We start from the raw sequence: 51,969 nt of genomic DNA, 5'->3' as shown, positions 1-51,969 counted from the left end.
TGCCCGCTGGGCTGGGCCTCTCTGCACTTCTCCCACTTCAAAACAAAACTCCCTTCAGTTCCCCAAAAGGCAAACTTGTTCCTTGCCACCGGCCAGGCACCGGGCGGGGGGACATTGTCACATATTAGTTCATTAGGAAGCACCAGGGTGAGCGTGTGTGCGTGTTTTTTTGGGGGGGGAGGCATTTTTTTTTTTTTTTTTTTTGGGAGGAAGGGAGAGGGAGAGAGACAGAAACATCAATAATGAGAGAATCATTGATCGGTTGCCTCCTGCACACCTCACACTGGGGATTGAGCTGCAATCCATGGCATGTGCCCTGACCAGGGATCAAACCATGTCCTCCTGGTTCATAGGTTGACACTCAACCACTGAGCCACGGCGGCTGGGCTTGTGTGCATGTTTGAAACACATACACACAGAGAGAAAAGCATAAACGTGAATATAGCCCTAGTCAGTTTGGATAGAGCTATATTCCAAACTGGATAGAGCATCGGCCTGTGGACTGAAGGGTCCCGGGTTCAATTTCGGTCAACGGTACATGCCCGGGTTTCGGGCTCGATCCCCAGTAGGGGGCGTGCAGGAGGCAGCCAGTCAATGATTCTCTCTCATCATTGATGTTTCTACCTCTCTCTCCCTTTCCCCCTTCCTCTCTGAAATCAATAAAAAAATATATATATATTAATGTCCCTTATGTTTTAATAGAGAATTGGCTATTTACACTTTTTCAAAGTCCCTCCCACTCCTCAGCTGATGGGATTACTTGCCCCTGAGGCCACAGTTGTGTCCCTCCCTGGACCCTGCTCATAGCCACACCCAAAGCCACGCCCCCACCCCCACCCCAGGAGTGGTCCAAGGCTCAGATACAAAGGTCCACCCCCTCCTTTTATTTATTTAAACTATTTTTATGGATTTCAGAGAGAGGAGGAGGAGAGAGGGAGAGAGAGATAGAAACATCAATGATGAGAGAGAATCATTGATCAGCTGCCTCCTGCACACCCCCTACTGGGGATCGGGCCTAAAACCCCAGGCAGGTGCCCTGATCTGGAATGGAACTGTGACCTCCAGGTTCATAGGTTCACACTCAACCACGGAGCCACACAGGCGAGGCCTCCCCTCCTTTTATGAACTGATGAGCTATTTATTTGGATAAGACAAAAAAGTCTCCATCAGCAAGTCCACCTCTGCGTATGCATCCCAAAGAATAGGAGTCAGGGACTCAGACAGGTACTTGCACACCCGTGTTCACAGCAGCCTTATTCCCAGGAGCCAGAAGGTGGAAACAGATGAAGTGTCCATTGGTGGTCAGCAGGGCCGGCTTCCTGGACATAAGACCCTGGCTCAGAAGGTTTTTAGTCTTGAGATTCTCCTAATTGTTTAAAATATATTTTTTTATTGATTTCAGAGCAGAAGGGAGAGGTAGAAAGAGATAGAAGCATCATTGATGAGAGAGAATCCTCGATTAGCTGCCTCCTGCACACCAGGGTTTGAGCCCGCAACCCGGGCATGAGCCCCGACCGGGAATCGAAATGTGACCTCCTGGTTCATAGGTCAACACTCAACCACTGAGCCACGCCAGCCAGGCCGAAATTATCCTCATTTTGAAACAAGGGCCATACATTTCCACATCTTTTTGCCTCAACCCCACCTGGCTAGACAGGTTGCAGCTGGTGCCAAGACCCAGGAAGTGCTGGTCTACCATCAGGGCAAAGGGCTGGCTTTTTCCTGCCTCGGTTTCCCACGTGGAACCTGGGTGATGACAGGACTCCTCTTAGTGGATGCCTGGTAGAGCCCGCAGGTAAGTGCGACAGCACGAGAGCGGCCCCAGCTGGCCATCGAGGGCATGAAGTCTGGGTGACGTCCAGATGCACAGGCAGCCTCAACCAGGTTCCCTTCCCTCCTGAGCCTTCACTTAGTCCAGCCCCATCCTCTTCCACCTGGAACGCCTCCGTCCCCTCCAACAGGGTCCCAAGTTCTCGCCCCCGGCCCCGCCTCCTCCCAAGTCTGTCCTCCCTGTATCGACCACTAGAAGGCACCCGTGGGCACTCCAGTCAGGTCCTGCATCTCCCTTCCCGTCTGTCCTCCCCACAGCAGGCTCCAGAGCGCGCCCGTGAGGCCCCGAGGCAGGTCTCACCCTCCCTCTGGCCACAGCCCTCCAGAGCACCCACCTCATTCAGAATAAAACCCTAAATCCCCTTCCTGACCACAAGGCCCTGCACGACCTGCCCCCGTCCGCTCCCTGTCCGCTCCTCCCTCTCTCCCTCACTCACTCTGTGCCAGCCACACGGGCCTCCCGGCTGTTCCTCCCGCTACAGTCCTGTCCCAGGGCCTTGGCACAGCCCTCCCCTCGGGCCACAGCACGGCTCCTTCCCTCATGTCCCCTCAGAAAGGCCGTCCCTGAAAAGCCTGTCTGAAACGGCCACTATCGTTCATCCCACTTCCCTGCTCTGTCACAAGAACTGGGTCTCCCCCCCCACCCCCCGCCCTTATCTACCATGCCTAGGACAGTGCCTGGCACACAGGGGGCTTTCAAGGCATATCCCGCTGATGAATGAGTAAACATAACTGGAGGAGGATGGGAGAAGTTGGAATTCCTTACACAGCTGGTGGGGATGCGAAATGGGGCAGCCACCGTGAAAAGCAGAACAGCAGTTCCTAAAAACAGTTAAACATCGAATTTCCATACGACCCAGAAATTCCACAATAGAATTGTGTGCACCCATGCTCACAGCATTACCCACAAATGCCCAAAGGTGGGAACAACCCAGGTGTCCATGGATGGGTGAATGGACAGTGCGGTTCATCCAGACAAGGGAATGCTACTCAGCCTTAAAAAGAAAGGGCATTGTCACCTGCTGCCGCATGGACGAACCCTGAGGGCATGGTGCTCAGTGACATAAGCCAGACACAGGAGGACAAATACTGTGTGATCCCACTCACAGGAGGTCCCTAGAGGAGTCAGATCCACAGACAGAAAGCAGTCCGTGGGTGCCAGGGGATTAGTGTTTAATGCAGTGGTTCTCAACCTTCTGGCCCTTTAAATAGTTCCTCATGTTGTGACCCAACCATAAAATTTTCGTTGCTACTTCATAACTGTCATGTTGCTACTGTTATGAATCGTCATGTAAATATCTGATATGCAGGATGGTCTTAGGCGACCCTGTGAAAGGGTCGTTCGACCACCAAAGGGGTCGCGACCCACAGGTTGAGAACCGCTGGTTTAATGGGAACACTAATTTGGGAAGACGAGAAAGTTCTGGAGATAGATGATGGGGATGGTCACACCACAGTGTGAATATACTTAATGCCACTGAACTGTGCACTAAAAAATGGTTAAGATGGTAAATTTTGTTATCTCTTTACGATTAAAATTTTTAGAAAAGGAAAAAGTAACTGAAAACAAAAGGCTGCAGAGAACCTGCTGTCCAGCATCTTCAGTTTACAGAAAGGCGGGGGCTTTGTCTTCCTATCTCCGACTGAGCGGCATGTCGGTCTCTGCCCACAACAAGAAGATGCTTTTCTTTCCTTGATTTTAGAGAGAGGGAGGTAGGGACATCGAATTGTTCCACTTATTTATGCATTCATTGGTTGATTCTTTATGTGCCCTCAATGGGGATTAAACCCAGCATCCTGGCACGTTGGGACGACACTCTTAATAAACCCAGCCAGGGCAGGAGGTACTTCCCTTGCAGGATGCTCCAGCACTCAGACCTCAGAGCAGGGCCCTGGTGCCCCCATCCCAGCCCAGGACGGAAGGCCTGCCAAAGGAAGTCATAGCAATGGGTGCCATGAGCTCAGATTCCAGTCTGAAGGTCCCAGGAGCCAGGCTAGCCATTGGGGACCAGGTGACACCCCTGGGACCTTCAGGGCCCCTCCGCTGCCCCCCACCCATCCCTGTGGCCAGCAACAGGAAATAAGCCAGAGGGGCTGCAGCATTTAGGAACAAGATTTATTCCAATTTAAAACAATTCATTTCAGGAGAAAGATATGAAAAGTCAACTTCCATCAGGCATCTCTGGATTAAGGGGTCAGGGCCCCGACACACTGAGCAGAGCCTGCCGCCCACCCACCTGGACAGGACAGCTTCTGCCATAGGTTGGCATCGAGCTAATTGCACCCATCCCCCAGCACACGTGACAATACATGCATTTCAAATGACAAAAGGTTTAAAAACAGCATTTTATATAATATTTTTTTAAATAGGTTAAGGTTTAAATCGTCTGAAATCAGGACTGTGTAATATACAAGTATAACCCGACAGTGTTCACCCCACCAGCCGGAAGTTCCTGCACTGCCGCTAGGGGCATTGGCACTAAGATGTCTCAGGTCTCTCAAGGAGTTGGATGCCGGGGAATGGCTATACTGCAGGGTGATCGGACACAGTGGGAGGAGCTGGGAGGTTGGCACGTGAGAGAAAGCATTAGGAGGAGTTCATCAGGTTGAAAATCAAAGACACTGACCAACCTTGCATGGGTCCGGGACCTGTGGCCCCGGCTGGCACTGGCACAGAACTGGTCTTGGATTCCCCCCGGGACACGGGTTGGCCCTGCCCTCAGCTCCTGGAGTGGGGCCAGGCCTGTGGTGTTCCAGAAGGCCCAGTAAGGGGGTGGGGGTGGGGAGAGGGGCTGGGGGCTTTAGCCAGCCTTGGGCTGTGGGATGCTTGGCACACTGCCTCCTCTCTAAGAGGAGTTATTCTCCCGGTGCCTCCCCCACATGCTCATGCACCTCTCAAGAGTCCAATCCAGTTCCCTTTTTGTGATCTGGACCCTTGAGAGGTGCTAGGACATCAAGATGCCCACCCTATGAGGACCTCAAGTCCTCGCACAGGCCCACCGCCAGCAGTACCACCTGCTTCCCCCAACTGAGGGCAAGAATGGGGTTATGTTCGACCCTCTCAAATAGACACATGGCACAAAAAGGACCCTTTTTGGAAAATTGGCCGAGAAGCTGGGGATCCCCAGCTCATTCTGCCCCCAGATGGAGCTGATTACCAGGAATGTAGCCACCCCCAACTTCTGCCTGTCTTTGGCTCCCCATTGCCCTGGGGCCTTCCTGGTTTTGTCCTTCTGGTGGGATGGGGAGAGGAGGAAGGAGGGGCCAGCCACCCAGGACTGGCTCTTTGGGTGGGTTCGATTTTCGTGTTGTTTCTTTTGCATTTGTCAATAGCCCCAAAAAGGAGCAGCCACACAGACTGCTACTTTAGGGTCCAGGTGTAGTGGGCCCGTTCCCCTTCCACTGTGCAAAACAAAACAAACACTGTAGTGTTCAGTCTACATCAGATGAAAAACCAACTCCCTCTCCTCAAAAGACCAGCCCCCTGCTTGTGCCCGCCCTCAGAGTCCCCCTGGGAGGGGGACCTAGGCCAGGCAGCCCATGGCTCTGGCTTGATGCATGACCATGGCCGGGAGGCCACCCAGGGCCAAGGTGCCAGCTGCTGGCTCCCACGCGACCCTCAACAGCTCTGGGCAAAGTGCCCCTGCTGCCTGCTTGATTCCCAGGGGTTAGCAAGTGCGTGCCACGGCGGCCACTGCGCCTGGGAACCACCACAGGACTCGCCCTCAACCTCTCTCTGCTTCGTGGGAACAGACCTGAGAATATTCGGAAAAAGTCCCCAGCCCACAGTCACCACCGTTTCCAAATTGGCTACAAAATGGAATGAAAGCAAAAATGACTCTCATCCAAGTGGGCCCTCTCCTGACTCCCGGGCCATGTGGGCTCCCACGGGCGCTCTCCGGCCGGGGTGAGCACATGACCCTCAGGCACACAGGGAGAGCTCCAAGCAGGCCAGATGGCCCTGGAGACACAGCTCAGAGGACCCCTCAAGCCCAGGACCAGGCAACCACCGGAGGCTGAGACAGGGTCCAGAGATATCTTCACTGCAGAGGAGCCCTTATACTTTTTGTTTTTCCTTTAAAATAAAATAAAAAAATGGTTAGGCACTTCCCAGGGTGGGCAACAGGGGGAGCCACCCACCCCCACTTCTTGGAGTCCAGTGAGCAAAAATACAGCGTCGTCGTGAAGATGGCAATAACTTAAAAAAAGGAAGAAAGAACAGTCAGTCTCCACGTCCCCACGTCCCCACATCAAGGGACCAGGGCCAGCTGGGCGGTTCTGTCCCACGGTGGCCGGTGGCCGAAGGTGCAACCCCAAGGGGTTGGGGCCAAGGTCAGGGGCCAAGGAAGGCCTGGAGGCGCTGGGGGCAGGGCACTTGTTTGTCTCATCTCCGCTTGTCTCATTTTTCTTTTTTTTTCTTTTTCCTTTTTTTTTCTAGAAAAAGGCGAGCCACAGTCAAGGCCAGAAAAAGGCAGCCTGTGCCGCTGACAAAAGGTGAGAAGGTGCACGAAGTATATAGAAAGAAAGATGTACATCCCCTGATAACTGTGAAATAAAAACCATTTGTTAAAAATATGAAAAAAAAATCAGCTCCTCTGCGGTCAAAGCCGCTGTCACATCATCACACAGGAGGGTCTGTCCCGTGGGCTCCCCACAGGGTCACACCAGGTTGTACTCCTTCAGGTTGAGCTGCAGGATGGTGTCCTTGACGGCCGCGAAGACAAAGCGGATGTTCTCCGTGTCAGTGGCGCAAGTGAAGTGCGAGTAGATAATCTTGTCACTGTCGGGGTTCAGGTCCACAAACATCTTCAGGATGAACTCCCGGGCAGCCTGTGCATTCCGCTGAGGCCCTGGGGGAGGTGAGGCGGATTAGTCAGGCGGCCCAGGCCTGTCGTGCAAGGGACAAGGGACGGGGACTGGGGTGTCAGCCATGTAGGGCAGCTTATGCCACAGGCTCCAGGGCTGAGATGTGTCTGAAACGAGGCAGCTTTCTGCGTGAGGGTGTGCATGGAGTCTGTACAGCCCCTCACTCATCTCCACCCACTTGGCCCTTGGCCCCACCTAGCTGGGACCACCACTTGCTGTGCACACAGGATGCTCCCACCACCTCCAAACTGGGGCCAACCTTCCTTCCAGCCTCACTTCACCGGATTCCATTCACACTGCACTACAAATACACACCCACATCCACACACGGGCATGCATCCACACACATGTGCCCAGACCTACATGCACATCCACACACCCTTGCACATACAAACAGCTGCCACCCCAGCCTGGCTGTCCATCGAACTGTCCACACCCTTGCCCAGAGGCTTCTGCCCACAATATTGGTCCTTCCTGTCTATGGTCTGCACCCACCCTAAGTCTTGGTCCATCATCTCCACTGTCCCTTCCCAGCTAACCTCCTACTCTCCCTGCAACTGAGGTCCTGTCTGCCCCACCAACACTCCCCTCCCACCCCCCACACCCCTCACACACCTCAAGAGGCCCAGAGGACTGAGCTCAGAGCCTAGCACCCTAATCCCTGCCAAGCCTCACTCAGGTTTTTAGGGCAGGAGCCAATGGCCCAGATCACAAGGCCCCACCCATGACCGGTCAGGCCAAGCCTGTCACCCCCAACTCAAAGGCTGCACACTGTGTTTCACAGGCAGTAGCGCTTAGGGAGATGTCCCATCCATGATCCCTGCTCTCCTAACAAGCACCTGCCTTAGAGGAAGGGAGTGGCTGAGCGCCCTGGGGCAGACAGCTACAGCTCACACACAACAGAGTGGGGGTGCCGAAAACTGGGATGGTTCACACAGGAATTGTCTGCCCTCCATTAGGAGCTCAGCTGATCCAGGGAGGGATGGGATGGCTGTCCTGGGTCACTCTTTATTCCCAGCACCACGCTCCTCCTTATGGCCGGGCCACTGAGCCCACATGAACTTCTCACTCTGTGTGGGCAATCAGGGACAGGCCACTGCGGGTGGACTGGGAGCTGAACATTCCAGCGTGTCCCTCCTATTGCTGTGTACCGACTGCAAGGTGCCCCCTCCCACAGAGGATGCTCTCCCTGGGGACAAAGCCTTTCTGCTTGGGAGGATCCTGGAGGAAGCAATGAGAATACAGTGCGGGGCCACGGGAAGCTCTGGCCTCACTAACCATGCTCAGGCCTGAGGGAACCACCTTCCTCATGTCAGATGAGGCATCAAGGCCCAAAGAGGTTAAGGGTTGTGCTGGAGACACCTAGCTCGCCTCCCCGATAGGTCCGGTCAGGTTCGGGGGCTCTGGAACATCTCCTGGTTCTGCGCGGGCCATGCAGGGAGGATGAGGCACAGAAAGGCAAGGATCCCCCGGACTCACCATCAAACTCGGGGAAGTAGTCCACCAGGTGGGAGTATAGGATCTTGTCCTCCAGCAGGTCCTTCTTATTGAGGAAGAGGATGACTGATGAGTTCTGGAACCAGGGGTAGGTGATGATGGTCCGGAACAGGGCTTTGCTCTCCTCCATGCGGTTCTGTAGAGGGAAGGCTCCGGGATCAATGAGGCCCTGGGAGCCGCCCTCATCCAGAGCACTCAGAAGGGCCAGGGGCTGGTGAGTAGGGGAGCCCCTCACTGCTACCCAGGGCCTCCCTCCCCTTGGCAGTCCAAGCGCTGGGCAGGGCGTCTCACCTCGTTGTCCGACTCCACCAGGACTTGGTCGTATTCACTAAGGGCCACGAGGAACATGATGGATGTCACATTCTCAAAGCAGTGAATCCACTTCCTCCTCTCGGACCTTTGTCCTCCCACATCCACCATCCTGCAGGGGACAGGCGTGCCACAGGGGCTCAGTGCTGGGCTCTGCAAATAGCACTACTTCCCCCAGCAAGCCCTCCCCACCAGCATGGCTCTGTCTGCTAGAGTCACAGACACTCCAATGCCCACTAAAGCCCCAAGAGTACACCAATATCAGTTAGTCATGAGTGCCCCAATACCCATTAGAGCCCTGAGGGTCTCCCATATCTGCAGGAGCCATCAGAGCCCCCCCAGATCTGTGGGAACAGGGCTCACATCTGATTTCTGTCTAACAGGAGCCCTTGGTCTAAAGTGCCTAGTGGAGCCCTAGCCAGTTTGGCTCAGCGGATAGAGTGTCAGCCTGCAGACTGGACTGAAAGGTCTCAGGTTCGATTCCGGTCAAGGACACATGCCCAGGTTGTGGGCTCGATCCCCAGTAAGAGCCATGCAGGAGGCAGCCGATCAATGATTCTCTCTCATCATGGATGTTTCTCTCTCTCTCTCTCTCTCTCTCTCTCTCTCTCTCTCTCTCTCTCTCTCCTTCTCTGAAATCAATAAAAACATATTAAAAAAAAAATAAAGTGCCCAGGGGACAGGCACTGTGTGTGGACATGAGGTGCGAACCCAGTGGGACCCGCAATGTGGGCCCCACATCCCGCATCTGGAAACACCCTCCCTCACTGGTCGTAATGCAGCGTTGTCTATAACACACTTGCCCTAGTCGCGGCCTCCGTTGACGAACACGCGTCAGTAACTGTGAGGGGACAAAGGGACAGCCACCGAGAGCGAAGCTGTGTGTCCTGTTGCTGGGTGAACACAGCAGGCTGCAAAGTTCACTATCCAGCATGAGAAGCAGGTAAAAAACAAGAGGTCCAGAAACAAAAAGGGGGCGGGGGGGGGGGGGCGCGGGACTAGGGACGATGTCTGAGAGACAGGGTTAGTTACAGGGGATTTCTTTTATCTGTTGTTAATTCTCACCCGAGGATATTTCTTTCCATTGATATTTATTTATCTTTTTTGTTAATCCTCACCCAGGGATATTTTTCTATTGATTTTTAAAGAGAGTGGAAGGGAGGGAGAGAAACATCGATGTGAGAGAGACACATCGACTGGTTGCCTCCCACATGAACCCTGACCAGGGCCAGGGATTGAGCCTGCAACCAAGGTACGTGCCCTTGACTGAAAATGAACCAAGGACCCTTCAGTCCATGGGCCGAGGCTCTATCCACTGAGCCAAACTGGCTAGGGCTTCCATTGATTTTTAGAAAGAGTGGAAGGGAGGAAAGGAGGAAGAGAGGGAAAGAGGGAAAGAGGGAAAGAGAGAAAGAGATACATCAGTGTGAGAGAGACATTGATGGGTTGCCTCCTGCACAAGCCCCAACTGGGGTCGAAGGTGGAACCTGCAACTCAGGTACATACTCTTGACTGGGAACTGAACCCATAACCCTCCAGTGCACGAGCCAACGCTTTACCCACTGAGCACACCAGCCAGGGCTGAATTACCCAGGTTTTTAAAGATTTCTTACAATTGATATTTAGAGAGAGAGGAAGGGAGAATGAAACATCGATCACCTGCCTTCTGCACGCCCACTACCAGGGATTGAGCCCGCAACCCAGGCATGTGCCCTGACTGAACCAGCAACTTTTTGGTGCACAGACAATGCCCAAACAACGGAGCCACACTGGCCAGGGTCCCTACGTTTTTATAGTAAGAAAAGACTCTATTTTTAAAAAGGAAGACAAAGGCTATAAGGGAAAGCAGCCCTCAAGCCCCCAACCTGAACTGGAGAAGACAGGTGTTCCTACAGCTGCCGCCTCCTACAGACACACACTGCTGTGTGGAAGGCAGGGCTCAGACAGAAATGGCCCCAGGGACGGGCTGAGACGCAGGCTGCCACCATGGCCAGCAGAGGCAAATCCACCTGGTGGGGATTTCGCAGAGGAGACTCCAACAAGCACAGGTGGACGGCGGACATGCCAGGGTGACTATGAAGAGCAGGAGGGTGGTGACAGGCCAAGAGCCCTGGTTCGGATGCCAGGCACATGATGGCAGCTGCAGCCGGTCTGGGGAATGCCATCAGGGACAAAGTGTTTGGGGTCACAGCCTTTCTGGGACATGAGCCTCCCCAGTGCAGCTGGGCTAAAACCTGGGCCCCCGGGGGCCAGGTCTCCACACGAGGTCCGCCCTTTGGGGCCAGGCCCTTCTCACACATCAGGCCAACTAGGCCATCTTTCAATGACACCTGAGCTACGATCAGTGCCAGACCATAAGCTTGGTGCCAAGGCCGCTGGCCTGCCTTCTTGGTCACACAACCAGACAACAGTGTAACTAGATGAGGGCACAGCTGGACAAGGGGCTTGCAGGAACCCTCAATTGCCCCACAGCACCCCTGCTCTGGTAGGAACCCCAGACCACCCACCCACTCCTGCACAAGTCAGCACCCTCTCTCACACACACTCCATTGCAAAGGCCCCACCAACAGGCCGTCTCCCCGCGGCCACCTCTGGCCAGCCACCACAGTCACTGGGGCCTGGCTCACTCTGAAACTGGAGATAGTTACTTATTCATAAATCTTATCTCCCATCCTGGATCAGAAGCTCCCTGAGGGCAAAGACCAGGATCTTTGCTGCCCCCACCACAGGAGCTCTGGGTCTGGGAACGAACAGCCCGCACAGCAGCCTGCAGAGCCCCAGGCTTCCCTGGAAGGCCACCACTCCCAGGAAACCAGGGCACAGGCACCTGAAGATGATGTTCTCCAGGTCAAAAGGGTACTCGATGATGCCGGTGGTGGGCACACGGACCCGCAGCACGTCCTGCTGGGTGGGCAGGTAGCCCGAGGTGGCAATGCGGTCCACATCGGTCAGGTAGCTGCAACAGAGCAGGGACAGGGCTGCTCAGGCCAGGCTGCGAGGGGAGGGGACATCCCAAGCAACCAGGAGGGGCCTGCAGGGGTCTCACCTGAAACAGCCAGGAATACTCGGGAAAAGATGGAACAAGGCCTCCCCACCCCCAACCTGGACAGGAAGGGGCAGGTCATTCTTTGGGTCTCATGGGACATAATGATGCTGATCAGGGAAAGACTTGGGAGGGACTCTAACAGAGCTGCCCAGGATGCCACTCTAGAGAACTAGTGCCAGGGTTTCCAAGAGAGGCTGCCCGGCTAGACGGGGACTTTTCAGAAATGAATTTACTATTTTTAGGGTCATTTCAGAGCCACAGGAAAGTTGTAGAGACACAACAGAAATTCCCAGCACACACCCACCTTCCCTACCACGAACATCTTCAATTAATTTAGTGCATTTGTTACAACTAACCAGTCAATATTCACAGTGTCATTAACTGAGTCCACCCTTTTTCCAGGTTGCTTCCGTTTCCCCTAAGGTCCTTTCTCTTTCCCAGGACCCTGACTAGGACCCACGTGACCTTCAGACCATGCTCTGGCGGGGCAGGCGGGCAGCGCCTCACTCACTATTTGGCAGAGTCGGAGAGCTGGTACTCCCGCCTCCGGTCATAGCACTCCTGGATGCCAGGGTCATTCCACAGGGTCTTGATGGCGTTGACGTACCGGTGCTCAAATGTCGTCACCTTTTCCACGTCCACTTCCCGGATCAGGAGCGCATTGGCCTGTGAGGGCAGGAGGAGGAAAGGCCATGGGCTTGCCAACGGCCTGGACACAAGGGGTGCATCCCTCGTCCCAGGATGTGCCACACTCCGCACCAGCCAACCAGAGTCAGAACCATAAACTCTAGTTTTGTGTAAACACGAGGGAGAAAGAGCAAGGATGACCAGCTGCGAGTGTCCCTTAGTGCCAGGTCTCAAAGCAAACCCAAGACTGGGGCACTTTGGAGCAGGGCCTGCCAGGCCACCATGACCCCCTATGTAGGAGGGCGCTTTTGCAGGCGGGGGAGGCATGTGCCAATCAAGCTGTATTTATAGCAACAGGCTGTAGTCTGCCCAGTTCTGTCCTAGATGCTGATGGTCATCTATGGTCCAAGTGTGAACTGGACTCTGAACTGGGCCTTAGCTGGAAGAGATCCTACAAACCGAGACCCAATGGGCCAGAGGCTCAAGCTGACCCCACATGGGGCCCCACAGCCAGGATGGTGGGGTTGGTAGGGGTCCCTGAAAACCTGTGCATTGGGGTAAAGGTAAGAACACACCTATCAGAGGCATATTAGAAATCTGGCTGACTGGCATTCTTAAGCCTAAAAGTAAATTAATTAATTTAAGCCATATTTTGACAGATATTGACTCCATGCCATGCATTAGCCCAAGGAAAACTTCTGGGCATGTGAGAAGTCTCCGCAAACAGATCTATGAAAGCAAAGGCGAAGAGGCCACCAGTGAGAACCATGGGTGCACAGCTGGCAGGGCAGCCACTGGGGAGAGCAGGTGCCACCAAGTACAGGCCCGGGAGAGATGAGAAAAGGTGTGAGAATAAAACTTGTTCACAGATGTCACAGCACCAAAAAGCGAGAACCACCAAATGTCCATCAGTGGGCGGATGTGGCCCATCGATGCACTGGATTATTATTCTGCCATGAAAAGGAGCACTGACACGCACTACAATGTGGGTGAACCTTGAAAACAATGCTCAGAGAGAGAAGCCAGACACAAAAGACCTCACTGTGTGATTCCGTTCATGTGAAATGCCCAGAACAGACACATCCCCAGAGATGGGAAGTGGGTTCATGGTTGCCAGAGGCTGGGGAGGGACATGGAGAGTGACTGCTAATGGGGACAGAGTATCTTTCTTTTAAAATCCTGACACATGGATATGTTTATTGATTTTAGAGAGAGAGGGAGAGGAGAAACATCTACTGGCTGCCTCTCGTACGCGCTTTGACTAGGGATTGAACCCACAACCTAGGTATGTGCCCTGACTGAGAATTGAACCCACAACTTTTTGGTGTACAGGACGACGTACCAACCAACTGAGCCACCGGCCAGGGCATCTTTTTGGGGAGATGCAAATGTTTTGGAATTAAATAAAGGCGAGGGTGCATGATTCTCTGTGAATGTTAAAAACGAGTTGCACACTTTAAATGGGTGACTTTTGTGGTATGTGAATTCCATCTCAACAGAGCTGTTACTAAAAACAAACAAACAAAAAATAAAACACAACAACAACAAAAACCACAAGAGGGAAGTGCCACCTCCATGGGCTCACCAAGACGGCCACATGTGGTGTGTAAAGCGCCTGGTAGAACAAGGTATCCTCTGAGGGACTAGAAACCAGGAGTTCGCACAGCTCACGCCAGGGCAGCTAACCTGTCGGCTGGCTTCCCAGTCCATTAGAATGGGGGCAGGTACAGCTGCCTGATAGGGGAACCTGGGGCTCCTCCAGAGTGTGTGGGCTCAGCTGTGGCCCCATCATCCCCTTCAGCCCATGTGCTGCCCAGGTGGCACCTCCCCACAGGCTATGGCCTCACCTTGTTTTGCTCGTACTTGTACAGGATCTTCAGAGTCTCCATGGCCCGGATCATGGCCTGCATGGCAGTGAAGATGTTCTGGTAGACCAGCTTAGTGAAGCCCCGTTTGTCCTCCTCCGAGTAGCCAGCCCCGTGGATGATGCGCATCTGCTTAATGAACGTGCTCTTCCCGCTCTCACCTGTGCCTGCAACATGCAACATAGCCCAGTGAGATAGAACAGGGATCAAGGCCCACATGCTAACAGCTCGCACACTCGCCATGTCCCTGTGTCCCCTCCCTCAGCACACCAGTAGCAGAGTCTCTGGGACACATGCTTCTGGCTCCAAGTGGCTCGCCGGTCTTCAGAGGAGACATGGGACACACTTGACCAACAGGCAACCACTCTTTGAAGCACATCCCTGAGATTTGCCTTGGTCATCCTCCCACTTGCACCTGTTCTGCACAAGAGGAAACTGAGGTACGGAAAAGGGAAGAATGACATATGCGGGGTGTTTAGCCCCCAGGCACACAGCAGGCAGGCCCATCCTCCCAAGTGTCCTGCCAGGTCACAGTGACAGGTGAGTGGCCACCTCACTGGGCACGAGTCAGCAGAGCGTCAGTTTAACAGGGCTGCATGTGAGGATTCGGAGGCCCGTAGAAGTTACGTGTCTCTCCACCAGAGGCTGCCATCGCCTTACCGAGTCAGGCTGCGTGACCTCTCCCTTGGAGTTCACTCAGCCCTTTCCCAAGCCCAGCCTGGGTCCCTGTCTAACCTGACCATGTCTGTCGACCTCCCACCACTCGTCTTCAATGAGTCCCTCCAGAACACTCTCCTTGGGGGCAGCAGTTTGGTATCTGCATCTAAGGCCACAGCAGTGAGGACCAAATCGAGTCGCAGGATTCAGGATCCTCACCTCAAGAAGCTCCTTTCTGATTGGCTCCAAACTTGTAACCCAACCAATATCAAGCCACCCTGAAGGCTCTACCCCAGGCTCTACCCCAGGTGACCACAGCACTGTGTCCCATGTCCACCCAGAGGCCTGGGTGTCACCTCTCTGCCCTCCCACCACCACATCCACTCTTATCTCTATTCCGGAAACCATGCTGATGGGCGCATCACCGAGCCCCTTTGTGTCTCATTTCTACCTCCATCAGCATGAGGGGATACAACCACCTTCCTGGGCTTTTCTAGGGTGAGTGCTCTGACCCCCAACCTCAGAGAGGGGCACACTGAGGCTCTGCTGCCTCGACGAATCAGAGAGTCAGGAAAACCATCTGGAAGGGGCCACTCAGCTGGCTGTGTCCTTGCCTCAGCCTCAAGATGAGGCCCTGGTCTCAATACATGCCATTCAACCAGGAGTGCCTCCGATCCCTCCCAGCCCCACTCCAGCACCAGTGCGGCCCCTGGTCCCTCTTCCTGCTCCAGCCTCTCACAGCCCTGGTCAGCCCACTTTTGTGCACCCCCACATACACACACACAGGGACAGCAACTGCAGTGGCCTCCCACCAACACCCACACGAGGAAGCCACCCTGGGAGGGATTCCTCCAGCCCCTGCTGATTGCTTTACTCATGACTCTCAGCTAGAACCCTCAGAATCTTCAGAGATAACAAGTGTTTGTGGTTTTCAGCTACTAAGTTTTGAGGTGATTTTATTTATTTTAATATATTTTTTCTTGATTTCAGAAAAGAAGGGAGAGGGAGAGAGAATCATTGATCAGCTGCCTCCTGCACGCCCTCCACTGGGGCTCAAGCCTGCAACCCTGGCCTATGCCTTGACTGGAATTGAACCCGGGACCCTTCAGTCCGCAGGCTGACGCTCTATCCACTGAGCCAAACCAGCTAGGCCAGGGGTGATTTTAGTATACAGCAAGAGAGAACTTCTAAATTCTACGAATGCACTGTCTCAGGCCCTCAATAACACAACACAGGTCCCCTTTCACAGACTGAACCCCTAACCCCCTTTTGGGGGCTCAGAATATCCCAAACTTGCCAAACCCATCCCTCTAGGCCAGTGATGGCGAACCTATGACACGCGTGTCAGAGGTGACACGTGAACTCATTTTTTTGGTTGATTTTTCTTTGTTAAATGGCATTTAAATATATAAAATAAATATCAAAAATATAAGTCTTTGTTTTACTATGGTTGCAAATATCAAAACATTTCTATATGTGACACGGCACCAGAGTCAAGTTAGGGTTTTTCAAAATGCTGACACGCCGAGCTCAAAAGGTTCGCCATCACTGCTCTAGGCTCATCTTCAGCACTCTCTGTGAGTTGACCTGCGTCTACCCACCTCCAGGTGTTTGCCAGAGTTGTGCCTCTGTCCATGGTGCCACCTGCTCACAGCCACCTGTGACCGGGCCTGTGCCCAGAAAACCCTGAGCCCCAGGCAGCAGCTCCCCTCTCTGGACACTGGGAACCGTTACCACTGCCTGTGTGGGGAGTCTCTCTGCAGGAGTCTGTCACCAGCCTCTGTGACAGGGAGCTCCTGGAGAAGAGACGATTCCCTGGGCCCCCAGGGTCACTGCCCAGCAGCAAGAGGTCTTCAATCCGCATCCGAGTAACTGACCACAGGCGCTTGAGCTCACTCAGGGAGACCTGAGTCACAAGTGAGACACATCACAAAGCAGGGACCTTGCCTGTAGCTGCCTTTCTGGTATTTTTTTTTAAAAAAATAGATTTTTATTGATTTCAGAGAGGAAGGAAGAAGGAGAGAAACATCAATGATGAGAATCACTGATCGACTGCCTCCTGCATGCCCCCTATTGGGATCAAGCCCACGACCCAGGCATGTGCCCTTGACCGGAATTGAACCTGGGACCCTTCAGTCCACAGGCCGATGCTCTATCCACTGAGGCAAACCAGCTAGGGCCCTGGTACTTTTATCAACCACCTCAGAACCTTTATGGAATAAATATGACTGGTTCTGTCATCAAGTAGTAATGACCCCCATACCATCCCCTACCATCCTACCTCAGACAATCACCTCGGCCACAAAATGTACAAGAGGCCAAAAGCTCACTTGCCCCAAACCCACCTGAGCTTCAGAAGCAGGAGGCGGTGTGGGTCTGTGCATGTGACCCCATGTCCCAGATGAATCCTCGCTGCCCCTCCCTCACCACACACTGCAGGGAGGGGCACGTGGTGTGTTAGGAATGTGATTTCTAATACATTTTCCTCTTGGCATTATTGACAGGTCATTCTCTGTGGGGGGAAGCTCATCCTAGGCACTGTAGGGTGTTAAGCAGCATCCCTGGCCCCCACCCACTCAATGCCAGGAGCACCCCCAGTTGTGACAACCACAGATGTCCCTAGATACCACCCAGTGTATTGTAGGGATGGGATTAGTCCCATTTTTAACAAAATGCTATTACACAAAGGTAACTGCCTTGGTGGTCTGTCTGAAAGGCTCTCTCACTGGAAACGGTCCAATAGGTGCAAGAATTAAAGCCAAACACCCAGATGTAGCCCCACAGGTCAGCCTGAAGCCGAGCTGGGCAGGTCCACAAGGTCCACAAGGCCCCTCATGCCGCCAGCACCTCAACTACAGAAGGAACAGTAGCCTCGGCTTTCACATGAGGATAAGTGAAGAGTCTGAAAACCAGTCACTGCTCATATAAGAAAGGAACTGGCCTCACACTGGCTTTTTAAAAATGGAGGCAAAAATGACAATGAGAGCCCCCCCAGAGAGCTCTCCAGAGGCGGTACAGGCACACTGGGTGTGTATGTGTGTGTGTCAGTCATACACACACACATACATACACATATGCAGTTCATGTCAATCAGCATGTGACACTGCTTGGACCCCAGGAGAGGAGGGGAGATGCGAGGGGCGTGTCTGTGGAGGGGCCCTGAATGCCACCTCACGACTGGCGAGAAGCTGCCAGCCCCTGGAGACATCAGGGGTCCTGGATGAGATGTGTGGCCAAGGTCATCCAAATCCCGTGGTCATCCAGTCTGCAAGCTCCCCCATGCTGCAGACAGCAGCCTGATCACCTCCGGAAGAGGCAAAAGCACACAAAAAAGCACAAGCCCATGAGGTATTGGAGCTGTTCACTCACCTAATTGTGGCCATTGTTTCACAATACATACCTGCTTCAAATCATCATGTTGTACACCTTAAACTTACATGTTACATATGAACTGTGTCTCAGTAAAACTGGGAGGAAAAGCAAGAGATACCCCAAGGGTAATGTCACCTAGGATGTGGAATGGTCAGTGTGGCCATCACTTTTCAAGTAAAAACAGAAGGACGGTGTGGAAGTGGCAGCTGCAGAGACGGAAGGTCCGCTGAAGAGGGCAGCATGTGTTGCGTATCACCAGTGCCCTGAGCCAGCAGACAGAGTGAGGAGACGCCAGTGCCAGCTCTGAGTGGAAGCCTCAAAGCCAGGAGCAGTGGCATGGGGGCAGGAGCCAGCAGGGCCCTCTGCCCTGGAACAGGCCAGGCCCAGCTGGCCTGAGAGGTGCCCAGCCACTGATATGACCAGGGGGGAGGGCGGGACAGACTCTGGGCCACACAGTGCCAGCCAAAGTAACCTGTTTCAGATGCTCTGGCTGCGGCCTTCATTTTGAGCTGCCCTGTCTCCTGTCCAACCAGCCACTGCCACATCTTGTCAGCACATGTCACTTGTGAGAGAATCTCTGGCCCCAGTATCCCCCACATGCCTGACCCAATGTCCACCTGCCCAGAGAAGTCTCACGCCACTCACCCAGTCTACTGCAGACTCCCCCAGGGTCCTGGTCAGTTCCATCCTCCTGGCCTCCAACTCATCCTGCCCAATCATGCTCCCCCTGGGGGATCTGTCACACACACCCTTCCAGCTCAAAACCTTCAACAGCTGTCCCCCTTAGAGAAAAGTAAGCCCTATCCTTGGACAAAAATGTGCAAGACACCAAAGGTTGGGCCTCATTCTGTCCATGTGGACTGGTCCACAGCACCCAATGTACCCCCAACCACGAAGAGGGGGGCTGCTCTGAACTCACACACAGCATTCCAGGCAGCTTTATTCATAACTAGAGGCCCGGTGCATGGATTCGTGCGGGGGGGGGGGGGGGATTCCTCTCAGCATGGCCTGTGCCCTCTCGCAATCCGGGACCCCTCAGGGGAGATGTAGCAGTGCGCCAAGCGGCAGGCGGCCAAGAGGGAGCCCAAGCCAGGGCTGGCCCATGCCACTCGCGCTCATCCTGCCCCACTGCGCCTGCTGCCTCTGCTCGGTAGCGCTGCCACGGATTCGGGAGAGGCTTCCCCTGCCGCAGCTGAGCTTGCCAGCCCTGAGCCCAGTTTCTGGCTGAGCACACTGACCACCAGGGAGCAGCTCCTGCGTTAAGCGTCTGCTCCTGGTGGTCAGTGCGTGTCTTATTGACTGGTCGACTGGTTGTTCTAGTTGTTTGGTCATAAAGGTCCCTTAGGCTTTTATATATATAGACTAGAGGCCCGGTGCACAAAATTCGTGCACGGGGCGGGAGGGGGGGGGAGTGTCCCTCAGCCCAGCCTGCACCCTCTCCAATCTGGGACCCCTTGGGGGATGTCCGACTGTCAGTTTAGGCCTGATCCCACAGGGGCAGTCAGACATCCCTCTCACAATCCAGGACTGCTGACTCCTAACCACTTGCTTGCTTGTTTGCCTGCCTGCCTGATTGCCTCTAACCACTTCTGCCTACCAGCCTGATAGCCCCCTAACTGCTCCTCTGCCGGCCTCACTGACGCCTAACTGCTCCCCTACTGGCTGACTGCCCCCAACTGCCCTCCCCTGCCGGCCTGATCTCGCCCCCCAACTGCCCTCCCCTGCAGGCCTGGTTGCCCCCAACTGCCCTCCCCTGCTGGCCATCTTGTGGCGGCCATCTTGTGATGACATCACACGAGGGCATGACGCCACCTAGGCTTTTATTATATAGGACTAGAGGCCCGGTGCACAAAAATTTGTGCACTCGGCAGGGAGGGGGGGTCCCTCAGCCCGGCCTGTGCCCTCTCGCAGTCTGGGACCCCTCGGGAGATAACGACCTGCTGGCTTAGGCCTGCTCCCAGGTGGCAGAGGGCAGGCCCAATCCCTAGGTGCAGCCCCTGGTCGGGCTCAGAGCAGGGCCTATTGGGGAGTTGGGGCGCCTTCCCCTGTCATGCACAGGGCAGGGCAGATTGGGAGGTTGCGATGCCACCCTCAGTCACGCTCAGGGTAGGGCCGATTGGGGGGTTGGGGCACCACCCCCTGTCACACTCAAGGCAGGGTCGATGGGGAGGTTGCGGTGCCACCCCCTGTCACGCACAGAGCAGGGCCCATCAGGGGGGTTGGGGCTCCATACCCTGTCATACACAGAGCAGGGCCAATCAGGGGGTTGGGGCGCTGCCCCCTGTCACGCACAGAGCAGGGCCCATCACGGGGGTTGGGGCTCCGTACCCTGTCATGCACAGAGCAGGGTCAATCAAGGGGTTGGGGAGCTCCCCCCTGTCATGCACAGAGCAGGGCCGATCAGGGGGTTGAGGAGCTCCCCCCTGTCACTCACAGAGTAGGGCCGATAGGGGAGTTGGGGCACCGCCCCCTGTCACACACAGAGCAGGGCCCATCAGGGGGTTGGGACGACGCCCTCTATCACCCACAGAGCAGGGTCGATCAGGGGGTTGGGGCGCCGCCACTGTCACACTCAGGGCAGGGCCGATGGGGAGGTTATGGCTCTACTCCATCACACACAGAGCAGGGCCCATGGGGGGGGGGGTTGTGGCGCCGCCCTCTATCACCCACAGAGCAGGGCCGATCAGGTGGTTGGGGTACCGCCACTCTCACACTCAGGGCAGGGCCGATGGGGAGGTTATGGCTCTACCCCGTCACACACAGAGCAGGGCCCGTGGGGGTGGGGGGGTTGGGGCGCCGCACCCTGTCACACACAGAGCAGGGCCGATCAGGGGGTTGAGGCGCTGCACCCTGTCACACACAGAGCCGCAGGGCAATCAGGGGGTTGGGGAGCTCCCCCCTATCAGGCACAGAGCAGGGCTGATCAGGGGGTTGGGGCGCCTTCCCCTGTCACGAACAGAGCAGGGCGGATAGGGAGGTTGTGGCCCCGCCCCCTGTCACACACAGAGCCGCAGGGCGATCAGGGGGTTTGGGCGCTGCCCCCTGTCACGATGATCCTGGTGCCGGGAGGCCTCTCGGCTCCGCTGATCCTGGTGCTGGGAGACGTATTACCCTTTTACTATATAGGATAGAGGCCTGGTGCATGGGTGGGGCTGGCTGGATTGCCCTGAAGGGTGTCCTGGATCAGGGGATGATGGCTGTTTGCAGCTGGTCACACACCCTTCAGGGTGGGGGTCCCCACTGGGGTGCCTGGCCAGCCTGGGTGAGGGGATGATGGCTGTTTGCAGCTGGTCACACACCCTTCAGGGTGGGCGTCCCCACTGGGGTGCCTGGCCAGTCTGGGTGAGGGGCTGAGAGCTGTTTTCAGGCCAACTGAAGCTCCCAACTGCTCCTTTTTTTCTTTTTCTTTTTTTATTCTGGGCCAGCTTTAGCTCTGGCTCCAGCTCTGAGGCTTCTGCTGCTGAAAGAAGATATCTGGTTTGTTTCGGTTCTATGATCGAAACACTGTATAACTCCAGCTCTAAGATCCCGGCCTCGTTGAAAGCAGGTTTCTGGGGTTTTGTTTAGCTTCTATATTCATTACAATGTTTCTTAAACTGCAGGCTCAGAGGCCTGCAGCCGCAGGAGGGGAGCGGGGAGCGTTGGTTTCCTCCGTCACTGAAGCAAGCAAGCCCCATGTTAGTTTCAAGCTGCCTGGCTGCCGGCCGCCATCTTGGCTGGCAGTTAATTTGCATATCTTGCTGATTAGCCAATGGGAAGGGTAGCGGTTGTACGCCAATTACCATGTTTCTCTTTTATTAGATAGGATGTCCAAAGAGTGGCATTGGTCCTGATGTTCTTCACTCAGTAGATGGTCACAAGCTGTGGCCCACCTGTACCATAAACACTACTCAACGATGAAAAGGAAACCCCATGGACATACCCAACAGCTGATGGGCTCCACGGAATTATGCCAAGTGGGGAAAAACTCAACCCCAGGAGACTATGTGTCTTCTGATCCTGAATAAACTTAAAATAGATAAAAGACTTAAATGTAAGCCGTGAGACCATAAAAATCCTAGAAGAAACCATAGGCAGCAAAATCTCAGGCATCTCTTGATCCATATGTTAATGGATACATCTCCTAGGGCAGTGGTCGGCAAACTGAGGCTCGCAAGCCACATGCAGCTCTTTGGCCCCTTGAGTGTGGCTCTTCCACAAAATACCACGTGCAGGCGCGCACGTACAGTGCTATTGAAACTTCGTGGCCCATGCACAGAAGTCAGTTTTCGGCCTGGGTGAGTCTATTTTGAAGAAGTGGCATTAGAAGTGGGGGGTGTCGGTCGGTCAGGCAATGGGAGACGTGGCGCAGGCGGGCCGTGGGATACTCAGCACGCGATTCATGCACGAGTTGAGGATGGGAGAGTTGGAAGGGGTCGACCTCTGTGAACGTACCTCAATCAAATTGAGGACGTTTTTAGCAAAGGCCAGCTTAGGAGTACCCTAATTAAGTTAATAACAATGTACCTACCTATATAGTTTAAGTTTAAAAAATTTGGCTCTCAATAGAAATTCAATCATTGTACTGTTGATATTTGGCTCTGTTGACTAATGAGTTTGCCGACCACTGTCCTAGGGCAAAGGAAACTAAGGAGAAAATAAAAATATGGGACTACATCAAAATAAGAAGCTTCTGCAAAGCAAAGAAACCATCAACAAAATGAAAAGGGAGCCCACTGTATGGGAGAAGATATTTGGCAAAGATACATCTGATAAAGGTTTAATATCCAAAATATGTAAGGAACTCATACAACTTAACAAAAGGAAGACAAACAATCCAATTAAAAAATGGGCAAAGGACCTAAACAGACATTTTTCCAAAGAGAACATACAGATGGCCAAGAGACATATGAAAAAATGCTCAAGCCCTGGCTGGTTTGGCTCAGTGGATAGAGCGTTGGCCTGCAGACTGAAGGGTCCCAGGTTCAATTCCAGTCAAGGGCACAAGCCCAGGTTGCGGGCTCAATCCCCAGTAGGGGGCGTACAGGAGGCAGCCAAACAATGATTCTCTCTCATCATTGATGTTTCTCTCTCTCTCTCCCTCTCCCTTCCTGTCAATAAAAATATATATATTTTTAAAAATGCTCAAAGTCACTGATCATCAGGGAGATGCAAATTAAAATGACAATGAGGTATCACTTCACACCTGTCAAAACAGCTACCATCAAAAAATCAAAAAATGACAAGGATGGAAGAAAAGAAACCCTAGTACACTGCTGGTGGGAATGCAGACTGGTGCAACCATTATGGAAAACAGTATGGAGTTTCCTCAAAAAATTAACTATGGAACTGCCATTTTGACCCAGTGATCCCATTTCTAGGAATATATCCTAAAAGACCTGAAACTCCAATCAGAAAGAATGTATGCACTCCTATGTTCATAGCAGCACAATTTACAATAGCTAAGATCTGGAAAGAACCCAAGTGCCCATCAGTAGATGAGTGGATAAAAAAAAGGTGGGGTATATTTACCATGGAATACTATACAGCAGTAAAAAAGGATATCTTACCCTTTGAGACAGCAGGGAGGACCTGGAGAGTATTATGCTAAGTGAAATAAGCCAGTCAGAAAAAGACAGTATCACATGATCTCACTCATATGTAGAATCTAATGAACAAAACAGATCCAGAGACATAGAAGCATGGAAATGACTGTGGAATCTCAGAGGGAAGGAAGGAGAGGGTGGGTGGGTAGGAGATCAACCTAAGAACTTATATATATATATATATATATATATATATATATATATATATGCAAAACCCATGAACAAGGCAACAGGGTGATGAAGGCCTGGGGCAGGGGATGGAGGTGGGTTAAAAGAGGTCTAACTATAGAGATGGATGGATGAGTGGATGGATGGGTGGTAGCCAGGAAGGGCAGGGGCATGGGTAGAAAAGAGTCGTATGAGGTTCCCTGTGGCGCTAGAAATGCTAAAGGCCCTGATGGCAATTGTGGATTCAGGTGCTTGCACAGGTAATGACACTGTGGGGAAGTGATGCATGTGTACCACGTCCCTGTAAGGAAGCCGAGTAGCTCCAGGTCCTGGCTGCAGTTACACCTCAAGTTTATGTCCATGGATCCCTTTTGCCCCACCTACCCAGTTTTTCAGTAACAGGACCAGCCCAGTGTTTTGAGAGGACTTCTGTGGGTGCCTGCAGCTGTGTGCCAGAGTTCCTACCACTGTTAAATACGAGTCACCTCATGGGCCCATCCCTCCAACCCTACTGAGCTCCTGGCACAGAAACCCAAATCCACGGTTTCCAAGAAACGCCCAGCACCCGACACCCCAGCTATTCTTTCCAGAGGCCATCCTTGCCGTTCACTCTGTATCTGTAAGGTCCCCATTTTCAGCACGCTGAGGCCCAGTTCCCCAAGAGAGGGTCTGCCTTCTGCCTCCTGCCCGTCAGCCCCTCTCACAGGCCTGCAGGACACCCCCCAGGCACACTCAGTCCTGCCACCATCAGGAGGACAGTCTGAGTGCTGCCTCAGCTGAGACTAATAGAGAAGAGGAAGGAAAACAAGCCCCTCTGTGATGGGTTGGAGGCTGCCAACCGCTTCACTGATTGGTGGAGAGCTAGGATGGCAGATTGGATTGAAGGAAGTCAGTCTGAGCCCTGAGCCCTAGCAAACATCCCCAGATGTGGGAGAGAAAAGGGGTTCAACCCCCTGCCGGCCACAACCTGAAGAGCAGGAAGGTTGCCACTTATCTGATATCACTGACACACTCGAGTATGCAGTTATCCACAACCCCTGGGGCAGGTGGCTGCAATCTAGCAATAGAACCTAAGCCAGTGATGGCGAACCTTTTGAGCTCCGCGTGCCAGCATTTTGAAAAACCCTAACTTAACTCTGGTGCCGTGTCACATATAGAAATTTTTTGATATTTGCAACCATAGTAAAACAAATACTTATATTTTTGATATTTATTTTATATATTTAAATGCCATTTAACAAAGAAAAATCAACAAAAAAAATGAGTATGCATGTCACCTCTGACACACGTGTCATCGGTTCGCCATCACTGACTTAAGTGTTAGAGTCAGAAGCTGGGTTTGGGGCTGGCGCTGGCGCTGGCTGTCCACCACACTGGGATGTGAGTAGAGAAGCCAGGAGCCCACAGAGTCACAGGAAGGCCCAGGCAATAGCACTGCAGGGGACCTGGGCTCCTGGAAACGCAACATGAACCTCAAACTGTGTCAACAGCTCCAACATCAAAGAGGGTGCGACCTTATGCAGGGAGACTCAGAAAACACAAAATCCTCGAGCAGCTAAGGAAAGCTATTACACACTTCTCTCACCCCCACTCATTCAGTCATTCTTTCATTCAGCGATACAACTATCATCCCGCCTCCCACTGGACAGGTGAGGGATCTGAGGCACAGAGAGGTTAAGCGGCTTTGCTGAGGTCACAGAGCTGGTAACTATGGGAACTCAGGTCTTCTTGCTTCACAACCACAGCATCTCCCCCGATACCGACTTCCATTTCTCCTGTTCCACCACCGCCACAGCCACAGGGAAGTGAGAAAACGTTAAGTGCACTGGGGGAAGTGCTCCTTGGCCAGAAAGAGAACAAACCAGTGGGCACCTACACTGATAAGAGACAGGAAGGAGGACAGAAAGTGTGAACCTCTGGACTCATCTTATCTCTACGCCAAGGCAAAGTCAGTGGAGCTGACTTCTGCCCAGGGGCCTCCAAGGTGCGACGCCCTTTGGTCAGGACATGCTGCCTGCTGTAACTGAGGCCACTGTGCAATAGCCCAGTAGCACTGGCCATCCCAACCATTTTGCTGGGTGTCTTCTGAGCCCCTTTTTAAAAAAATTTTGTTTTATTGCTTAAAGTATTACAAAGAGTATTACACATGTCTCCTTTTTATTTTTTCTCCCCTTGACCTTCCCCCGGCCTCCCCTACCCCCCAGTGTCTTGTGTCCATTGGTTATGCTTATATGCATGCATACAAGTCCTTCGGTTGATCTCTTACCCCGCTCCCACCCTCCCCGGCCTTCCCACTGTAGTTTGACAGTCTGTTCGATGCTGCTCTGCCTCTGTATCTATTTTTGTTCATCAGTTTATAATGGCCTTTATTATCCATAAATGAGTGAGATTACGTGGTATTTTCTTTCATTGGCTGGCTTATTTCACTTAGCATAATGAGCTCCAGTTCCATCCATGCCATTGCAAATGGTAAGAGTTCCTTCTTTTTTTACAGCAGCATAGTATTCCATTGTGTAGATGTACCACAGCTTTCTAATCCATTCATCTGCTGATGGGCACTTAGGCTGTTTCCAGATCTTAGCTATGGTAAATTGTGCTGCTATGAACACGGGGGTGCATATATCCTTTCTGATTGGTGTTTCTGGTTTCTTGGGATATATTCCTAGAAATGGGATCACTGGGTCAAATGGGAGTTCCATTTTTAACTTTTTGAGGAAACTCCATACTGTCTTCCACAGTGGCTGCACCGAGCCCCCACTTTTTAAAAAAATATATTTTATTGATTTTTTCAGAGAGGAAGGGACATCGATGAGAGAAAACATCGATGAGAGAAAAACATCAATCAGCTGCCTCCTGCACACCTCCTACTGGGGATGTGCCCACAACCAAGGTACATGCCCTTGACAGGAATCGAACCTGGGACCCTTCAGTCCGCAGGCCGACGCTCTATCCACTGAGCCAAACTGGTTAGGGCCTGAGCCCCCACTTTTATCCTCACCTGCTAGGTGTTATCGCAGCCTTTTCTGAAGCCTCTGAAGGTCAATGGACGTGACATAAGCTTCCAGTTCCACTCACCCCTGCCGTCTAGCCCAACTAGATGTGGGTGCCTGGGCAGAGCTCAGGGACTGGAGGACAGGCCCGCCCACCCACCCAGCCCAGCTACAGACATCCCCATCCATTCAGATGAGAAGAACAATGGGACAGACACAGGCAACCTGTCTCCTGTTCAGATGCCCCGCCCCCACATCCCCCCACCCCAGTCTCCCTGAGGGGTCTAACCTGTCAACTCTTATCCCTTCCAACTCTACCTCCCCCCATCCCTCTCCCAATCGAGGTCCACAAGCAAACAAACATGACAACCAAAGGCATTTCCTACCAGTCTCAACTTGGAGCTGCTCCTTCTAAGATGCTTACAGTGCACCCACCTCGTACAGTACCAACCAGGGGCTGGAAATCAGGAAAAGTACCCAGCCCTAGCCAGTTTTGCTCAGTGGATAGAGCGTTGGCCTGCGGACTGAACAATCCTGGTTTCAACTCTGGTCAAGGGCACGTACCTCTGTTGCAGGCTCGATCCCTGGCCGGTTGGAGCACAGGCTGGGGCGCAGGAGGGAGGCAACCATTGATGTGGCTCTCTCACATCAATGTTTCTCCCTCTGTCTCTTCCCCTACCTTCTACTCTCTCTAAAAATCAATGGAAAAATATCCTCAGGTGAGAATGAACCAAAAAAAACACAAAGAAAGAAAAAGTACCCTGATGGCCAAATCCCTGACAGCCAAGCTCTGGGGACCCAACTCTGGAGACCCTGCTGTGAGACAGAGGGACAGGCTCAACAACAGGAATATTGTGAGTGGCACTTCCTAGCTTAATACCCATCACCCCACTTTATCCTTGCCATAATCCTAAATTATTGTCATTTCACAGAAGAGAAAACCAAAACTCAGGAGTCACACAGGGGCAGAACCCCACTCCAGCACTTTCTAGAACTTCCCAGCTCGGTCCTGGTATGGACACCCATATCCCAGGACTATTCCCGTAGCCTTTTAAAGGGAACTTATGCAAATAATCCAGTGGACAGGGTAGAGATAACAGGACAAAGCTTCTTCAGCTTGCTGAGCACCTACTGTAAGCCATTTCATCGTACCATAGTGCTTCAGGGGCAGGGGCACCATTCCCTCCAACAAATGAGGAAACTGAGCCTAGGAAACAACACTGAGTTACCATGGTCCCACCCCAAAGCAAGCACCACCCCTGCTGCCCAGCCTGGCTGGTGAGGTGGGGGAGAGGTGGACAAACCCCGCCTCCTCCAGGGGGGCCTCCGAGACAGGCAGCTGTGAGCTGTGCCCTTGAGTACCCATGTGTCCACCCAGCAGAGCAGAGGGCCACAGGCAGGTGGCAATGGGGCTGCCTGAGCAGGGAGCCTCACGTCCAGGTATGATGGGGCATCAGGGGGTGCCAGGTGACTCCCATTCCATTCTCCTGGGGGCACTGAATCCAATCACAAATCAGTCATCAGAACACATTTCTGAGGTCTGCAGGGCTCTGTGCTACGTGGCAGTGGGATAGTCAAGAGCTGGAAGTGGGGGGTGTTGAAGGGAATGAGGAGTCACTCTGGCAGGGTAACACACCCCACAATAGGCCAGGTGCCCTAAGGCTGAGAGGCATAGGAACTATGAACACCCCCTCCCACGAGCCAGCCACCTGAGGTATGAAATCCCAGTTCTGTGAGCAGCGTGAGTTACACCAAAAAATAACCCTGCACACAGGCATTCCCAGAGCCCGTGGAGACATCCTGAATCCCATCCACTGCTCACAGACACCAGGGAGCAGGCCACCAAGGCTGACTGTCCCCACTGACCAGGCTGCAGCTGCAAGCTGGGAAAGGGGTGCCCTTTGGGACCAGAGATGGGACCGCTCCTCCCACTGCTCTCCAGCTCTAACCACCCACATGGCCCAGAGTCCTAGACCAGATGCACCCACCCCAGGGCCAGGACAGAGAAGAGACAAAAGCAACCCTCGGGCAGAGGTCCTCATCTAAGCCATGTCTGGTTTCCTAATGCCAGGGCCACAGGCAGTGGTAACGGCAAGTGCTGTGGGGCTGCACCTAGGAAGACTCCACCACAAAAAGCAGAAAGTGAAACCTTCTGTGGTTAAATGTCTGAGGCTGAGCACTTCCTCCAGTCTCACCGCAGTGACCGGCACAGCTAGGCACACACAGAGCCCAGACCGGAAGCACAGTCGTCTGTGCAAATGGAGTTTAAGTGCCAGCTCTGGCCCCAGAGCCTGGTGACACACCTGGTGAGGCTCCAAGGGCCTGCAACACTAACTGTTCTTTGTGGGGAGTCATTCCAGGGGCTCAGCCTTTTGGCCCCATGGGACCAGGCACTGGGTGTCTTCCTGGGCCTTGCAAGGAAACAGAGGAGAGTGGGCAGTCTGGGCTCCTCACAGTTCCAGGGACTGCACCCGGGAAAGCAAAAACATTTTAGCTTTTAGCCAAAAACATTTAATTTCATTTTAATTTCAAGCACAGTAAGACTCCTGGGGTGCATGGAGGTCCTTCCACAGCCCCAGGGGAAATCGAGGGACAGACAAGAGGCCAACCATGGGCGCTTCCTGCTCTCTCGATCTGCAGGGGACCTGGCCAGGCCCCTCTGCCAGGAACCAGTGATCACGCTCCGCTCTACACCTCAAAGCACTGGGAGGCACGCCCTTCCCGCTGGAGCCACCACACCCCATGCCAGATTCCGAGCCTTTTCACCGCCCTGTGGGGCCCAGAGCTGGCCAACAGGAAGCCTGCGGAACTGACCGCCCTGCTTTATTTAGAAATCCCTGGAGCCACTGGGCTCAGCCCGGGCAGGCTGCTGGGCCTCTGAAACGGGGCTCCCATGGAAGGCCTGGAGGTTCAAATGGGAAACCTGTCTCGAGACACAGATAGGGACCCCCTCAGTGGTTTTCTATCAAATGACGGAAGCCAGTGGGCCTGCCTGGGATCCCCGCCCCAAAGCTCCTACTGGCCTCAGGATTCTGGTCCACAGGATAGCAGAGTGATGCATGCTGTTGGGACCTGCAGCACAGGCATACTCGCCATCCTATTCCCAACAACAGACAGAATATTAACAAGGATACTGCCTGGAACACCAGAGCTATGACACTGAAGACCTGTATCCATGTATTCACATGTACGATGTGTGTTGAGTGCACACATACATGCACGCACACAGCTTTGGACCCTACAAACAAAAATACCCTTTTTAAGCACTCACAAAACATCTGACAAAGTAATTTACACACTGATAACATACTAGCTCTGCAACACGCGTTTTACACTGTGTTACCATGGGGCAGCGGCTCTCAAACACAAGTAGTCCTGCCCGCGCCCCCCCCCCCCCCCACGCCAAGGTATGCCAGGCCATGTCTGGGGACATCTGTGGGGTGCTGGTATAAAGTGGGTGGGGCCAGAGATGCTGCTCAGCTCCCCACGGTGCCCAGGATGGCCCCCTACAGAGACTGACCTGGCCCCAATGTCCCCAGTGCCGAGGGGGAGACCCTGCTGTATGGAAAAGAGATGCCTCTTTGAGATTTAAAAAGGAGCTATGAGGGAGCACTGGGGACAGAGCCCAAGAGGTTCCCCCAGTCCGAGGGTCAGAGTCCAGATCCAGGAGCTCCACAGGTAGGTCATTCTTGCCACCAGGATGGGACATTAAAACCCCCACCAGGCTGAGAGGTTCCATAGGTCACATGAATACAGACCTAAGGAGACAGGGGACCTACATGGTGAAATGGGCAAGGGCTTCTCAAGTGACAGTATTTTGCTCCACCTGGTTCCAAACCCAGGCGCCAAAGCAGACACACCAGAACCTCACAGAAACAAGACCCCCCCACACACAGAGATGCCACAGGGATGCGGAAGTTGGCACTCCACTCTGAGCAGCTAAGGGGTGGAAGGCCCTCAGCCCAGACTGCTGCTGGAAAGCTCAGTCTGCCCCTGCAAAATGGGGACAGTCCCTAGCCAGTGGCTGGCTTGCTGGGGGTGGGCGGCTAAAATGAGTCCTATAAGCGGTTGGGTACCAGGCAAAGGGTACTCAGTAAGAACGCCCTCCCTGCATCCTCACACCCCACGCTGTCCTCTGGTCATCAAAGTCTTCCCAGCAAGGGGTATTCAATCTCAGAAGATGGGCTGCTTGGTAGTAAGTGTTCCCAGGGTTCCCAAAAAGGTCCCAGGCCCAAAGCCTGCAGGATCACTGGGTAAGGAGGGCCTCAGGGTCAGTCCCCACCCCACACACCTGGGCCTCTGCCCTGCACTGATGACGATCCTCCTCATGTCAGAACCCTTCACCGTGAACCTGGGAGCTCACATCACCCTCACTGTCTTATCTGACCTCCATGCTTAGGATGTAACCTCAAGAGACAGGTGCCTGTTCTCCCAATGTGCTGGCTGGGTGCCCTCAGGAGAGAAGGGGTGGGACTACAGACACAGGTGCCCCTGCAACTGACTCCCCCCACGTCTTCAGGTGGGCATTGGCCAATTCCAGATCCGCTGCAGGGCTCCTGGGGAAGCCCAGGGAGAATGCAGAGGCACACCAAGGCTGCAGCAGCACAGGTCACTGACTTGTGGCATTGACCCCCACATCGATCTGAAGCCTGGACAGGCTCAGGACAGGCTGCCGGGGCACCTGGAGGCTCACCCAGGCCCCAGTCAAGGCCGGCTGATGATAATGTTGAGACACTTCTAATTTCTAACCTCTCCCCCCTTTCAAAATAAACTCTACTGCCCACTGCAGAAGCCACCTACCACGAAGTCCTCCCAAGTGCCTGCCACTCGGATACCACTGCAAGTTTCCGCCAAACTTTAAGGTTACTCTCTGCCTGTCTTTTCTCAGAGGTAGCCCATTTTATGGTCTTTAGGTAAATCAGGATATACATTTGGAAAAAAAAGTAGAGAAGGTATTTCATAAAAGGGAGGACCCTGCAGGTGGGAGAAGCAATGCATCCCAGGCAAGACCAGCTGCCTCCCAAAGGGCCACCAATGCCACTACTCATCATCAGGAGCTCCACGCCACCTCCAACCCTCCCCCTTCTCCCACCCAGGCCCATCAAAACTACCTCTAAGCAGCTTGCAGCTTTCACAACTTTCCCTGCAGCCCAGGAATGAAAAGGAAGCAGGACTCATAATGGGCAGGGCCCAGGTTTCTGTTTTGTAAATGACCTTCTTGCCTTTGCCGGCAGAGGTAAGTCCTTCAACAGCCCTTATTTGGGGTGACAACACTTTGCTGACAGCTGGGCCAACTCACTCCCTGCAACAGGTGTGCCCTGGGGAGACAGGAACGGGAACAGGAATCTTCCCTGGAGGAGGAGGAGGAGGAGGACCCAGGAGGACCAGCTCCCACCAAGACCGAAGGAAAAGGCTTGGGGAAGGCTGACTGAGCCGGCCAGTTCCGAAAACCTGCAAAGGCTCCACCTGCTCCCAGCCTCCAGCCCAAACAGAAACCTCCAGGAGAGAAGAAAGGCTGTCCCCCACGGTGTGTACCCCTTTCCCGAGGGAAAGCTTTTTTCCCTCAGGGGGGCAGGGAGGAGCAGATGTGGCTTAAAGGAATGGGGGGTAGGTGGGGGGCAGGCCCTGAGTGTAGGGAACAGGGCTCCACCTGGTGGGAAGAGGCAGAGAGGGGATCTCGGGGGGGAATGCGGGGCGCGTCAGTGGATTACAGATCAAAGGTCTGGGCCGAACAGACAGACGCTGGGGGCAGCGAGGGGGACACTGAGTAGGGCAGAAACAGGGGGCCAGCCCTATGCAGGAAGGGGGCTCGTCTCGTGAGAAGGGGCAGAGGACAGACCTGCCAGGGTTGTGGGGGCCCCACCTGGACCACACAGTGGGGCCCAGCCCGCAGGGATCAGGGACCTCCCGTGGGCAGCACAGGCTGGCCCTGAGGACCCAGGGGACAGAAGTGGACAGCAAAGGCAGGAAGCGACTCCTAGAGACTCGACGTGGGCAACAGAGACAGGGGCTGGCCCCGAAGAAACTGGGACCTCATGTGGACAGTTCAGGCAGGGGCGCACCCCACAGTATGGGCGGGGTCAGGCCCCGAAAACCAGGGTCCCCGCCAATGCACAACACAGGCAGGGGCTGGCCCCCAGGCCGCGGACGCCGCCGTGGACAACACGGGCACCGACTCCGAGGCCCAAAGCTCCGCCGTGGGCTGCACAGGCAGAGGCGGACCCCAGGCCCCAGGCCGCCTGCGTGGACAGCACGGCCGGGGCTGACCCCGAGGCCCCTGGCCCGGGCGCGGACAGCACGGCAGCGGCGGCCCCGCCCGGCACACACGCACCGTCGCCGCGGACCCCGCAGGCCCGGCCGCACTCACCGAGCAGCAGCAGCTTGAGCTCGCGCCGGGCGTCGCGCTTATCCCTCCGCAGCTGCTTCTCGATCTCGGCGTTGATCCTCTTGGACTCCTTCACCTCATCGCTGAGGCAACACGCCATCATGGACTCCAGAGTCATCGTCCCGGCCCCGGCCGCCCGCCGGCCACCCCCGCCGCCGCCCCCCGGCCCGGCCCGGCCCTCGCCTGGAGCCGCCCCGGCCGCGCCCGCCTGGCCCTCGGCGCTGGCCCCCGGGACGGCCGGTCTGCTCGGCTGCCTGCGAACGCCGGTCCCGCTCGGCCACGCACTCCAGCCCTGCCGCCCTGCCGCCCTGCGCCCGCGTCGCCGCCGCTACCGCCGCCGCCAACCGCAGCCGCTGCGACCAAGCGACAGCGCCGCACAACCTAACCTGCGCGGGCACAGAGCCGACGGGCGTGCGGCACGACCAATGGGAGGGGGCGGCGGCCCGCGCGCCCTCTGAAAGGGCGGGACTAGCGGTCGAGGTGGGCGGGGTGGGGCGGGGCGAGGGGGACGCGCCCGCGGGTTTGGTTGCGCCAACGTGGGAAGGGGGACGCTCAGCTGGGAGCCAGGCGGGGCCGCCCGGGATTGTGGGAATGTGGCGGACTCGGCCGGCACGCTCGGTTGCGCTCGGCTCGGCTCGGCCGGGTCGGCCCCGCTCCGCTGGAGAGCAGGAGGCACGGACCCCGCCAATGCGGTCTCGGCGCTGGGGACCCAACCCCACAGGAAACATTGGGGTCCCAACCTTAACGGTTTCCCGGGAAGCGTCTTGGCATTGCCTAACCAAAAAGAACCTTACAGTCATCCATTCTTGGAACAAACATTAATGAAACGCCTCCTGTATACTGGGCCCGGGCATATAACAGTTCCTGCTATATGCCACGTATGCAGCAAGCTTTAATGGAATGCCTACTGTATAGCGGGCATAGACCAAGCCTTAATGCAGTACCTGCTATATACCAAGCACACTGCAGGCATGTAGCATCTGCTATATACCAGGTATGGGCCAGACATGAGTGCAGCACCTACTATCTAACTAGGCATGAAGCAAGCATTAATGTAATGCCTACTATATACCAGAAGGCAAAAACATTATGGAGTGCCTGCTGTAAACCGGGCCTTAGTGAAGTGCCTGATATATTCCAGGCAGAAAACAAGCATTAATGAAGTGCCTACTGTGTACCAAGCACTGCTCCAAGCCTCTTTAAAAAACAACAACCTAATACCCTGTTGATATTCTTGGGATGCAACCAGACCCCTTTATTTACATATAGAGCTCCGGGCTGCTTTCACTCTGCACCAGCAGACTTGAGTAGTTGCAACAGAACTAAAATATTTACTATCTGGCTTCTTACAGAAAGAGACCTAGATTGAGGCCCAAACACACTGGAGTTACTCAATCAATAACTTCTGAATAATGGAAAAAGCAAACTGTGTAAGATGATGAATGTTTACTGTTTTAAGGCACCATGTATAGGTGTGATTTGTTCCACAGAAATCTATAACTAATACATGCACCCAAGAAAAATAAAAGCACAGATCCACATAAGACCTATAAATGTTCATAGCAGCTTTATTGATAACATCCTCAAACTGGGAATATTAAGTGTTCCTGGTGTTGGGAACCCACTTCACAGGCAAGGAAACTGAGGTGCCATTACCAATAGTTCCCTGACAATGGCACCTCTCTTAGACCTGATCTGGCTGGAGGTGACTCCTAGAGACTCCCCACTCCACTCCCCACCTGGCCTTGCCCAGATCCCATCACGCACCTTCCCAGCTGCACCTTGACACAATTGTACTCTCCTGTCTTGAGATAAGGGGTAAGAGGAGGGTCAAAGTCTCCATTTATTATTTGATTGGGAGGGTAGAAAGATTAACTCCTTGAAACTCTCATTTTGGGGGCTTGCCACCTGAGTCAGGTCCCCCCCTCAAAAAAACAACAACAAAAAAAAAACAGACAAAAGCTCCACTTGAACAAAGACCCTATGACCAGAGAAACAAGAAAAATGTTGTCTGGAGGAGGAGATCGGACAGGTCTTCCTGACACCACCCTCACCCCACTTACCACCCTGTTGGATTCCCACCCCAGCCCTTTCACAAACCAAAATAACCCTTTTTCTTTATCTCTTTACTCATTTACCCCACCCTCCATAATATAGCGGATCTGTGTCTGTCTTGATCACTGCTCTATCTAGAATCCAGCCGGGTACACAATAGGTGCTCAATAAATATTGAAGGAAAGAATAGATGAGTTGTTTGTTGTTTGCAAACATAGTTTGCTATCCATATCTACCACCAAACTGTGACCTCCAGTTGGGCAGTGATCATGTGTGCCTTGGTCACCATGGCCCCCCCATGTCCAGCACAAAGCCTTGGGCCTCTTCCCTCTCCGGCACTGTGTGCCAGGTGCTAGACTGAATAGTGACAAGTCACCCATGTGTGTGAGTTCCATGTGTCCAGGGAACTTTGTCCATCGTGTTCTCTGTGGGTATCCCAGGGCCTGAAACACCACCTGGCATATAGTAGATGCTCGATAAAAGTTTGTGAAATCAATGAAGGAAAATAGCTCTCCTGGGTGCTTCTTCTTTTCCTCGGGAATCTATATATATAAAACCCCAATATGCAAATAGACCGAATGGTGGAACAACCGAACAACTGGTCGCTATGACGTGCACTGACCACCAGGGGGCACACGCGGAACGTGGCAGGTGTCAGCAGCAGGCAGCAGAGCATGGAACATGGTGGGTGTTGGCCATGGCGGGACGGTGAAGCAGGTGAGCGGGGGCACCAGACCAAGGCGGGGCGCTGGTCACTGTCACTGGGGCAAGCCTCTGGTGGTTACTGAAAATCCTTTGCTCCTGTGAGCCATGGTCCCACCCGGCACTTGCACCTGCTGCTGGCGCCAGCCCTGCTCGCACCCGTGGCTGGCGCCAGAGCAGCCACTTGCACCCACTGCCAGCACCCTGCACCAGCCCCGATTGCTTGGCACCATCAGCGGCTGCTGGCCCCAATCGCCCCTCAGGGCTTCTCCACCTCCCCCTGCTCCTGAGGGGCGATTGGGACCAGCAGCCGCCTCTCGCACCCGCTACCAGCGCTGGAGCCGCTGCTCTCACCTGCTGCTAGCGCCAGCCCCCATCGCCCCACGCCGTTAGCGGGTGCAGAGTGGGACCAGCGCCATCAGTGCATGGGAGCGGTGGTGGTGGGAGCGGGGCTGATGGCATTCAGGAGACTGGGGGCCGTGGCAGGAGGGGCCAGGCAGGGGCACGGAGGATGGGCCAAGACCCGCCCCTATGCTCACCTACTCACTGCAGCCTCATGGCCCACAGTTCCTTTCAAAGTGCATGAATTCATGCACTGGGCCCCTAGTAAAAAATAATAACTGCACTTTCTTCCCTTCTTCCCTTATTTGCTCCTGCTCTTTGCTGTAGTCAGCCTCCACTTCATACAGGACTTAAAGCTCAGAATTGAATCTTGTTTTTGCTGCCAACTTTGGTGTGGACAATAGGCAGTGACTTAACTTCCCTGGGTCTGTTTCTCCATCTACAAAGTAGGCATAATATTAATTTTAAAATATATATATGTGTGTGTGTATGTGTGTGTGTATATATATATTATTGTTGACAGTATTACGGATGTCTCCCATTTGCCCCCTCCACCCAGCCCCTGCCCCACCTCAGACCTTCACCCCACTATTGTCTGTGTCCATGGGCTATGCATATTCTAATATAATAAAAGGCTAATATGCAACTTGACTGAACAGTGGAACAACCAGTTGCTATGATGCTCACTGACCACCAGGGGGCAGAAGCTCAATGCGGGAGCTGCCCCTGGTGGTCAGTGCGCTCCCACAGGGGGAGCACCACTCAACCAGAAGCCCTGAGCCTCTGTGGCAGCGGCAGCACTAAGGATGTCTGACTGCCAGCTTAGGCCCGCTCCCTGTGGGGAGCGGGCCTAAGCCATCAGTTGGACATCCCCCAAGGGCTCCTGGACTGCAATAGGGCACAGCCTGGGCTGAGGGACCCACCTGTGTGCACAAATTTTGTGCACCGGGCCTCTAGTATGTATATAAATTCTTTAGTTAATCTCTTTCTGCCCCCCCCCCCCACCCCCTTCTCCTTGAGATCTGTCAGTCTGATTCATGCATCCATGCCTCTGGACCTATTTTGTTCGACAGTTTATTTTGTTCATTAGATTCCACATATAAGTGAGATCATGTCATCATAATATTAGTTTTTGTTTTTGTTTTTGTTTGCGGAGAGCTATTGTAAGTAGCCAAGGAGACAGTTCTTGTGAAGTACACAAAGGAAGCTTAATGTTTGCTTAAATACATATTTAAAAACTAGGAGACGGTGGAAGATAACCTCTAGGATGGCCCCCAGTGAGCCCACTGCCTGACATTCATGAATTCGCCTCCTGTCCAGGACATAGGTTGAATTTAGTGTTACGCTTTTGACAAATAGAATATGGCAGATGTGACGTCAGAGATTCGGTTATGAAATGTCTTTGCTTACATCTTGGGCTCCTCCTTGCTTGCTCTTATGCATCTTTACAGAAGTCTAGGCTACCCTCCTGGAGAGCCATGTGTAGTAGAACTGAGACCTGCCAACAGCCATTGAGGGAGCCATACTAGCTGCCCCTCCGGCCCCGGAGGAGCCTTCAGATGAGGCAGCTCTGGCCAACAGCTTGACTGCAGCCTCATGAGAGACCCCAATCCAGAACCATCCAGCTAAGTCGCTCCCAAATTCCTGATCCTGAGAAACTGTCAGATAATGAATGTTGACTGTTTTAAGGCACCATGTTTAGGCATGATTTGTTACACAGAAATGGATAACTAACACATGAATCCAAGAGAAATAAAAGCACATGTCCATCCCTAACTGGTTTGGCTCAGTGGATGGAGCGTCAGCCTGCGGACCGAAGGGTCCCAGGTTCGATTCCGGTCAAGGGCATGTACCTTGGTTGCGGGCACATCCCCAGTAGGGGGTGTGCAGGAGGCAGCTGATCAATGTTCCTCTCTCATTGATGTTTCTGGCTCTCTATCCCTCTCCCTTCCTCTCTTTAAAAATCAATAAAATATATATTTTTTAAAAAAGCACATGTCCACACAAGACCTGTAAACAAATGTCCACAGCAGCTTTATTGATAACATCTCCAAACTGAGAACAACCAAAGTAAATGTCCACCAACAGGTGAGTGGAATAAACAAACTGTGGCCAACCCAGACACTGGAATATCTAATCCTCACCTGAGGATATTTTTTCCATTGATTTTCAGACAGAGTGGAAGGGGACGGGGAGAGAAAGAGAAACGTCAAGAGAGAGACACATCAATTGGTTGCCTCTCGCATAAGCCCCAACCAGGCCTATTGGGCTGGGGATCGAATCCACAACTGCATTATGTGCCCTTGATCGGGGGGAGTCGAACTCTAGACCTGTCGGTCTTCTGGTTGACGCTCTAACCAGTGAGCAAAACTGGCCAGGGCCAAGAGGTGGTACTTTCATTTTATTTTTTTACATGATTCAATTTATTATTATTATTTAGTGAAATCATAATACATTAAATTTATGGTTCCCTAACATACCTGTCCATAACTATAAGGCGGTGGTACTTTTAAAGACACTGAAATGGGGGCAGGTAGTGTTGGGACTGGAGTTAAAGGCAGGAAAACAAATCAGATGGGAGAGGAGTTAGGGTTTCACTTATTTCTCCACGTTATTTATTTATTAAATGTCATCTGTGATACCCCTTCCTGACAGCAGCTCTGCCTTGGGCATTGGGGGAGGAAGTGAGGGGAGCAGCTGGGAGCGTGCCAGCATGAGGTGTCTTGTCACTCTCATCCATTTGCTAAGTGCCTACTATGAGCCAGGAGCTGGGCGGGCACTGGGCAGGCCCCCAGTGAATAAGACGGGAAACCGAGGCCCAAGGCAGGTGGTAAACTAGCCCCGGGGCCCAGCCACTTGCTAAATGCTGACTCTGCCTTCCCCACCCATGGGCGCAGAGAGACAAAGTCCACCCACAGCCACCACACCTTGATGTCTGGGAGGCCTGCCCTCCTGGCTCCCCGGGCCTCTTCTCCGCTTCCCTAGGACATTGGCCTCCATGCCTTGAGGAATTTGATTTTATGAGGGGCTCCAGGAGCCATGGAACAACACCATTTCCTGGCACGGAGCTGAGAGCAAAGGTGAATAGAACCCAGGCTCGAGGCAGACAGGACAGAGGGGCACCTGGAGTCAAAGTGCCAGCCCTGGAGTCAGGTGGCAGATCCCACAGCACTCAAGTCCCTACCCTTCTCCATGCCTCGTGGCTGAAAGGGAGTGCTCGCCGCCTCCCCCTATAAAGAAAATCGGTGAGCCCAGCCGGTGTGGCTCAGTGGTTGAGCTTTGACCTATGAACCAGGGGGTCACCGTTCGATTCCCGGTCAGGGCACATGCCCAGGTTGCAGGCTCGATCCCCAGTTGGAGGCGTGCAGGAGGCAGCTGATCCATGATTCTCTCTCATCGTTGATGTTTCTCTCTCTCTCTCCCTCTCCCTTCCTCTCTGAAATCAATAAAAAAAGAAAATTGGTGGTATCTCGTGGACATAGTATTAGGGGAACTGGAAAGGGGCTCACACCTGATCCTGCCTCAGGCCCCCAGCACTGTCCCCAGCCTGCAATCAGAGAGGAGAATCATTTGTTTCCTTTTATTTTTAGTTTCTCAAAGATGGTCTAATCCAAGAAGACTGAGGGGTCTGGGTCTGTCTGGGTCATGGTTTGTTCTCAGTACCCGGTGGGCCTGGTCTATAGGAGGCACTCATGAATGTTTGCTGCACAGCTCCGTAAACATTAGCTTTGACTCTTTACCAAAAAAGACATGCAGATGGCCAAGAAGCACTTAGGAAAAGGCGAATTAAAAGCACAGTGAGATACAGTTAGACCAGAATGAAAAAGTCTGACTATACTAAGTGCTGGCAAAAGTAGGGGGCCACTGGAACCCCTATCCCCAGCTGGTGGGAATGCAAAATGGCGCAGCCACTGCGGAAAGCCATGTGGCAGGTTTTCAAAAGGTTAAACACAGACCTCCCGTTGGATCTAGCCATTTCACTCTAGGCATTTACCCAACAGAAAAGAAAATATACATCCATACAAAGATTTGCACACAGATGATCAGGGCAGTCTCATTTTGAGCAGCTAGTAGACTATCTGGTTCTCATACCTCACACACTTGCCCCTCCAGCCCAGCTGTGTGACTTGCAGGAAGTGGCTATCCCTCTCTGAGCCCCTGTTTCTGCAACTGTTGGGGTAACGATAAAAATGTTCAAGTATTCACTCATTTGTGGATTATAATGAACAACATAAACAGATGAACAAAAACAGATCTAGAGACAGAGAAGCATCGATCAAATGCTCAGACCTCAGAGGGAAGGTAGGGGAGGGTGGGGGTAAGGGGAAGAGATCAACCAAAGGACTTGTATGCATGCATATAAGCATAAGCAATGGACGCAGACAAACAGGGGGTGAGGGCAGGACTGGGGGGATGAGGGGACAATGGGGGGATAAAGACACAGTTGTAATACCTTAATCGATAAAAAAATTTTAAAAATTTCCAAGTATCAATAAACACATGAAAAGGTTCTCTGCACATAGTAGATACCCAGGAAAATGCAAATGAGAACCACAGTGAGATAGCATTCAACAGCCACTAGGATGACTAGAATAAAAAAGATAGATAGCCCAAGCAGTGTGGCTCAGTGGTTGAAGATCCACCCATGAACCAGGTCATGGTTCTATTCCCAGTCACGGCTCTTGCCCAGGTTGTGGGCTTGACCCCCGGTAGGGGGTGTGCAGGAGGCAGACGATCAATGATTCACTCTCATCATTGATGTTTCTCTCTCTCTCCCTCTTCCTTCCTCTCTCTGAAACCAATACAATAAATAAATAAAACCATTAAAAAAAAGACAGATAATAGCAAGTGTTGGCAAGGACACGGAGAAAACAGGTGTTCAAACAAAAACCGTGCACATGAATGTGCACAGCGATGTCATTCATGACAGCCACAAAGCGGGAACAACACACGCGCCCGCTGGTGGGTGAATAAACACAATGTGTCGTCCACGTGAAACCCAGAACACGCCGGAGTACTAGGCAGCAGTGAGAAGCAGGGAAGCACTGACATACGCTCCATCGTGGATGAACGTTGAGAACATGATGCTCAGTGAGAGAAGCCAGATGCAAAAGCTACACAGCGTGTGATTCCATTTACATGAAATGTCCAGAACAGGCAAATCCACAGAGTCGGGAAGTGGGTGAGTGGTTGCCAGGAGTTTGGGGAGGGGATGGTGAGTGACTGCTAACAGGGACAGGGTTTCTTTTTGGGGTGATGGAATATGCTGTAATTAGTGGTACTGGCAACACGGCATCTTAAATATATTAAAAACCCTTGTACACTTTAAAATAAATTTTTAAATTTGTGTAAATTTGCTATGTGAACTATATCTCAAAAAATAAGTAAGTGATAAAAAAATTCCCACATAGCTTGGCACACATAAGTACTCAATAAATGCTCCGGCTTATCATTATAATGAGCTGAATGGGCATAATAGAGCCAGAGTTTTTTGTGGTGGTTTTTTTTTTTTAATACATTTTTATTGATTTCAGAGAGGAAGGGAGAGGGAGAGAGAGGTAGAAACATCAGTGATGAGAGAGAGTCATTGATTGGCTGCCATCTGCATGCCCCGCACTGAGGATTGAGTCTGCAATCCTGTCATATGCCCTTGACCGGAATCAAACCTGGGACCCTTCAGTCCACAGGCTGACGCTCTACCCACTGAGCCAAACCGGCCAGGGCAAGCCGGTCTTTTTTTCAACAAAAATTTATCAAGCACCTGCTGTGTGTCAGGCACGGTTCTCGGCACTGGGGACACAGCAATGAAAAGTCAGACAAAAATTTCTGCCTTCATGGAGCTGGCATTCTAAGTGGGGGCAGACAGGTAACAAACAAATATAAATAGTTTAAATATATAGAATATTAGATAGGAGTAATGCTAAAGAGAAGGAAATGAAGCAGGGTAGGGGGCTTGGGAAGGGTGGAGTTTTAGATACAGGAATTAGAAAGGGAAGTGAGGAAGGCATCTGATATATCTACAAGAAGAGCAATCCAGACAGAGGACACAGCCCATGCAAATGTCCTGGGGCAGGACAGAGCCCGGTGTGTTGGCGGAATGCGTATAGCTGGAGCAGAGTGAGCGAGGAGGAGGAAGGGAGGAGGTGAGGGCAGGAGTGCAGAGGGTGCAGGAACTTATGGGGGGACCGGGAGGCCTGGGGCTTTTTCCCTAAGAGAGAGGAGAGCCATGGAGGGCTCGCAGGCGCCCTCTGACGGCTGCCGCTGGGAGGACAGGCTGTGGTGGTAGGGCGAGGGTGGGAGCTGAAGGACCAGGGCAGAGAGGGTTGTGCTGGCCCAGACAGTAGACGGATGGGTGGAGGCTGCGGGAATGGTGAGAAGTGGGCTGGGCAGTAATAGCCCAGACTCTGCACCCACAATTTCTGGGTTCAAATCCCAGCTCCATGATGTCGAGCTGCAACCTTGAGGCAGTGATTCAAACTTTCTCCATTTCCTTTTTTGTAAAACAGAGATATTGTGAACAGGTACCTACCTCAAAGGGTTTGATTTATGCAAAATGCTTAAAACAAGACCTAGTACACAGTAAACACGTCCAGGAGTGTTTTTTCTTGTTATTATAATAATAATTATTATCATTTATTATTCCACTAATCAATGGTGATTCTCACCTGAGTGTGATTATGCCCTACAAAAGACAGTAATATTGGTGACATTTCTGGTTGTCACTATTGTGGGTGCTCCTGGAATTGAGTGGGTGGAGTCCTGGGATGCTGCTCAACACCCCGACAGTGCCCAGGATGTCCCCCTACAGACAGTGACCCGCCCCTATGTCCAAGTGAAGAGGGGGGACCCTGGACTAGAATATCCCGGGGCTGCGCGGTGTCCAGCACAGTGCCTGACTCTCAGTGGGTGCTTTTCGGGGGGCTGCAAGCTGAGGGATGCGGTACCCTTAGCTCAGCTTGTGCCCAAGTCGCTGGATCCTGGGACATACTGCCCCCGTGTGGACAGTCATGGAACCGCGCCCGTGGGCGGGGGAGACCGAGCTCCCTGCACCGCCTGACCCAGGAGCGGTTCTCCACGCGGCGCTGCCCACCAGCACTTTCTGCCAAGATGGCACGACTCTAGTTTGGGGTTGTCGACAAGCCAGCCGCTTGTGGCCACTGAGCCCTTTAGATGTGTGTGCCAGGGCAACTAAAAAACTCGGTTTTTTTCATTTGAATTAATTTACATTTAAATGCAAATAGCCCTGTGTGCTCCTCTCCGACCAGGCTGGGCAGCCCAGTTTGTAGAGAAAGCAGCCACTCATCCTTGGGCAGCCGGGTCCTGGTGGGTGTGTCTCTGGGTTGGTGGGCATGTTTGCTTTTATGAGCACCCGGATCAAGCCCACAACCCGAACATGTGTCCCAGGAAATCTAACCGGCAACCCCTGGGTGCACAGGGCGACGCCCAACCAACTGAGCCACACCGGCCAGGGCCTTCTGACCATTTAAAAAAATTAATATATATCAAGTGCTTACTGGCTTCAGACCCTGTTCTGAGCTCTTTACTGCCATCCACTCAAGTCTTTGACTCAAGCACTTTGCACTAGTAGGTACCAACACCATGCCCACTTTATAGAAGAAGAAACGCAGGGTCAGAGAGCACTCCTGCTCAAGTACTCTTACTCTGTGCTAAGCCCCAGCTAAGGGGCCGTCATGCCTAATTTTTTTGCACCCTCACAACTTCCTGGAACTGCTAGGACTCCTGTTTTGCAGGTGAGGAAACTGAGGCTCAGACATAGACTGTACCTTGCTCACAGCACTCAGAAAGTAGAATGCCAGAGTAAGAATTTGAACTCACATCTCTCTATTAACAATGAACCTGGGGGGGGGGGGTCACTGATGGAAAAAAGGAGCTATCTGTAATACTTTCAACAATAAAGGCAAATTTTAAAAAAATGAACCTAAACTGCCTCCCTGGAGTGGTTTGCAGTGGGGATGGGGGTGGGGTTGGGGGGGGTGGGGGGAATGGTGTCCAGGGAAGGTTTGGGAAATACATGGGGAACTGAGAACTAGCCAGGCTTGAGTCTGAATCTCATGTCTGTGTGATCCTGGGGGTAGGTGTCTTGCCCTCTCTGGGCCTCTGAATCTCCTTGGCTACAGCCGCTTCCTACTGGGGCTATTCTGGGGATTGAATTACATAACTCCTTGCCTTAGTCTGCTCAGGCTGCCATAACTAAATGCCATAGATTGGGTGGCTTAAACAACCATCATTTATTTTCTCTCGGTTCTGGAGACTGGAATTCTAAGACCAAGGTGCCTGCAGGGTTAGAACCTTGAATATGTGAGGGCCCTCTTTCTGGCCTGCAGATGGTTGCTTCTCGCTCTGTCCTCACATAGCGGAGAGAGAGAGCTCTGGCCTCCTCTCTTTAAAAAAAATATATATATATTTTTTTAATGATTTCAGAGAGGAAGGGAGAGGGAGAGAGAGACAGAAACATCAGTGACGAGAGAGGATCATTGATCAGCTGCCTCCTGCAGCCCCGCCCTGAGCAATCTGAGCACATGCCCTGCCCGGGATCTAACCGTGACCTCCTGGTTCACAGGTCGGTGCTCAGCCACTGAGCCACGCCTGGCCGGGCTGCTTCTCCTCTTATAAGGACCTGAATCCCACCCAGCAGAGGCCCAGAGACTCACAGACACGCGTACAGAGCCACACAGCCCACCAGTTGCAGAGCTGCTGCAGGCCCTTGGCCCTTGGGTGTCTCAGGGAGCCACACCTCCCTGCTCCGTACAGTTCCCAAACGTCCCCAGGTGTCCCCAGAGACACGCCCACTGAAGGTGCTCTGCTAATCACCACACTTAATTACTGCGCAGCATCCGGGAAATGCCGAAAACACCTTTCAAAGGCCTTTCGACACTCCAGCAGCAGCTCCTGGCCCTGCCAAGGCCAGGTTCCCCAGGGCACAGCTGAAAGCTCCCAAGAATAAAACACATTCATTGTGTACCTCATGTCACTGAGCTGTGCACTGAGAAGCGGTGAAGGTGGTAAATTGCGTTTATCCATGCATCCGCCGATGGACTCTTGTTTCCTCTTTTGGCTGTTGTGAATAAGCTGCTACCAACACTGGTATACAAATATCTGTTTGGATTCCTGCTTTCAATTCTTTGTGGGCTACACCTAGGAGTGGAATTGCTGGGTCATGTGGTAACTCTATGTTCAACTTTTTGGAGAACCACCATTGAATTTCCCTGGGCAGCTGCCCTATTTTTCATTCCCACCAGCAGTGCACAAGGGCTCCAGTTCCTCCACAAAATCTGTCCTGGCTGATTTGACTCAGTGGTTAGAGCACTGGCCCACAGACCGAAGTGTCTCGGGTTCAATTCCAGTCAAGAGCAGGTACCTCTATTGCAGGCTCGATCCCTGGCCCTGACAGGGGCGGGGGCTGTGGGAGGCAACCAGTCAATGTGTCTCTCTCACATCAATGTTTCTCTCTGTCTCTCCCCCTCCCTTCCACTCTCTCTAAAAATCAATGGGAAAAATATCTGCAGGTGAGGATTAACAACAAAAAAGTTATTTTTCATTATAACCACCCTCATGCATGCAAAGTGGCATCTCATTGTGACTTTGACATGCATCTCCCCAATAATTAGTGATGTTGAGCATCTTGGCCAAAAGCATGTCTTTTTTAGAGAACTGTCTGTTCAAGCCCTTTGCCCAGTCTATATATATATATATATATATATATATATATATATATATATATACACACACACACACACACACACACACACACACACACACACTAGAGGCTGGGTGCATGAAATTCGTGCACTGGGGGTGGCATCCCTCAGCCCAGCCTGCACCCTCTCCAATCTGGGACCCCTTGGGGGATGTCTGACTGCCGGTTTAGGCCTGATCCCTAAACCAGCAGTCGGGCATCCCTCTCACAATCCAGGACTGCTGGCTCCCAACTGCTCGCCTGCCTGCCTGCCTGCCTGCCTGCCTGCCTGATTGCCCCTAACTGCTTCTGCCTGCCAGCCTGATCACCCCCTAACCACTCCCCTGCCAGCCTGATCGATGCCTAACTGCTCCCCTGCTGGTCTGGTCACCCCCAACTGATTTTAGAGAGAGGAAGGGAGAGGGAGAGAGATAGAAACATCAATGATGAGAGAGAATCATTGATTGGCTTCCTCCTGCACACCCCACACTGGGGATCAAACCTGCAATCTGGGCATGTGCCCTGACCGAGAATGGAACCATGGCCTCCTGGTTCATAGGTCGACACTCTACCAGTCCTTTCTATTTCTTTATATTCAGAATGGAAGATAATGGATTCTGCTCAGATACAGGATTTGCAACCATTTTCTCCCATTCTGAGCTGTCATTTCATTCACATAATGGGGTCCTTTGATGCACACATGTTCTTCATTTCAGTGAAGTCCAATGATTCTATGTTTCCCCTCCTTGACATTTTTGTGGGCATCTCACAGGGTCCTTGAACTCAGCTTATCCAAAACGGAACTAGCAAGCCACCCCAGACACCGACTCCCGGGCCAGCTCCCTCTCACGATGGCTCTGCCCTCCATCCCGCTGTCCATGCTGAACACCTCCCTGCTGGATCTCGCTTGTATCTTGTATGGGGTCCTTTCCCTCCCTGCCCATTCCCACCCTCATCCATCCTGCACCCCGTCTCCACCTGCCCCACTTCCTCTCTGCTCTCTGAGGCTTTTCCTACCAGGGCTATGATATCCACTGGGCACAATGCCCAGGCCCCATGGTACTTTTAGGAGCCTGTAACATGTTTTAATTTCCTTTAAAATTGGAAGTCCTGGCCAGGTGGCTCAGTTGGTTGGAGCATCATCCCATCCACCAAAAGGTTGCGGGTTTGGTCAGGGTGTGTACAGAAGGCAACCCATCAAGGTTTTTCTCTGACATCAGTGTCTCTCTATCTCTCTTTCTCCCTCTCCCTTCCTCTCTGTAAAAATCAATAAAAGCGTATCCTTGGCTGTAACCGGTTTGGCTCAGTGGATAGAGCGTCGGCCTGCGGACTGAAAAGTCCCAGGTTTAATTCTGGTCAAGGGCATGTACCTGGGTTGCGGGTACATCCCCCATAGGAGGTGTGCAGGAGGCAGCTGATCGATGTTTCTCTCTCATCGATGTTTCTAACTCTCTATCCCTCTCCTTTCCTCCCTGTAAAAAATCAATAAAATATGTTTTTTTAAAAAGCGTATCCTTGGGTGAGGATTTTAAAAAATTGGAAGAAAACAATGAATATAATAATCACGAGTAGATTGTCATACATCCAGCCCAGCTGATATCTGTCTGTATACCAACACCATGGCGAAATGTCTTAATAATTTCTTTAATATATTTTATTGATTTTTTACAGAGAGGAAGGGAGAGGGAGAGAGAGTTAGAAACATCGATGAGAGAGAAACATTGATCAGCTGCCTCCTGCACACCTCCTGCTGGGGATGTGCCTGCAACCAAGGTACATGCCCTTGACTGGAATCGAACCTGGGACCCTTCAGTCTTCAGGCTGACGCTCTATCCACTGAGCCAAACCGGTTAGGGCTGTCTTAATAATTTTTGCAGAGGAAGGGACCCATGAAAGCCACAAGGCCACCCTGCTCCCTGCTCTCTCTCTTCTGATACTCACAAGCCTTCTGGGTGAAAGCAGAATCTAGGCCCTGGTGGTCTGCCCCCTCTCACTTCCCATCTTCTCTCCCTCTGGCCCCCTCCCCTCCAGCCTCCTCATCATCCCCAGTCCCAGCAGCTTTGCCCCCTCCTCAGGGCCTTTGAACCTGCAGTTTTCTCCAACTGAATGAGCTGTCGCCTAGGTAACCCCCACATCATTTATCTTAGGGGACGCCCTCCAGTGGGGACCTCCGACCCTCCGACCCTCTAGGCAAGGTCAGGCTCCTTGTTACAAACTCTCCTGGAAGGGAACTCCTCACTCTCTTCTCCCAATTTGTCACTTGGCTCTTATTAAGGCATCACGGTCCCCCCTTGTTCTCAATGGGCCGGGTCACTCTGTTGGGGACCATCCTGGGCACTGTGGGGTGCCAGGCAGCATCCCTGACCCCCACCCACTGGATGCCAGGAGCACTGCCTTTGTGTGACAACAGATGCCCCCAGATGTTGCAAAATGCCTGCTGGGGGCAGGATCCCCCCTGGCTGGGAGCCACATTGGAGTTGCAGTCAGATCAACGCCTGCCTCCCCAGCTGTGCCTGCACCAGGTGGACCAGGGGCCTGTCCTTCCTTCCTGAGGCTTCAAGGCACACACTCCGGGCAGGAGGGTGGCACTGATCAGTCATGTCCCTGAGCCCAGGCCTAGAAGGTTTTGCTGGGAGTGGGAATGGGGGAAGGCAAGGAGAGAGGCCAGCGGGCCAGGGGGATGCCCAAACTGAGGCTGGGGAGAGAGGCAGGCCGGGCTGGGCCCACTGCACCAAGGAGCATGTTTTTGTTGTGATTTTTTGGGGGGGGGGCGGGCGGGTAGGAAGAATAGAACACAGCAGGGGAGGGAAAGGCAGAGTGGAACACTGCAACCAAGAAGAGGACAGTTTGATTATGTAATAACTTGGGGGGAGAATTGGGGCTCTCGAAGATCTTACTGTCTGGGTGGCTGCCATTCCACATCCCTCAGACCCCACCCATCCCCAGTCCCTTGGGCGCACACGCTGGCCTTTCCTCCCCCTCGGGTTCTCAGGGCCACAGCCGGGGCCACATGGGAGCAGGGATCTGTCTCGTGTCACCAGCCATCTGAGACTAGCCTGGCCGCCCGCTTACAAATGAGTGCTGGGCCCCACGGCCTCCCGGGCAGAGCCAGGCGCTGGCTGGCAAGTGATGGATGGGGCTGCTTGGCCATTAATCACAGGCAGGGGAAACAGGTGGCCACCATTCGGGCACGGGGACTCCCTGATCGGTCTGGCGGAGCTGGGGCCTCAGCTGTCCAGCTCTGGGTTCAGTCCCTGGCCTGCCATAACCTGGCTAGGTGACCTGGAACCATGTGATTTCACTGCTCTTGGTACCCCCCCATCCCCCCAAACCCTAAGGGAGCTATTAGTCACTCATTCCCTCAGTAAAAATTCAGTGCACTTACTGTGTGCCAAGCATGACTCTAAGTGGAGACTGACAGCAGTGACCAGGGAGGACAAAACCTCTCCCCTTGCAGAGCTGATAGGCTTGCAGATCTTGACGCAGATCCCCTTCCTCCTCTGCCCACAGCTCTCCGGGGCTCCAAGCTCCCTTGTGGTAAAAGCCCGGGTCCTGTCCGTGGCCCACATGGCCCTGAACTTGCCCCGATCCCCTCCCTACCCTCACTTCCTCCCTCTCTCCCCTTTGCTCACTCCGCTCCAGCCCCAGCCATGCAGGCCTCTTCTCTGTTCCTCTGACCACCGGGCCTTTCCTGCTTCAGGGCCTTCGCATGGCTGTGCCCTTTGCCTGGAAGGATCTCCCTCTAGACTTCACCCCGCTCCCTCCAGGTCTCAGTTCCAATATCACTTCCTCACACAGGCTGTTGTGCCCTCCCGAAAACTTCCTGACATCCATGCACTCACCCTTCCCTAGTCTCCTTAATAGTAAAATCTCTGTCTTTATATGTCCATGTCTGTGCGTATGATCCCCACCAGAGTGGCAGCTCTGCAAGGCAGGGATTTGGTCTTTTTCAATTCCCTGCACAGCGCTTGTCACACAGTAAGTGCTCAGTGAATCTTGGTGGATAGGAAAATGACCTTTGTCAGGATTAGGCTGCCCCGTGGAAGCAGAATGCAGCTGAGTCAGCTCCGGCTGCCGTAACCAAACACCACAGACCTGGCGGCTTCTAAACAATAAACACGCATTTCCCACAGTCCTGGAGGCCGGGAGGTCCAAGATCAAGGTGCCAGCGGATTCTGTTTCTGGTGAGGACGCTCTGGCTTGCAGATGGCCGCCTTACGGCTGTCCTCCCGCGGCCTTCCTACGCTGAGTGTGATGGAGAGATCTCTCTTCCTCTTTTTATACAGACACAGGTGCTATCGGCCGAGGGCCCCACCCTTACGACCTCACTAAAGCTTATCTCCTAAAAGCCTCATCGCCAGAGACAACCACACAGGGGGTCAGGGTTTCAACACAGAGATTGGGGAGGATAGAATTCAGCCCCAGGCACAGCTCTACTGAGATCTGCCCGCCTCATGCCCTCTCTGGAAGGGCAGTAAGTTGGAGTCAAGGTAAGTCCCTAGGTGCACAGCCTGGCTCTGCCACCTACCGGCTGTGTGATTTCGGCCAAGTCACTTAACCTCTCAGTGCCTTCACTTCCCCTTCATTCAAATGCGATAATGGCAGGACCTCGGAGTAAAATGCTTACGGCAGAACCTGGCATGTAGTAAAGACACATACATGTGGGTGAGTTTATTATTATGCATAGTTTGGGCCACATTTCTGGGCTTCGCGATGTGCTGACAGGCCCTTTTATCTGAAAATTACTTTTTCATAATTACTCTCCTTCAAAGGCAAAGCCCGGAGTCCGTCCCTGTGGCCCCGCCCTGACCCCACTGTGCCGGGAGTGTCTGCGATCGGCTCTGGAGTCTGTTAACATGGAAGTGTCTGGTCACGGAGCCAGTGCCTTAATACCGGGAGGTGCCTGCGCAGGTGAGGGTCAGATTAGGGGGCCTCCCAGGAGAGCGGGTGTCTGGCCCGGAGGTGTGTGGGAGGTGTGTACTGGGAGTAGGGCCAGCTTCGAGGACAGGCGACTCGTGCACTCCAACAGGACCCTGTCCTCTCCAGGGAAGGACCCTGCCCTCGGTTTACCGCTCTATTATCACCGTCTCAAAATTCCTCACCGGTTTTGAACAAGCGGCCATACATCTTCATTTTGCCCTGGGCCCCAAAAATAATGTAGCCCGTCCCAGTCGGGGATTCTCACATGCTTGCGGGGTCTGTGTGCTCCAGAGCCCGGCTGGAATAGTGAAGCACTTCCTAAAAGCAGCTCCTTTTCTTTTACAGCACAGGACTGGGGAGGCCCTGAATTTTTATAACTCGTTTCTGGCCCCATCGGATCCCGCCATTAGATAATAGGTTGGCATTTTGCTCATCATGCATTTTTTTGTTGTTAAAGGGAAGAAGGAGGAGGGGAGAGAGAGAGAAAAGGAAAGAGAGAGAGGGGTGTGAGAGAGAAACATCCATTGGCTGCCTCCCAGACATGCCCTGACCAGGGCCAGGGATTGAACCCCTGACCCTTCAGTGTGTGGGCTAACGCTCTAACCACTGAACACACCAGCCAGGCTGCTCATCATATATTTTTATTTATTTATTTCTATGAAATTTATTGGGATAACATTGGTTAATAACGTTATATAAATATGAGGTGTACAACATTATAATCCTACATTTGTATATTCCATTGTGTGCTCACCTCCCAAAGTTTAGTTTCCTCCCATCACCATGAATTTTTTTTAAAAAATATATTTTTATTGATTCCAGAGAGGAAGGGAGTGGGAGAGAGAGATAGAAACATCAATGATGAGAGAAATCATTGATTGTCTGCCTCCTGCACACCCCACACAGGGGCTCGAGTCCACAACCTGGGCGTGTGCCCTGACCAGGAATCGAATCAAACCACCTCCTGGTTCACAGGTTGACTCTCAATCACTGAGCCACACCAGCTGGGCGCCATGAAAATTTTTACATTAATTTTTGTTTTCAAAAATATTACAT

General features: G+C 53.0%; 1 protein-coding gene across 1 annotated transcript; it reads right to left on the bottom strand.

Moving 5' to 3' along the window:
• Positions 1 to 3,925: 3,925 nt before the first annotated feature.
• GNA11 (G protein subunit alpha 11) lies at positions 3,926 to 33,315 on the bottom strand. The gene is made up of 7 exons (XM_036313822.1): positions 33,180 to 33,315; positions 14,023 to 14,207; positions 12,060 to 12,214; positions 11,330 to 11,458; positions 8,485 to 8,614; positions 8,176 to 8,329; positions 3,926 to 6,680 (listed from the first exon to the last, which is right to left on the bottom strand). Exons 1-7 carry the CDS (start codon positions 33,313 to 33,315, stop codon positions 6,490 to 6,492), a joined length of 1,080 nt encoding a protein of 359 aa, XP_036169715.1. The 3' UTR covers positions 3,926 to 6,489.
• Positions 33,316 to 51,969: the final 18,654 nt, after the last annotated feature.

This window comes from Myotis myotis, unplaced genomic scaffold, assembly GCF_014108235.1.
Source record: "Myotis myotis isolate mMyoMyo1 unplaced genomic scaffold, mMyoMyo1.p scaffold_m19_p_6, whole genome shotgun sequence".
NCBI lineage: Eukaryota > Metazoa > Chordata > Mammalia > Chiroptera > Vespertilionidae > Myotis > Myotis myotis.
This window is presented reverse-complemented; position numbering and strand designations above follow the sequence as displayed.

Coding starts and splice junctions, on each gene's coding strand:
- GNA11 (XM_036313822.1), bottom strand. CDS start 33,315: ATGACTCTGGAGTCCATGATGGCGTGTTGCCTCAGCGATGAGGTGAAG. Junction 8,330..8,484: donor TGGTGGAGTCGGACAACGAG/GTGAGACGCCCT, acceptor TTCCCTCTACAG/AACCGCATGGAGGAGAGCAA. Junction 6,681..8,175: donor CTACTTCCCCGAGTTTGATG/GTGAGTCCGGGG, acceptor CACCTCCCCCAG/GGCCTCAGCGGAATGCACAG.